We start from the raw sequence: 72,089 nt of genomic DNA on the forward strand, positions 1-72,089 counted from the left end.
ACCAGGCCCAGAAAAACTATGACACCACGGAGAAGGAAATGTTGGCAGTCGTGTACTCTTTGAAAAATTCCGACCATATTTGCTTGGGTCGAGGGTGATAGTCTTCACTGATCACGCTGCAATAAAGTACTTGCTGGCGAAGAAAGAATCCAAGCCGAGATTAATCCGTTGGGTGTTGCTTTGGCAAGAATTCGATTGGGAAGTTAGAGATAAAAAGGGAACTGAAAATAAAGTGGCCGATCATCTGAGCAGGATATTTCAAGGGGAGACCGAGGAAGCAATACCGGACGCATTCCCTGAGGAACATTTGTACTACGTGAAAAAAATTCCTCGACCTATCAGCTGGGAGGAGGTTATGGAGTTAACAGGTCCAGGGGATGTCGAAAAAGGGAAATGCCATCAAAACGCTGAGCCATGGTTCGCAGACCTGGCGAATTACTTAGTCACTGGAGAAGTGCCCAGTTCGCAAGTAATCTCCCGGGCCCAGAAGATGAAATTGAAGAGCGAAGCCAAGTACTATTTCTGGGATGACCCGTACTTGTGGCGAATGGGAGCCGACCAAGTGATCCGGAGGTGTATCCCGGAGTGGGAACAGAGGGATGTGCTGAATCATTGCCATGCCCTAGCTTGTGGAGGTCACTTTGGACCTAGGAAGACCGCAAGGAAGGTGTTAGACAGTGGTTTTTACTGGCCTACATTGCATAGGGATGCGTTCGAGTTTTGTCAGAATTGTGAGAGGTGTCAACAGACCGGGGGAATATCCAGGAGGGATGAGATGCCGCAAGTTCCAGTGATTGTGTGTGAGATCTTCGATGTTTGGGGGATGGACTTCATGGGTCCATTTCCATCTTCATACGGAAACAGTTACATACTTGTGGCAGTGGATTATGTGTCAAAGTGGATAGAGGCAAAAGCAACCACCTCGTGTGAAGCTAAGGAGGTAGCAAAGTTTCTTAGAGCTAACATTTTCAACAGGTACGGAGTGCCCAGAGCTATAATATCTGACAATGGGACGCACTTCCGCAACCGGACTATTGAAGCTCTGATGAGAAAATATGGTGTCCACCACAGACTGTCTACACCTTATCATCCTCAATCCAACGGCCAGGCGGAAATATCCAACAGAGAAATAAAGGCGATACTGGAAAAGACGGTTAATCCGTCCAGGAAAGACTGGAGTAAGAGGCTTGGAGACGCACTATGGGCTTACCGGACGGCATACAAGACGCCTATTGGGATGTCACCATATAGGCTTGTGTTCGGCAAAATGTGTCACTTGCCCGTGGGAGTAGAACACCGAGCATATTGGGCGGTCAAGGAGATAAACATGAGACCCGAATCCTGCGAGGAAGAGATGAAATTGCAGCTGCAGGAGTTGGAGGAGCTAAGGCTGGAGTCATATGAATCGGCGATGTGGTACAAAGAGAAGACGAGACTCTGGCATGACAAGAACCTCCGGGTCAAGGAATTGCAAGTCGGGCAGAAGGTTCTTCTATTCCAATCCCGGCTCAAGCTAATGCCTGGTAAGTTAAAGTCCAAATGGATTGGGCCATACACTGTTGTGAGTCTGCGTGCAAATGGAGCTGTAGAAATCCAGGGAAGTTCTTCAAACTCTACTCCTTTTCTTGTTAACGGTCATAGGGTAAAGGTATTTAGGGATAGCTCGGAGATGTGTGTAGTGGATGAAATGCCACTACGCGCACTCCATGATATCGCCTAATAGATCTGGGAAGTGAGTGTTCTTAGAAATTTCCTAGGTCCAGCATCCAAGAAGTTTTAGCATGACCTGACCTAGGGAATCTTGAGAATACTTGAACATAAATTGTAAATATTCAATCGCCTTCTTTAAATCAAGAAAAACCCAAACAAATCAGAAAAAAAAAATAATCTTCCAAAAATATTTTCGAAATACCAGACTCCTTAAGGAATGTTTTTGATACTGTCATACCCTAGACCCGAGGAGTCTGGCGTTTCAATTTTTAGTTTAATGTTTTTCTCTAAGTGTGATTTTGCAGAAGGAATTCACAAGGGTAAGGAGTTGTGGAGTAAAAATTTTGGAGGGAGTTGGCACCTGTTCGGATTTCAAAAGGCACTTTATGGGGAGGCGTACGGTCGCAAGCGTCATCACCTGCAACCGCCTGCCAAAACGTCCTCTCTCATGCCTACACTATAATCGTTTTGCCTTTTTATTTTTCGTTACCTATTCTCTCTCCAATATTCACAAACACAAAAATCCCCAATTTCCTCTCCCCTTTTACTCTCTCTAACCCTAATTTGCTAATTCCGCCCCAAATTCTTTACAAAAATTCCCCAAAACAACATCCGTGGAAAACAAACAAGGAACCGGAAGCACCTCAGGGTCCGCCGACTCTGGGGCGGCGGCGTTTATGGCCGAGCTATTCCAGAAATTTGGGGGTGCGGAGAAGGCGATGGAGGCATTCGCCATGTTTGCAACCGTAATGGGAAAATCCGTACAAGCTGCTCCGTCTTCTAGTGTACCACAACCGGAGACCGTCTCAGAACCCGTCGCCGAACCCGAAATCGTTCAAGAAGCCATCGACATTCCGGAACCCACTGCCGTACCAGAGGAGACAGTTGCTCCGGAGACCACCACACAACCGGAGGACATTCAAGAATCCACGACCCCTAGCCCGGAACCAACCACCGCAGGGAATCGTGAAGACGACTCAGATTTGGTCACAGGGTTGGAATTGTTGGCTATGTGCGAACCAAGATTAGACTCTGCAACTGAGGGGGAAACCCCTGTTTTGGAAGAATCTGTGGGGGGGGAGCCCCTATAGTTGGTGAAGGTGGGGGCGGCGAGGCCCTAAATTCTGAACAAAATGTGGAGGGGGATACCCCTGAGAAACCGGTGGGTACTGAGGCCCACGTCGGAGAAGGATTTGAGGGGGTAGAGACCCCTGTTTACATCTCGGGGGCAACCCCATTGTTGTCCAAGGAGGGAGAAGCCCTCGATTCTGAAATTAGCCAGGAACCCGCTGACGCCGGGGTGAAGTTGATTGTGGATCTGACCGAGATCCCAGAGGAGACCGACTCGCCGGTCAACCCCAGAGATGCTAGGAGGCGGGCTCGCCGGAGCCTCATTGATGAGATTGATGAAACTGTGGAGCCGACGGAGGAAGAATTGTTGGGTCCAGAGACCGCAGCTTCTGAACAGGTGAACTCTCCCAGACCTGGCAGGGGGGAGAGTGATGAGGAGAAACGTCGCCAAGCGACTGAGAAGAAAAGGAAGGGGAAACAAATTGCTCTTTCCTCGACCAAGAAGGCGAGAGGGAACTCTACTGAATCCACACTTCCGCCGGCAGCTAAGGTGCCATATGCCGCAGAAACCGAGAGCCCTTCTGAGTCCAGCAACTCGGAAGAGGAACAAGAAGAGGAATTCAACTTTGAGCCAACCGAAGTGTGGATAACAAACAGCTTGCTAGATGAAATGAGGGCGTTTGACGACCCAAAGCGCACGGCCATTTATAAGGAGAAGAGTACTGAGGGGAAGGTCGCTAAGTCCGGAAAGATGTATAGCTCATCGGAGCTCAAAAAGATTGCTTGCAACGATTAATTCCGGACTTTTATCGACGCAATAGGCTTTGATTGGTTGCTCAAGCACAGTACTACCGAGGTTCCGATTGACCTGGCCCGAGAATTCTTTTCCACCTTCCGATTTAAGTCCACTACCGATTTGGATGCCGACTCCATTCATTTCAGACTTTTCAGTGAGGAACATACGATGAGCATCCGGGAATGGACCTTGCGGATGGGTTTGCAGACGCGAACGGAGGACGATGAAGGCCTGTGGAGCGAGAGGATGATTGGTCCCCCGAAAATGACGCCGGGATTCAAAGCGCAAAGCGCATGGGAGTTCTTGACTCACCCGAGGGTGGGTCAGTTTAAAACAAGCTTTTCGAAGGCACACCACATCGAAAATAGGGTCCTGAGGTTTGCCCAGACTTTTATTAGTTACAATTTAATGGGCACAGCCAACAACGCTCTGACTACCGCCGATCTGTACTTCACATGGTGCATGGCTACGGGGGTAAGAGTTCACTTGGGCTACTGGATAGCCCAAGCCTGCCATCAAGTGACTGCAAATCCTTCCCGGCACCTATACACGTGCCACTTGCTCGGAGCTTATCTGCAGAGGAATATGATCATGAAGATCCATAAGGCATGCCGAGAGGTAAAGACGTGTTCGCCCCCTGAGGTTTTTAACATGGATTATTTTTTCAATAAAGGGTTGCTGATCGCACGCGGAAGGGAAGTATGCTTTTACGAGGTTGGGCAGTCAGAGACTCAGGTGAAACAGGAATCTGATGTGGTGGAAGTGAAGAATACTACTGGTTTGGAAGCAGGAGCCAGGATAGAAGTAGAGGAAGTGCGAAAGGAGGTTGGTTGGATGAGGTCAGAAATGAAGATGGTTCGGACTGAAATTGTGTCCCTGCGGGGTAAAGGGAAGGATAGTAGTGAGGCTGAGAAAGTGAGGAAGGAAGTCGCCGGAGTACGAACGGAGATGGAAGAAATAAGAGTAGAAGTTCGGAAGGTTAGGGAGGAAATGGTGGCCCTCAAGGGGCGCATGTCTGATCTTGTGGCGACATCGACCAGGTGTACTGAAAAGATGACGGAAGGTGTTGAGTTGATGATGGCAATGACAAAGTGGCTTAGAGCAAGGTTCCCAGAGACACCGAAGGAACTTCCGAAGCCTAGCGGCGATTCTACAACGCCAGGTCAAGGAAGTCTGACTGCGCAGAAGCCACCGCATGCCCCGAGGCCCCAGACTACTCCATCTCCCTCTCGGCCCGTGATGTTGAAGACAGCCGTACCCCGCCCGACAGAAGAACGACAAGAGAAGCCGGAGTTGCCAGCCAGAAAGAAAGCTAAGGTGACCCACCAGACAGCGCCACCAAAGTCTGGCCCTCGCGGGGGCCAGACCCCGAATTAAACCCCCCCCCCCACGGAGCCAAGTAACCTTTTTTTTTTTCTTTTCCGTTTTGTTTGTGTTCTTATATTCCAGCATGCTCTGTAATTGTACATATGTGTTGCCTTTCTTACACTTAGCCCAACTTTTGGTCTAAGTGTGAGAAGGGGGTGTTTTGTTTTTTTTGCATGCCTTAGTTTGTTTGTTGCGCCTTCTCCCACTTAGCCCGATGCTCGGTCTAAGTGTGAGAAGTTTTGCTCTGTATTTGTGTTTGTTGTTGTTTGCTTTATCAGTCTGCTGTTAGTACTTCCCTTTTCCCCCCTTCACTACGATGGCTTGGGGACAAGCTTGAGTGAAGCGGGAGGGGAGGGGAGTAAGTATCGTTTTTGTGTCTTAGGATGTGTGATTCGCATGAGCTAGCTAGATAATAAAGCAAGATCCCCTTAGTAAGAGTGATTGAAGAGAGAAAGCAGATCAACTTTGACACTTTCTTCCTTAATAAGCCGAATGCGATCTGAATGAAGTTAGGACGATGGAAAACGCCTTAGATAACCTAGCTGTACAGCCCTACTATAAAGAGAGTTATAAGCCTAAACACTTTTAGAGCTAACATGAAACAATGGGCTATCACTTGATTCTTAGGGAGTAGAGTATGAAGGAGAAAAAAAAATGGGTCAAGGAGGAATAAGCTGGACGAAGTCCAGAAACCGGAGGTATAAGCTGGACGAAGTCCAGGGAAAAAAAAAGAAATAGGAGGAATAAGCTGGACGAAGTCCAGGGGAAAGGGGTCGTAATACAAAAAAAAAAAAAAATCGTAGCCTGGCCCAGGGAAATTCATAGGAAAGGAGGAAGAATAGGGAGAAAACTCTCATAACCCGACGCATCAGTGGTATAACTCTAACTTTGGAGCGTTTTTTATCCTAACATCCATGGTGAGGAATGAGTGATCGAGTGAACCTAACAGATGGGAAATCAATAGGCTATCTTGACTAACTGACAGACCGTTTAGGCAGACGAAGGAAGGGGGGAGATTTGAAGACTGTAATCGATCAGATTGAACTTAAACTTGTGGGGATAGTAGCTTAAAAATTCGAAACTAGTTCATGCTTGTTTGTTTTGTTGTGTTTCCGTTCTTTGTGTTATTTTCTTTTCTAAGTACGTAGTTGCTTAGGTCTAGGAGTTTGTTTTGTTTTCATTTTTTTTAAAAAGTTTTACTTGGTAACCATGCATTGAAATTCGCCTTATTCCTATTTTCTTGTCTTTCATACTTGAGGACAAGCATGGTTTAAGTGTGAGCAGTTTGATAAGGCTAATTTCATGCATCGGTCTAGGGGTTCATTTCATGAAATTACTGGGTCTAACGCATTGAATTAAGTCAGGTATGTGAAGTTTTTCGCCAGGTCCAGGAAAAGAAGAGGACGCTTGCTTGGTCCTAGGAAACTGGCGAAAGGGTGAACAATTGGAAGAAAATTGCTAGACGGAGGAAGCCTCGGAGTTGAAGGGTAGAATAGGGATTTCTACGAAAACTCTAGAAGGCTATGTCCGCATCTATAAAAGGGAGAAGCATGCAGGCTGGAGGGACCTTCTCGGTGGAGGCCTCACTAACAGCCCCTTGCTCGATTCACCTCTCCACACACTTGACTCCTAATTCGCGAGAGATTCCAGTTAGCACTTGGCTGGGGTTCACATTTTAGCTTTCCAAGAGTGGTTCGAGGGTTGTAACACCATCCTGGTTCAAGGACGAAGAAACAATTTACATTTCCGTTGCTATTTACACTGATTCCGCCGAGCTTCGCTGTTCGAAGCTCGGTTTTCTTTTGTTAACCAATATTTCCTATTTTATTCCGGATTTTTACTTTCGCTTATGTCTATTGTGTTCATTTCTGGTTTGCTGGTTGAGTTCGCTTGATGTCGAGTTGGATTGTCGGAGTTGTTTATTTTTTTTGCAGTTGGTTTCTGATTATTTGCTGATATTTTTCGTTTGGATCTGAAGAATGGTTCTGTTTTTGGATGAATCGGAGGTTGGGTTTTGCTGGAGTTTGTGATTTGTTTGCAGATTGTTCTTGATTGATTGAATTTGGCGGTGATCGGAGCAGATCTGTTAGAATCGGAGTTATGGAGTTGATTTAGTTGATTGTTGAGTTTGGATTGCTTGGATCCGGAGTGGATTAAGCGTCCGACGTGATTCTGAGCAGGAGTGTTTAAATTTCATGCCTAGCTTACGTGTTTTCATTTCATTCCGCCTAGTTTACGTAGATCTGGTTTATTTCCGATTCGTAGCAAGTTTCCGGCATCTCAATTTCTATATTCTGATCGAATCTGGGAAGTGATTGTGTCTTTCGGATTGTGTCAATCAGTTAGTTATTTACTCAGTCAAGGAAGTGATTGTGTCTTTCGGATTTGATGTCTGATTCCAGTAAGTTTTCTGTGTCCTAGGTCTAGCGTTTACATTTCTTGCCTAGATCTAGTGGTAGTTAAAATCTCAACCCCTTTGCGTGGCAGCAGCCGTTTGTTTCCATAGTCTCTTAGCACTACCCTGCGAATCCATCTCTGTGGGATCGACCCCACTTCCCTATACTAATTCATAGTATTCGGGTTGAGGGATTTATTTTTGAAGGGGAGTCGAGTGTGTCCAACGACAAAAACACTGTAGTTCTCTTGAGTTCCTGGACCCAGTGATCCAGTGGATTTAAGGAGCGTGGTGTCTGGACCGAGCCTTGCATTAATTCTCAAATGTGCACACTTGCTTACTCCTGAGTCTAGTCATTCGACATTAGAGTCGAGAGGCAGGCCCAACAACAGTTTTGGAACTTCACTATAAAGGATACAAAGTCATGGATTTGGATACCAATGATATCTTCATTAGCCGAAATGTATCATTCCATGAATCTGAGTTCCCCCTTTCTTCTCAGCCTCACTCAAACTTTCCTCACTCAAACTTTCCTGCCTTTCCTCATGATCATAGTCAATCTGACTCTTCTCATTCTGATCATATCACTCATTCCAGCAGCTCCTCTCACCAACCTACTTCTACTTCACTTCATTCAAAATCTGGAAGGACTCTCAAAACCCCCCCACATCTCTCTGATTACATATGCAATTCAGTAACCACCACATCCAAATATCCAATTTCATCCTTTTTTTCCCTCAGCAAACTTTCTCAGCCTTACCTGAAATTCATTGTCTTACTCTCCATACTCAATGAACCCTCATCCTATAAACAAGCTTCCCAACATCCAGAATGGGTTTTGGCAATGCAAGATGAACTACAAGCCTTGATTAGGACCAATACTTGGCTAATTACTCATCTGCCTCCTGGGAAAATACCCATTTCTTGTAAATGGGTGTATAAAATAAAGTTCAAAGCTGATGCTACTGTGGAGAGATATAAAGCACGCTTGGTTGCTAAGGGATTCACTCAACAAGCAGGTGTGGATTTCCATGATACATTCTCACCCGTTGCCAAACTCACCACAGTTAAACTAATGCTATCTCTAGCTGCTGTAAAAGGATGGACTTTAGCTCACCTTGACATTAATAATGCCTTTCTCTATGGTGATTTGGATGAAGAAATATACATGACACTTCCTCCCGGATTGATCATCACAGACCCTCCTGCTGGTTCAGGCCAGCTTGTCTGCAAACTCAGAAAATCACTATACGGCCTTAAGCAAGCATCGAGGCAGTGGTATCTAAAATTTTCCCAGGTTCTTTCTGGATTTGGCTTAACACAATCTGCCTCTGACCATTCCTTCTTTTACAAGCATTCTACCACTGGTCAGTTTTTTGGTATTGTTATCTATGTTGATGATATCTTGGTGGCTAGTAGTGAAGATAGCCAGGTCTCTGACTTTAAAGAATTTCTTGGCAATCACTTCAAATTCAAAGACCTAGGCAATCCTAAATACTTCCTTGGCATTGAGATTGCTAGGAACAACACTGGTCTTTTCATATCTCAGCATAAGTATGCTTTAGACCTTGTAACAGATGCTGGTTTACTTGGATGCAAGCCGGCCTCAACTCCCATGGATCCAACCAAGTAGCTCCAAGCAGATGCTGGTGAACCTCTCTCTGATCCTACAGTCTATAGGAGACTAATTGGTAGGCTGGTGTACCTTCGTATCACACGGCCTGATATCACATTTGCTGTCAACAAACTCAGTCAGTTCCTATCAAATCCTTGCTCAGGTCATCTGCTTGCTGGTGAAAGAGTGCTCAAGTATCTGAAAGGCACAATTGGTCATGGCCTTTTCTACTCAGCTCAATCAGATACTACATTGAGCATCTTTTCTTATGCTGATTGGGCCGGTTGTCCTAACACTAGGCGCTCAATATCTGGTTTCTGTCTATTTCTTGGCTCATCCCTAATCTCTTGGAGATCAAAGAAACAACATACAGTCTCCAGATCCTCTGCAGAGGCCGAATATAGAGCAATGGCTCTTGCATGTTGTGAAGTGGTGTGGATTGTTGCTTTACTCAAAGATTTTGGTCTAGATGTGAAGAAACCTGTCTCATTATATTGTGATTCTCAGGCTGCTGTGCACATCAGCACAAACCCCGTGTTTTATGAGCGCACAAAACACATCGAGATTGATTGCCATACTGTTCGGGACAAGATTATTCAAGGAGTCATTCGAACTATCCATGTTTCCAACACTTTACAACTAGCCGATATCTTCACCAAACCTCTATCCACTACACCTTTTCATGATTTGTTGTTCAAGATGGACTTCAAGAGCATATATAGTCCATCTTGAGGGGGCCTATCAATGTTATATCAATGACATCTCACCATGCAATCCCATGCAGCTCCATGCACCTCAACCACACGGTAGCTCAGCCATGGAAGACGGTTATTAGTTAGTTTAGAATTAGTTAATGATTGTTGGATCTTGTTAGTTAGTTTGCTCTTTGCTCTTTGCTTTATCATCAGCTATATAAGCTGAGTGTAATGGTCTTCGATAATCAATCAATAAGATACTTCTTTCATCTCCAAAATATCTTCTCCTTTCTCTATCTCTCATGTTCATGATGATCGTTCTCACAGATCTGCGAAAGCGACTCCTTTCACAAATCTAAATTATCTAAATCATTAATTAGAAACCATCTCCTGCAATCACATTGACTTTCACAAAACTAACTAAGATTAACTTGAACAACAAACTAGATTTACAATTGGTTTCCTTTTGTTTTCTTTTCTTTTCTTGAATGGCTTTTTGTTGGTTTTGGCTGGAGTCTTTCTCTAATCCGAGTGAGAGTGAGAGTGAGAGTGAGAGTGGGGTTTGAGGTTTTGAGAGAGAGAGAGAGGAGAAGAAAACAACCAAAGTTTTCAGAAAACCTCGGGCTATTGTTAAAAAAAAAGAAACCAAACTTATCAAAATACAGTATGTAATTGCAAGTTCCACAGCAGCTCAATTCTCTCTCCATTTATAAATAAATATTCAATGCCTATTATGTAGAGAGAAGGATGGGGATTGGACCGAATGAGAGAAAGGCTTTGTATCTCTTTGCTTTTCCACTACGTGTATGTCTATTATTCTTTGCTGATATAAAACTCAAATACAAATACAAATACAACTAAACTAAAGCCCTATTTTTGTTCTTAACAAATAATTTTTTTATTTCGATCCAAAATATTACATTTTGAATTATTTGATCCTTCACAAATAAAAATAGGTCACATTTAGTCCATTTTAGACGGTTCCATTAAAAATATGACGGAAATTCCAAATTTGGACGGAAATTCAAAAATTGACGAAAACATGCCGGCTTCCAACTCCTGGTGTTCTGCCGCTGCTACGCACCGTCAAGTCGTCGCCTCGCCTCCTCTCCCTCGCCCTCTCCCTCACCCTCGACCCCTCCATCGACCACCTCCCCCTCGCTCACGCCGTCGTCCAGGCACCCTCCGCTACGGCTGCCTCCCCCGCCGTAGTTCCACCTCCTCCTCTCAAATCGTGGCTGCGGAAACACCGGAAGGCGTCGTCGTCGCTAATTTTGCCGGAGATGAAATCGATCGGATACACTCCCGATTGTGGCACCTGCAATTACCTATTTCTGACTCTTTCGAAAATCGGTCAATTCTTCGTGTCGCCTCCTCTCCCTCTCCCTCACCCTCGACCCCTCCATCGGCCACCTCCCCCTCGCCCTCGCCGTCGTCCAGGCACCCTCCGCTACGGCTGCCTCCCCCGCCGCAGTTCCACCTCCTCCTATCAAATAGTGGCTGCGGCAACACCGGAAGGCGTCTACGGGGAATCGATTGCTGAGTTGAGCGAGGCAAGGAAGGTGGACGCCGTGGCGGAGGTGGTGAGGGAGATGATGTAAGGAGGGGGTGACGCTGAGGGATAAGACGGTGACGACGGTGGGTGAGGCTGAGGGATGATGGAAGGTGGATGTCGTGGCGGAGGTGGTGAGGGAGGTTTGGGTTTAGGGTTTCAGTCAATTTTTTGACGGAATCGTCCAAAATGGATTAAATGTGACCCGTTTTTATTTGTGAGAGACTGAATAATTCAAAAGATAATATTTTGGATCAAAATCAAAAAATCGCAATATGTTAATAACCAAAATGGGTCTTTAGTCATACCAATACAATACCAATTCCTCTCTCTCCTTCAATAAACTATATTTGTCGTTTTCTGGGGATGAATCTTGTTGCACCAAAGGAGACAGTTGTAATATAAAATTAACTTTTTTAAAATATCATGATTATAATTAAGCTTAATATGTTCATGGGTTTGTTGTTGGGCGCCATGCAGTCTTATTTTTATTTTTTTGTGGTGTCGCGTTCTCGTGAACAAAGAATTTTGTCAAATAGAAACCTGCCGCGTCATGTATTGTGATGCTCTGGCGATCTGTGGAAGCGGTATAAATGCGGCGGTGGGTCCCACCTTCCCAACTCTAAATTAAATCTACTTTAGACAGTACTAATATTTTATTTTATTATAGTACTCCCTCGTTCTTTAAATTTTATCGCACTTTGACCGAACACGGGAAGAAATATAATGGAAAGTGAGTTAAAAAATTAACGGAGAGAGAGTCTTACTTTTATATACTAATTTTATAATAAAATGTGAGTGGTAATGAGTTAATGGAATATGAGATCCACTACTACTGAAAATGATAAAAAGTGAAATGCGATAAATTTTATGGGACGTACGGAAAAGGAAATATATGACAAAATTTGAGGAACGAAAAGAGTATAACATTAGTAATACATGTGAAATTTATTTGAATTTATATAATAAAAACTATATTTATTTATTAACTATTCACTATATAACTAAGACGATCAAGATTCACAGCTCAAGATGAGCTTGGTTAACCGAAGACAGTAGAGAAAGAAAGAGATAGATTTTTGTGTGGAGAATTTTGAATGTAAACTATTATTCAAGAATGATCAGTTATTCACACTAAACAACTCGAGCTCTACAACTACTTATACAAACAAGAACAACTAGAAGAAACAAGAATTCCTTCTCTAAAATCTGTTACAAACCGCTGCCAACAGCAGCTCAAACTCAACGGCTAGTAGCCGTTAGTTCTAAACTAACTTTCAAATATTTCTTGATCTTGTATTGCTTGCTCTTTTTGATCTATCATGCATCCTTATTGGTTTGAAAGCCTCATCCTTCTAACAATCTCCACCTAGGCTTCAAAACAATGATCAACACTTCATCGGACACAGACCAATCAACTTGCAACAATACTCAAACTTGTCTCGGTTTAAGGGCTTGGTAAGCATATCTACCGGGTTATCTGCTGTACCAATCTTGAGAACTCTCACCCTTCCACTCTCTACCTCGTCTCTTATAAAATGTAGCCTCACATCAATGTGTTTGCTACGTTCATGGAACTGAGGATGTTTGGCCAAGCATAAAGCTCCATTGTTATCACAGTACACAGATACTCCTTGCCTTATGCCAAATTCTGATATGAGCCCCAACAACCACTTACTCTCCTTCACTACAGATGTAAGTGACATGTATTCGGCCTCCATGGTGCTCAAGGCCACCACACTTTGCAAACTAGACTTCCAGCATATAGCAGTCCCAAATAAAGTGAACACATACCCGGTTTGGGACTTCCTTGTATCCACATTGGCCGCATAATCAGAGTCACAATACCCAATCAATGGCTCTTTGTTGAAACCATTTTCTCCAGAATATAGCAAGGCCAACTTGTCTGCTCCACCAAGGTACCTGAGTGACCACTTTAAAGCTGCCCAATGCTGTCTGCCAAAGTCTTGCATGTATCTGCTTGTCAAGCTTATAGCATGAGCTATATCTGGTCTGGTACAAATCATTAGATACATCAAGCTCCCCACAATGCTGGAATAAGGAATTACCTGCATCTCCTTCCTTTCTTCCTCTGAGCTTGCTTTATGATCTGCACTGAGTTTAATATTGACAGGCATAGGTGTTGCAGTGGTTTTCATATTTTCTAGCCTGAACTTCTTCAAAACTTTATGGATATAATCTGTCTGAAATAGCCAAAGCCTCTTATCGGCTCTATCTCTGACAATATCCATCCCCAAGATCCTCCTTGCATTGCCCAGATCTTTCATCTCAAAATCCACACTGAGCTGAACTTTGATCTTTCTGATCTCAGTCAAGTTTTCTCCAGCCAACAACATATCATCAACGTACAGCAACAAATAGATAGGACTCTTGGTACCTTGTTTCTTCACAAACACACAGCTATCATATTGGGACCTTGAGAAACCAAGCTTAGACAAACTTTCTCCAAACTTCAAATACCATTGCCTACTTGACTGTTTGAGCCCATAAATGCTTCTCTTGAGCATACAAACTTTATGTTCTGCTCCAGGGACTTCAAACCCTTGTGGTTGGGACATGTATATGGTTTCCTCGAGCTCTCCATTCAAGAAAGCTATCTTGACCTTTGCATACTCTCATCACTTCATTCTCTGAGACAAAAGAATATCCTCTCATTTCAAGTGTCCCTAAAGAAATAAGATTCCTCTTCACTTCTGGAATATATCTAACTTCTGATAGGATCCTCACTGATCCATCATTAAGCTTGAGTCTAACACTTCCAACTCCTTTGATTGTGCATGCTCTGTCATTTCCCAAAAGTACTGATCCATTGGCTTCCTTTAAGTCTTGGAACCAATCTTTATGTGGACAAATGTGAAAAGAACAGCCGGAGTCCATTATCCAAGAACCCCTCTCGATCTTGTCCACAACATTCATAACCTCAGCCACATTCTCTGCATCATCACTGATCTGGTTCGAGTGTGCTTTCCTTTCTTCAGCCTGCTTCTTCTTCCATCCGAAGCAATCCCTTTTGAGGTGACCAGGTTTCTTGCACCAGAAACATGATCGTGACTCCTTGTTTCCAGAATTCTGAGCCTTAATCTCCTCAAACTTCTGTTTCTTGAACTTGTTCTTGGTGATTTTCTTGATGTTGAGGGACTCGGCAGCACTTTCAGAGGGTTTGATGTTTCCTTTTTGAAATTCCTTCGCCATTAGCGCTGCATGAACTTCACTATATGTGATCACCTTATCTCTTCCGTACAAAATGGCGTCCCTCAATTGATCATATGAATCTGGTAGGGCATTCAATACCAAGATCGCTTTATCTTCATCAGCAATCTTCACATCCACGGCTTCAAGATCATCTACCGACTTCGCGAAATCTTCCAACTACTCAACAATTGATTTTTCATCTGTGAAGCTGTATGAATATAACCTCCTCTTCATGTAAAGCCTATTAGCCAAGGACTTGGCTAGGTAGACATCATCTAATCGCTTCAAGATCCCAGCCGATGTCTTCTCACCTTGCACTTCACGCAGTACTTTGTCACCAAGACATAGGATAATGGCGCTATGTGCCTTTAGCTGCATCTCCTCGAGCTTTGCCTGAGCCTTATCATCTGGCGCAGGCGCTTTCCCCGTTCCATCCGACTCATCCTGAGCTAGAACCGAGGACAAGCCTTGTTGCACCAACACGGCTCTCATTTTCATCTTCCACAAGCCGTAGTCGTTTCGGCCTGTGAACTTTTCGACGTCGAGTCAGGCCGCCATTATCACAGCACTTGATCGATCTTATGTCTTCCCCACAGACGGCGCCAATTATAACTAAGATGATCAAGATTCACAACTCAAGATGAGCTTGGTTAACCGAAGATAGTAGAGAAAGAAGAGATAGATTTTTGTGTGGAGAATTTTGAATGTAAACTATTATTCAAGAATGATCAGTTATTCACACTAAACAACTCGAGCTCTACAACTACTTATAAAAACAAGAACAACTAGAAGAAACAAGAATTCCTTCTCTAAAATCTGTTACAAACCGCTGCCAACAGCAGCTCAAACTCAACGGCTAGTAGCCGTTAGTTCTAAACTAACTTTCAAATATTTCTTGATCTTGTATTACTTGCTCTTTTTGATCTATCATGCATCCTTATTGGTTTGAAAGCCTCATCCTTCTAACACACTATGTCCTTAATAATTTGCCACCATTTGACCACACAGGTTTTAAGAAATGTAATAGAAAGGGGTTGAAAAAGTTAGTGACATGTGGGTCCAAATTTTGTATATTAGTTTTATAATAAAATGAGTGAGAATGAGTATAGAGTTCACTACCAAATATGATAAAAGTGAAAGGTGACAAATTTTAATAACGGTCGAAAATGAATATAGATGACAAATTTTCAAGTATCGATGGAAAGGGAGTAATAATTTGTACTATATACAGTAGTAATTACTACACTATAATATATTCTAAAGTTTTATTAGACATAACTGGATTAACTTTTTTACTACTATTAATTACTATACTATAGTATATTCTAAAGTTTTATTAAAAATAACTGGATTAAGTTTTCTACTACTCCCTACATTCCATAATAGATATCACAATTTTCTTTTTAGTTTGTCCAACAAAAGAGACACATTTCTTTTTTTGGAAAAAGTTCTCTCACATTAATATAAATATACTTCCTCCGTTCCCAAAGAATATGCACTTTGGGTTCGGCACGAGTTTTAATATAAAATTGGTAAAGTAAGAGAGAGATGGAGAGAAAAAGTAATTAAAGTATTGTTAATGGAGAATGAGTCTCATTTCATTAGAGAGAAAAGAATTTCCAAAATTAGAAAGTGCATATTCTTGTGGAACGGACTAAAAAGGAAAGAGTGCTATTCTTGTGGAACGGAGGGAGTATTATTTTCTCTTTCCACCGAACACACAAAACAATATCTCCTAAAATCATGTGTCATTCCCCAAGTGTACCATCTATTATGGAACAAAGAAAATACTATTTACTAGCTCTTTGTTAAATATACTCCCTCTATCCAAAAAAGTAGTTATATTTATGAATAAAATTAGCTTTTAATAAAACAGAATAGGAGAAATGACTCAGCTACAAAGACAGAAGAAAGACGAAGGAGTAATATTTATTATTGTTATTAGTATTAGTATTATAATTAATTAATAACTTTCGTTGATATTTTCAAGCAAATGATAATAGTCTATCATGAATCATATTTCAAGAAATTAGAATCCTGAATAATATTATTTTCTTGACAAACAAACAGGTACTCATTTGTGTGATTTAAATCAAGATAATTTATATGCATCACGCCATTGACATTTACATCTGATTGATTATAAAATTATTCCCTCCGTCCCATAAAAATATGCACTCTTTTTTTCAGTCTGTTCCACAAGAATATGCACTTTTTAATATTAGAAACTCTTTTCTCTCTAATAAGGTGGGATCAATTCTTCACTAACAATACTTTAATTGCTTTTTCTTTATACATCTATCTTACTTTACCTATTTTGCATTAAAATTAGTATCAAACCTAAAGTGCATATTTTTTGGGGACGGAGGGAATATCAACAACAAACGTGCTTATACAAAACTAAGTGTTTATGTGGGAGTATCCATAAAATAAGGTTTGAAATTTTCGGGCCTAGTCAAATAAGCCCACATAATATTTTCTTGAAATGCTGTTTATGCTGTATAATAAAGATAAATAGGAAGACCACAATGAGTCAATGAGTAAGTAAATGCTCAATCTCAAAATTATTACATTTATTTACTTTTATTTAATTTATAAAACTCTGTTTATAATATATTTTATGAAATAAAAGATGGTGTCCCATATTTTTGTTATGAATGGGCTTATCGACATGCATATAATAACGACTTAAATGAAAATCAGCATTGATTGATACTCCTTAATGGGCCGACATAGTTTACAAGTTCAAAATCAATAGCGAGGCCCGTGAAAGTTCACTGCTAAATTCGCCAAAATAAAACTCAATTTAGAGACCTGCACTCGCATGAGCTAGACGTGTGAGTTTTATATTTTTATTGTACATTTTCATTATTCTATATAAAAAAATGATCATGTTTTAAGATGATGACTGCAGTTACCCACAAGCAACAAGTCTTAGGTTAGTAGCTTACGTATTTTGAAAGTAGAACTTTCATTTATTAATCAATAAGATTCATCATGATTTGCAATTTGCATCAACACCTTGCATTTCATTATCTCTTTTTAGCTAATAATATACCTATATATTGCTGTTAAACTTAAACTGATGACATTTTTGATAAAATTTATTACATCGTGATACAATTTTCATAGTCTTGATACTCCCTCCGTCCACAAATAAGAGTCTCGTTTTTCCATTTTAGTCCATCCGCAAATCTCGATTCACATTTACAATAAATAGTAATAGGGTCCTACATTTCACTCACATTTCATTTAAAACTAATATATATAAGTAGGACTCATATTCCACTAACTTTTTTCCACCCACTATTCTTAACATTTCTTAAAACACGTGTCACCAAGAAATGAGACTCCTAATAGCGGACGGAGGGAGTACTTCTTTCAATAAAAATAACAATAGCTTAGAATGGTGCTATTTGTATGTAAATACGCGAACTTTCAATATTTCCTGAATTTTTCCGAAACTTTTATTTTTGATGTAAATACATGAACTTTGAATTTTTCTGTTTTTCCCCGACAAAAACTTTCAACTAAATACAAGATGATGTGGAGTACGCTTAGCATATTACCATCTACATGACGAAATGTGGCAAACCAATATAACATATTATTAGCTTGTAGTAATACATGAACTTTTGACATTTTCTAATTTTTTTCCTGTACTTTCCTTTTTTCTAATTTAAATACACGAAAAATGAGATTTTCTAAAAAATTTTCCAATGAACAATTTCAATCAAAATAATACTAATAATTTTCCCCTTTTTCTAAATTGTAAACTTTGTTTGTTTTAGACAATAAATTTTTTTATTTATATTCAATTGCCTAATATCTTGGAAACTTAATAAATTTTAAGAGATGTTGTGAATTAAAATATTAGAATTTTTTGTGTTTCAAATTGTATTTGGTTAGAATTACGATTGTTTTCATTTTTATATACTATACTTTATTTTCATGATTTAAATGATTATGTAAAAATTTGTATATACTCATCTTTTGTTTTGATTATATAAATTTTTTAAAATGATGTGATTTTAGAAATCTTAATAAAATGGAGTATTATTTAAAAAAAATCACTATCCATAAAATTAATATTCATGCTTAAATATATCGTTAGGGAAAAAATCAGAAAATTCCAAAGTATGGAGAGAATTCTAGAAAATCACAAAGTTTGGGGGAATTATGGAAAATCTTTAAAGTTCGTGTATATTTTTCAGCTTCAATATTCGCTACCGTTTGCCATGTTGGTACTTCTGATGAACACGTCAGCTTCAATTTAAAGAAAAATTTATTTAGGAAAAATCAGAAAAACTGAAAGTTCATGTATTTAGAATTCAAAAATAAATATTCGGAAGCAAAATACAAAAATGTTGAAAGTGTATGTATTTACATAAAAGTAACCCCTTAGAATATAACTAAGTAACCAGACTTCAATTTGTAATTCATTGAAAAATCAGTTGCAAAGATAGCTATACCTTTTATTTAAAGACTGAACTGTAAAAATTGTTTCTAGAGAATATATGATACATATTTGCGGTATTTCGCTCGAGCTATCCGGACAAAACTTTTAACTTATTTAAAGTACTTTTTCACTTTTTTCATATTTTCTGTCCCATTTTAATTTTTTCAGCCTCAAGGGCACCATAGACATTTTTTAGCCGGCACTAATATTAGAGTTTGTATACTAGAAATCACCTTTCGAGTGATTGAATACTGTAAAACTCTTATTTTATTTTTCAAGGAATAAAACATATTATTTTTGTCATAATATTGTTATATTTTACATTTAATGGATGTTTATTGCATATTTAAATGTATAAGCAACTTAACAAAGTCTAAGTCTTTGTTTTAGTAGACCGGTTGTGGGCAACGTCACTTTAAGATAACAAGGTCAGTTCTAAATAAAGAAAAAGAAAAATTTCACAACCCAGATAGGCCTAGACTACCTATCGTGAAATGTTGCAATGTCAGTCCGCATATTTCTAAGCCTACTGAAATAAGATGAGATTGGTGTGGTAGAGCACTGAACGGATCTAATAGCGAATCGAGTCTTTATGCTATCTACTGAAAGACGAGGCCTTGATAAATGTTTATTTCTTAATCAATGTACGTTAGCGTTGCACATACGGTATTGATTATGCATTGCTTTGACTTATCAAATGGTGTGGGTTTTTCGCAAACCAAAAATTCTGATATATTGGGTAATGGTGATTAATATCTAGCGGTGCTATGATTGCTATTATATTGAATCATGTGCGAGGTGAGTCTCGTTTGATAATGTCCTCAAGAGGAGCGCGAAACAAGGTTTTATTATTTGGAACCTAGCTAGTAGGAGTTTGATTACTCTATGAATAATAAATAAGTGTTTCATGCTAAGTCCACTTTTGAAATTAATAAGATGTTATTACCTCCGTCCCGCATTAACCGTCATATTTACTTTTCTACACTCATTTTGTAAAAATAATAATAAATAGTTAAAGTCGAGAAATGGTAAAATAAGAGAGAGAATAAGGTAGATAATAGTCTTCTTTAAATTATTCTCTCTCTTACTTTACTATTTCTCCACTTTAACTATTTATTATTATTTTTACAAAATGAGTGCAAAAAAATAAATATGACAGTTAATGCGGGACGGAGGTAGTAATTGATTAAGTCTATAGCAGACATTAATTAATTAATGGACATTTATATCTTAAGTGCGGGAAATGAACAACAAACAACGGAAACCAGGATTACTTGTAATTTTGGATTTGGATGGACAATACAATATTATTTCTGTAGTGGCTGCTAATAATATTCTAATATAAGCTTGTATTAAATTGAGGGTTCAATTTAATTAGTAAAAAGCTAATTGGGGGAGGTCATATCCAAAACCTTCCATAGATCCCTCCTGGCTGGGTCCAATATGAACTTAATATAAATAGATGAATAAATGAGACAGAAAACACACTTAATTTTTATCAAAATTTTCGTCCCCCTCCTATTCTCTATAGGGGACGATTTTTCTGTATTCTACTCCGTGAGGGACTTCTGTCTTATTTATTCAAGTCCTAGTATCTCGGTGAGATCAGCCCACACTGATATCAAAATACAGTTCGAAAAGCAGTCAGAAGATTCGTGGTCTAGTACTTGACACCTTCACGTGAAGAAGTAGTGAGCTATCGTCGATTCTTTGGAGATTCAAGAAGGTTTAATTCCTACTACGTAGAAAAGCATGTTTTAGGTTTCAATTAATCTTAAAGCATGTTTTATTTCAAGTAATGTGCATGATACATGTGATAATTACACGAATAGATTTTGTCTAAATGATCCGCTAAATAGATCGAAATTATTATGTGATTAATTTGAATGCGCTTCCGCTACCAACCCCTTCAACTAACTCATTTAATGCAGCTATACATTTGTCGATTTTTTGCAGGTCTTATTTTATCTAATACTCCCTCCGTCCCACTTTAGGAGTCCCGGTTGGAATATTCCATAAATGGCATTAGGCTTCACATTCCACTAACCTTTTTTCACTTACATTTTATTATAAAACTAATATAAAAAATAGGATCTACGTTCCACTATCTTTTTTATCAACTTTCCTTTACATATCTTAAAACACGTGCCGAACTCAACCGGGACTCCTAAAGTGTAACGGAGGGAGTACGTTTTATTAATTATCTGCAGAGATAATGAAAGTATTTGATGCTCGTATGTTTTAATTTTTCAACTTCCCTTTATGGACACTTTCATCTCTCTTATTTTATTTTATAGTTTTGATCTTAGACATTTTCTAAATTTTTAATTTTTATTTTGCTCAGTTGATTCATTTTTTCTTAGATAGAATGTATATAAGACTGAGAAGGTGATGAATTCAAAAGGAAAACATAAACAGTTCTCTTGAAATTAATTAAATATTTCTCCAAATACTTTAAATAAAATTTATTTTAATAAAATACCACAAATATACATCCTACATTCCAAAAGACAATTTTTTATTTATTTAGCTTTGGGCTTGAAGTTAGCGAGAAATGATTCTATCTAATTATCCGAAACACCAAATATCGGCCTAGCATTATATGGATCAAGAGAGGTACCTTCCAAATATCGCAAAAAGCTTAGTGTAGATATTTAGTTCCAATTAAGGTATTTTTGTCGTAAGTTGGATTGGTCATTAGTTAGGTAAGTTGGATTCGACTGCTTTAACTAACTGTATGTCATTGTCCAGATACTACCACTAAATTATTTGTTGGGGGAATACTCTTTCGGGTGCCGACATAATTTATACTTGTAGTTCCATATTATCTTTATTTGTTTTCTCGTAGTGATACATTTTAAAATCTGAAATTGTATATTGCACTTGAACTAACAAAATTGAAACTGAGTTTGCCTCTGATATGTCCATATTTCTTATTTGAATAGCTAACTTATTTTTATGTAGTATGTTCTTGTAAAGATGTGTACATTCCAACTTATGTTTAATATCTCTGAATATTCATTTTAGTTAGAGCAAATTGCCTGTAAAGTCATGAACTTTCAATATAGTTTGGTTTTCTCCGTGAATTTTAAATGTTGCATGAAAAGTCATGAGCTTTACCGGACAGTGTAAATTTCTCATCCGACTCGACCCGATAGATTTCCGACACAAACTTATCCTATGTGATGCGCCGGAGGCGTGACTTGTCAAATGACAAATTTATGGTTCAATTCAAATTGTGGAATTAATGCTACTTTTATGCTGAATTCGATTTGTGAAATTCGACTTGTATGTTTATGTCGATTTGTATATTGAATTCATTCTACTTGTATGTTTGTGATAAGTTCAGAGTCAGAGATTGCAAAGATAGAAGAGAAACAATTAGAATTAGTGGAGTTTTGACAAGTCACGCCTCCAGCGCGCTACGTAGTATAAGTAATTGTGTCGGAAATCTGTCGGGTCGAGTCAGATGAGAAATTTACACAGTCCAGTAAAGTTCACGACTTTTCATTCAACATTTAAAATTTACGGGAAAAAACCAAACTATGGATAGTTTATGACTTTACTGGCAATTTGTCATTTTAGTTAAGTAAAAGTTAATTCTTACCATAAAATAAAAATACCTAATTTAAATCAATATTATGATAAAGAGATAACCTTTCCCTTTTTATTACTACATGCATGTTTAGCAAAACTACTGTGGTAACTCATTGTACAAATTTCCAAAAATTAAATTAATAGACTCAACAAAATTTTTTAACTTTTTTGCCTATTTTCTCTATATATTACTCATTCCGTCCCACTTTAGAAGTCTCAGTTTATCATTTTTGAGTGTCTTACTTTAGATAGTAATAGGCCCCACATTCCACTAACTTTTTTTCACTCATATTTTATTATAAAACTAATATATAAAAGTAGGACTCACATTCCACTATCTTTTTTCACCAACTTTTATTCACATTTCTTAACATCCATGCCGAACTCAAATGAGACTCCTAAAGTGGGACTGGGGAGTATTTGTGTCTGTTTAAATTATTAGTACATACTATATTACTTTTTATTTCTTTTCTCCTAGTGTTATCAATTAGGTCGGACCTGTAGGGATCAGGATCACCGTGGTTTCACTATTTACTGAGACCTTTTTTTATCTTGAGCATAAAGAGGTGTTCAATCTCTTAAGAAAACAGACCAAATACAAAGAGAAATATCACTATCAGTACAAGATAATACGGAACCCTAGCTACACTTGAAACTCATCCGGTTCAAGTCAAAGCTATCTGAAGTATCACGTGCACACTAAGTAAAAATGTCAGATCCATACAGATCTGTAACAAACAGATGACAACAAAAACTAAACCAAAAGATTGAAGGAATAATGGCTTAGGTTGCACAACAACTGCACCAACCAAGGATCTTCTCAATCTCAACCGAGTAAGCATAGAACCATAGGAATAGCCAAACCAGAAACCCTAGGGTTTCACCGACTACCAGTTTACCACTCACCACGACCAATTCAACACGAGATCACACCGCACTCTCAAGAACGCAAACAGAACACTCAAAGAACACAAGAATCTCTTGAATCTCACTTGAATGACATAAGGTATATCCTTTCGACTTAGCAGGACGGTTCAACCAAGCATCGGACTTCACAAGACAAAATAGGAGTTGCCTCTATTAGAGATTCCCCGTTCTGATCTCACGAATAGAATTGAAGGAACGATTAGAGAGGATGATCGAAACCGATCATCAACGAGAGTGAGAGATTTCTAGAGAGAAGTGAGATCACACAGAGAAAGAGTGAAGGAATGAATGAGAGAGAGTGAAACGTCGGTGTGAGATGTATCTCACAGAAGAAGCACAACTTCAATTGGACGACTCACATTCCGGATCCACGTGGAGTGCCACGCGGCGGCCATCAGTATACCCCCAAGTAAGTGATTGGGCCTCACACATTTTGGGCCTTGCACAACATATTGGGCTAACACAATAAAACCATAATCGAACCAATAAATGTAGGTCAACAATAAATCCCACAAGGCCAATCAAGCACGACTCAAGTCGGATATGGGTCGGTCCAGGCCCAGTTCATCAATAAAATAAAGAGGGTATAAACTAGGCTCATTTGTTGAAGTTCAATTTGACGGTTTTTTACTTAGGCACGGTCAGAAACTCAGTTTAGACCTAGCATAGGCTTAAATAAGACCCACTAATACTAATCTCTATTATACTTTTTTCTATCTCTCTTACTTTATCAATTTTACATTAAAACTAGGACCATATACTAGTTTTTTTTAGTAATGGAGGGAGTATGCTTTTATCAATCTTTTCTTTACAATTTCTCCCTCTTGGAGAAACCAACCTCTCTCAAAGCCGACATTCTCGTGCTCTCTTTATTTTTATAATTTCTCCGATAAGTATTAATCCCTAATTACTATTGTACGCATCACACTGAAAACACTCTGATAAATTTTAACAATAATTTGGGGCTCCGAAAGAGTTAAAATCGTGGTTTGACCACCATTGGCTACTCTTGTCGTTATCTTAAGTGCGTGGATTCGGATGGTGAAGAAGAGAACAAATGGTTGGAGTCACGGGTAGAAATATCGTCACAAGATAGCATAGTAAAAGCAAACAATATATTCTGCTGTCGTCCCTCAGAAAAAACTATATCAATTCATTGGCTTCCTAACCATACGGTTCAAATTCAAACCCACCACTTTTATATAAATCTCTTCATTTAAAATCCCAACACTTTTCTACATTATATTTATATTTATATTTCCACAAACATCCAAATATATTCATCAGAGACTCTCCACCAGAGAAATAATGTATGCCCACACAAAAATCTTATAATAATGCTTAAAAAATATCCTGTCTAATGTGCCGGTGTGATACGCCAATTAGATATCCCTCACTTTCAATTTTAAATACTTGTAGCAGGCATAACAATTTATTTTATAATATGGTATATTAATAATTTTCATTTATTTCAAAATATTTTAATTCAGATAATGATTTCTGACTGGTGAATAATTGACATGTGAGATCGTCTTTCCTCGTCATTGCTCTTACTATCATTAGGCCAGCTAAGGTTAAGGCTTAGGCTTGAGTACAATAAAGTGGAAAATGCATCTTCTGTTTATTTTAAGTAAGGAAAACAAATGATTCTTACATAGTTTTGTGCTATGCCAATACTTTTATTTTGTGGAAATTTGTACTTATATGCAATCTATCTAATCTCCTAATAGCTTGTAAATTATAAGTGATATCTGGGTGTTAAAACGACAAAAAATCTTTTTCGTTTTATGGGTTTATTTATAACATGAGTTGTGATAAAATGATAGTAATAACATTAAAATGACAACCGAGAACAATAACAGTTCATTGATTGATGAATATGAGTTGAAATCACAAAACATAATATATTTAACATTACAAAATTCTAATGATTTTTATGATTCAACAATCTGATATTGAGTAAATAAGTAAAATATTTTGTTATGCTAACCAATATTAATAAATCAAAGAATTGATATGATTCTTAGTTTTCTCATACTAATGGCAATCCTAGGAGAATAAAACCTTATTTTCCATAATTTATGGAAGTTTGAAAACAATTCAGGATCTAGAATGTCACCAAAACACTTTATATTTGTGATAAATAAGTTCGACTTAAATAAGCCTATCAAAACAACCCTTCGTAAGGACATAATATAAAACCAAACATTAGTTGGATAGATCTTGAAAAATAATCAAATTACTTTAGAGAAACGTACAAGTTCAGAATAGATGAGAATTTATTTTAAAGAATTCATGGCTTATATAGTAAAATATACCCTTGAAGAAAATGACATCCCATCCGTTGATTCTTGTAGAGCAATCCCAACTCTCTCAAATTATGCATAAGATTGCAAGTAGAGTTGCTGGATGCAATTAATCTCGTACCACTAGTTTCACTTTAATAAGTAGGTATAAATAAATATCTTTATATGTTGTAGGTGTGCATTAATCTTTCTTTCTTTCTGGTGTGGCAAACTCCACCATTGCTTTGCTTCTATGGCTATGGATTTCATTTCTTGTTGAATCTACTCATTTTATCCATACATCTTGGATCATCACTTCACATTACATGAAAATAGGAGATGAAGATTTATTTAATTCTTATTCAAGTGTTGTTGATCCTGCAATTATGTGGATACATTTTGTGCAAAGAGTGCACCAACATTCCAACTCAATCTCACACTCTGAGATACCAACTGCTGACATCGAAGAACGAGACGTGGAAGCACGAGATGCTCTCGCATCATGTCACGCCCACGGATGATTCCGTGTGGTCGAGCTTGTTTCCGAGGAAGATGCTGCAGGAGGAAGACGAGCACAGCTGGGGCGTCGTGTATCGAAAAATCAAGAACTCGGGTGGAGCCAAAGGCCTGCTGAGTGAGGTGTCGTTGCACGATGTCAGATTGGACCCGAAATCTATGCATGGGAGGGCTCAGCAGACTAATCTAGACTACTTGCTCATCTTGGATGTCGATAGGCTCGTATGGAGCTTTCGCAAGACTGCAGCCTTGGACGCTCCCGGCAGCCCCTATGGCGGGTGGGAGTCCCCGGACATGGAGCTTCGCGGCCACTTTGTCGGTAGGTCTCATTTGTAAACAGAGTACTCTGTTTTGTTTGATTAGATTGTAAATATTTTGTGTATAAGGCATTGATTGATTGATTGAAGGGCACTATTTGAGCGCGTGTGCGCAAATGTGGGCGAGTACTCACAACGAGAGCCTCAAACAGAAGATGAATGCTGTAGTTTCAGCTCTATCAGCATGTCAGCAGAAAATGGGAACTGGCTATCTTTCAGCTTTCCCCTTGGAATTTTTTGACCGTTTTGAGGCTATAAAGCCCGTTTGGGCGCCTTATTACACCATCCACAAGGTTTGGCGTTGTCTTTGCCTGTCTTGTGCAAGTTTTGTGTTTGGAGTTTTGCAAAGTATTGTTTAATTGAGATTGATAGATGGGAACTTTGGTAGATATTGGCAGGGCTTTTGGATCAGTACAGTTTGGGTGGCAATGGACAAGCATTGAAGATGAGTGTATGGATGGTGGATTACTTCTACAACCGTGTGCAGAACGTGATAGCCAAGTACACAATCGAGAGGCACTGGACGTCGTTGAATGAAGAAACTGGAGGCATGAATGATGCTCTTTACCGATTGTACAGCATCACGGTCAGCTTAATTCGCCTCTCTAAAGGATCATTTATGTAGACGGAAAACATTCATTTTCGGTGTTTGGTGTTTTGCAGGGTGATCAGAAGCACTTGACATTAGGCCATCTGTTTGATAAGCCATGCTTTCTAGGAATGCTAGCTATTAAGGTAACACTCCATTTTATGATTAATGTGTATGTTTAGTGATCATGTTCTTGATGCGTTTTCAGTCTTGTTATCTATTTTAGGCCGATAGCTTGTCCGGTTTTCATGCCAACACTCACATTCCGGTGGTTGTTGGATCTCAAATGCGGTTTGAACTCACAGGCGATCCGTTATACAAGGTATTGCACAAAATTAACACAATGCTATTGTATTGTACCTTAAAAAACAGTGAGGTTTTCAATAACTTGTGTCTGTCAGGAAATAGGAACATTCTTCATGGATACTGTCAACTCCTCTCATACATACGCCACGGGAGGAACGTCTGTGTCAGAGTTCTGGTACGGAAAATCAGAAATCCAAGCTATAATGTTCATGCAAGTCCTATCTACCGTAGATTGAATTATCAGCCTGCCTTTTGCTTACCTCTCCGATTCTATGTAGGTCTGATCCGAAGCGTCTAGCTGGTACGTTGCAGACGGAGAATGAGGAATCTTGCACGACTTATAACATGCTGAAGGTGTGTTCTCTATTTACTGGTGTGGTATGTATAGGAGACTAAATGGTGATTGTGAGAACGTTCAGGTTTCGCGGAACCTGTTCAGATGGACAAAGGAGATGGCGTATGCAGATTACTACGAGCGGGCTCTAACAAATGGTGTGTTGAGCATCCAAAGAGGGACTGAGCCTGGAGTCATGATCTACATGCTACCCTTAGGCCCTGGTACTTCCAAGGCTCACACCTACCACAAGTGGGGAACGAAATTCGACTCTTTCTGGTGCTGCTACGGCACAGGTACAACAACCTTTTCTTGTGATGTGAAGCTTGTTTTATTTCTTGGTGTATTTTACCATCTTTTTTATCATGTTCTTTCCTGGCAATAGGAATTGAATCCTTCTCAAAATTGGGAGATTCAATATACTTTGAGGAGGGTGGAAACACTCCAACTCTTTACATAATACAATACATAAGTAGCTCTCTAAACTGGAAATCTGGAAACATCATCCTGAACCAGCAAGTAGAGCAAATCGCTTCGTGGGATCCACGCCTTCAGATCTCATTTACGTTCATCTCGTCAAAAGAGGTACTACATCTCACCCCTCCGTCAACGTTTCTGATGACAAGCAACTTAAACCAGAAAAAGGTTGCATTAGAAGTCGAATTTCGACTGAAAAACTAGGCCTCGTTTCACTTGTTTTTGCAGCAAACAGCAAGTGGGACATCTACTTTGAATTTCCGAATACCTCTCTGGACATATTCTAAAGGAGCAAAGGCGACACTCAATGGCCAAAATCTGCCCCTACCATCTCCTGGTGAGATTCATTTAGGCTCCAACAGCTATATACTCCTAGTACTTAACAACTAAAGCAAAATTTTCTTTTCATTGCTCAATGCAGGCAGTTTTCTATCAGTCTCGAGAAGCTGGAGCCGTGGCGACAGTATTACTATCGAACTTCCTATAAGTCTTCGGACAGAGGCAATTAAAGGTACACACAAATATCCACCAAGCATAGTTTGGACATCCACCATTGTGTCATTGCTAACAAGGATTCTTGATGTTATTTAGATGACAGGCAAGAATACGCTTCGCTTCAGGCAATATTCTACGGCCCCTACCTCCTTGCCGGCCTCACTCAGAGAGACTGGGACATCAATGCAAAATCAGCCACTTCATTTTCAGACTGGCTAACTCCACTCCCATCATCCAAGTACAACTCTCAGCTGATCTCTCTGTCTCAAGGACCCGAGGCAGCGATACTCTTCGTCTCAAACACAAACAACACGTTAAAGATGGCAAGCTTGCCCGAGGCAGGGACAGACACTGCTGTGAGCTCAACTTTTCGCCTCATTTTGAAAGACACGGCTCATGAAGACCTCACAGGGCCGTGGGATGCTATTGACAAGTCGGTCGTGCTAGAGCCGTTTGATCTTCCTGGCATGGCCGTCGTGCATCATGGAGAGGGGAAGCCTCTAGGAGTAGTAGCTCACTCAGCTGAGGCTGATGTAGCTGTTTTTCGCCTCGTTAAGGGGCTCGATGGGAAAGATGCAAGCGTGTCGATGGAGTCTGAGGATAAGAAAGGCTGCTACGTATGCAGCGGCGGCAGTGACAAGAGCAGCATCAAGCTCAGCTGCATCAGCTCAGGATCATCATCAGATGATGATGGATTCAAACAGGCTGCAAGCTTCACTCTTAGAAATGGATTCAATGAGTATCATCCTATCAGTTTTGTGGCAAAAGGGATGAGCAGGAATTTCCTTCTTTCTCCTTTGCTTAGCCTTACGGATGAATCTTACACAGTCTACTTCAATATACATTCTTGATAAATTGATTTAGGGATGAGTTGAAATATATTCTATTTCTCTAAAGTTTCATGAGAATAGATTGAACATTATGAATAGTGAATACTGATATTCACATTTTTAACCTTTTTCTCTTTCTATGATGTAAATTCACCGATCCAAATTTCTTCAACTAAATCTTGTTAGGCTCAAACATGTTGCCAGTGGCAAAGCCACATTAGGGCCACGGTGGCCATGGTCCCCCCGCAATTTCTATAATTTCTACTCCCACAATCTGAGTTAGGCATGCACAAACCGACCCGGCCCGGCGGTTAACCGCCGGTTCGGGCCCGCCGGTTCATGAACCGGAACGGGCCCGGAACCGGCGGGTTGAACCGGCAGAAGGGTTGAAGGGTCGGAAGGGCCGGTTCAGGTTCGGCAATATATTGAACCTGAACCGGCGGTTCGGCGGTTCGAACCGCCGGTTCAAAGGGTTAAATAGTGTTTCGTAGGTTAGGGGTTCGTAGGGTTCGCGTAGGGGTTTAGTATAGCCGTTGGAACTGGCGGTTCGCGGGGGTAAACCGCCGGTTTGAGGGGTAAACCGCCGGTTCGGGAGCCGGTTTCTGACGGTTCCGGCAACTTTTCAGAGGCTAGGCCGTAGGGTCAGTGTGTAGGCCTGCAAAACCGGTCAGAAACCGCCGGTTTTCGGTCAGAAACCGGCGGTTTTCTGACGGAAACCGTGGACAACCCGCCGGTTTAGGGTTGAACCGCCATATGTTTTTGTATATGCAAAAACAATTACATAATTGTATTTGTATATACTCTAGTCGATGAAGTATATTTCTCTATACGGCTAAATGAGGGAAACTTTTGACAATTCTACTATATTTGTTGATTGTTAGACGAAACTCAACATTTAAAGTTGAATTGCTAAAGGTGTCCTTAATTTAGTTATGTAGAAAGATCTTCTTCGCCGGTTAAGAGTATATATATAATACACTTATACGTTTAAGAACTTCAACATCGTTTCTTGTCATTTGTAATTAGTTCTTCACTAGTAGTCTCATTTGTATTTAAATTTTGTTTAAGACTTCAAGACCGCCATATGTTTTCAATTTGTAATTGTTGTAACTTGTAACGTGTAATTTGTAAACATGCAATTTCAATAAAATTGCAACTTTATCCGTATTTTTTTCAATTTTATTTACTCACATTTCATAAAAAAACAAACTTGAAAAGTGTAATGTAAGTTGATTAAAATTGAAAAGTTGAAAAATGCAAAAAAAAAAAAAAAATTCGTCGAACCGTCGAACCGGCCCGGAACCGGCGGTTCAAGCCGAAAACCGGCGGTTTTGAACCTCCCCGTAACCCGCCGGTTTTTTGAACCGGAACCGGAACCGCCGGGAGCTAGGCGGGCCGGTTCAGGTTCATACATTCCCCGACCCTTGAACCGCCGGTTCATGACCCTGAACCGGCGGTTTTCGACCCTTGTGCATGCCTGATTCTGAGTGATCAATTTTTCATTTTGAACTGTCGTACAACAAGTGATCAATTTTCTTTTCTAAGGTAAAAACAAAACTTCCTACAACAATTGATCAATTTTCTTTTCTAAGCTAAAAACAAAACTTCAACCCTCTTTTACTTTAGTCTATCTTTATTTTTTATTGCCTCTTTATCTATCTTACTTTTTTCCTCTCTCGTACTTTAGTCTCTCCATTTTAACTCAACATATACTCCCTCCGTCCACAAATAAGAGTCCATGTTTTCATTTTAGACCGTCCGCTAATAGGAGTTCCGGTTCACTTTTACCATAAATGGTATAACATAGTCTCACATTCCACTAACTCATTTCACTCTTATTTCATTTAAAACTAATATATATGGATTCATATTCCACTAACTTTTTTCTACATACTTTTTTTAACATTTCTTAAAACACGTGCCACCAATAAATAGAAGTCCTAATGACGGTGGGAATATTATTTTCTTAAACCCCTTATCCAAAAGGAATCCATATAAAAGTTTTATAACTTCATCTATAACGATTAACGAGTGGCACTAAAAGTCAAAATCAACTGAAATAAACAAGGAAACTAAAATGCTAAGTAGTTTGTATATATTGGGAATACTCATCTGTTTTGTCACTATGCAGTCGCTGACTCTCACTGTAGCGACTTTTCAACACTCGCACTAAATTCTGTTTGGCTTCTCTGTCGCCGGTAATCGTTGGTCTTGCGATTTTCATATGTAAGCGTATGAATTTTTTCCTGATCTTTTGTAGTAGTATTATATTTCGATGTTTAATTTTGCATCCATTTTATTAAGCTTACATTTATAATATTTGATCACTGGATTATCGCATAGGATGGAATTAGTTGAGTGTTAGTGGTAGCTCTTGTTCAATTTCCAGCAGATTACGTTCTGCTGTATTTCCCCTCTAAATAATCATTTTCCGCTATGATATATTGTGGTGTGCAGGTGTAATTTATGGCTGAATTTGTGAAGATGTTGGGAGGCCTGATTGTATTTTTTCTGTGTTTCGGTTTGGCTTTGAGCCATAAGCTTTGCACCAACACCGGTGTGTTATCGCACACTGCTCGCTATCAACGATTTTTATCGAACAATTCATCACGGGAGGAACAGAATGTTGCTGATTTACATTTGATGCCCACGGATGATCAAACGTGGTCGAACTTGATTCCGAGGAGAATACTTTTAGAAGGCGATGAGATTAGCTGGAATGCAATGTATACGAAAATGAAGAATGCCGGTGGTCAGAGGGGGAGGGAGAATGGAGGCGGATTTTTGAGGGAAATTTCGTTACATGATGTCAGATTGGAGCCTAAATCGATTCATGGTATGGCGCAGCAGACTAATTTGGAGTATTTGTTGATGCTGGATGTTGACAGACTGGTTTGGAGTTTTCGGAGGACAGCGGGTTTAGAGGCTCCTGGTGAACCATACGGTGGTTGGGAGGCTCCAGATGTCGAGCTCAGGGGCCATTTTGTAGGTTGGTTTCATTTAGCTGCAAGTTTGACTTGATGTGTTGTTGGTTTCGATTTATGTGAGATATTTGGATGTTTCGATTTTGTAGGTTGGTTTCATTTAGCTGCAAGTTTGACTTGATGTGTTGTTGGTTTCGGTTTATGTGAGATATTTGGATGTTTTTTCTTATTGCAATGCACAAATTTGGGAGCATATTTAGAGTTGATACTGTGTTTCTTCTCTTCAGTATACATGAAATGAAATGAGGTGGTTTAGGTTTATTATGAATATATGTTTGAGATCAAGGAAATGAATCATATGGTTTTCATTTCATATTTCTTCCCATGATGCAGTTGAAGCATTGTACAATTAAATTTTCTTGGGATCTTTGTAACCATCATCATTGGTGTCTCTATTTCATTTTATTACTATCATTATGTGAATTGAGTAAGCATCTAAGTTATGCATGACATTTGTGTTATTAATCGTATGCTTTGCCCTTTGCAGTCTGATCTGACATTACTAGACACAGTATTTACTATGGACTAAATGGATTTCTAAAATTAATAGCTATTGTTGACATGAAATAGTGCATGGCCTCTAGTTTTTAGGCTTTCAAAAACTTTTCTGTGTAGGAGACTTACTCTTTTTACTTAATGAAGGACATTATTTGAGTGCATCTGCCCTAATGTGGGCTAGCACGCATAATGGCAAACTTCGGAAAAAAATGTCCTCAGTGGTTTCTGCTCTATCAGACTGCCAAATTAAGATTGGAACAGGTTATCTCTCGGCATTTCCATCTGAGTTGTTTGACCGATTCGAAACACTGCAAGAAGTTTGGGCTCCATATTATACAATCCACAAGGTACAAGCTTCTATTCAAATTTTCTGTAATGTGGCTCCAGATCTTATTCTCTCAAGGTTTTTGCAGATATTGGCCGGTCTATTGGATCAGTACACCATGGCTGATAGCGCTCGAGCATTACAATTGATGAAATGGATGGTTGATTACTTCTACAACCGTGTGCAACAAGTAATAAAAAAGTACACTATTGAAAGGCACTGGCTATCACTGAACGAAGAAACGGGTGGCATGAATGATATTCTTTACAGGCTATACTCAATAACAGTAAGGATGCATCACATGGAAATCTAGTACTGTTTCATTCGAAAAATTATCTGCTTCTCTTTTATTATTTAGAAATGAATATTTGTTGAATACCTAACTCATTTGGTAGTATTTGCAATAAAAAAAGTAGAACAACAAAGATATAATATTTGAAGGAGCAAATATAATCTTCCACTTAAACATGATTGTACTGGAAGTAACAGCAAGCTCAATGATGATTTGTTCATACGGGACAATAGCGTTATGGGAAAAAAACTGAAATCCTTTTCTGCTTTTGTTTATTGTGATTCAATTCACCGAAAGAATATTAACACATGAATATATATGGTTATTTTTATGTGTAAAAAATGGAGAAGTGAAAGGACCACTGAATTATGTTGCAATTAGAATTATTTTTGTAGTATGTTAAGGCAACATGCCCTGATAAAAAAAATATGAATTTGCAGGGTGACCAAAAACATTTAGCCTTAGCTCACCTGTTTGACAAGCCATGTTTTCTGGGATTGCTAGCAGTGAAGGTAATTACTTTTCTTTTAGAGAGAAATGTTTCAACTTGTTGGGAATATCAAATCAGTCTTGTTCCATATAGGCTAATTACTTGACTCGTCTGAGAAAGGTGACTGTGGACAGATGCATCAGTATGAATCTCATGTCTTAATACCTTATTTTTCATTGTTTTTTCCCTAGGTCATTGGTTCATGTTACTTTTTAAACTGATTAGTAACGTCCATTTGCAGGCTGATGATATATCTGGTTTCCATTCCAATACACACATTCCAATTGTTGTTGGGTCTCAAAGGCGATATGAAATTACTGGCGAACCACTTTATAAGGTAAGACTGTAGTGTCTTATTGAGTTGCAAGTGATTGGGAACTGAGTTCATGGCCAAAGGGCATGTGCACAACATATATCTCGTCCCACCTTGATGTAGTGATAAAGAAAGTGGAATGTCCTTCAGTAGAATCTGGCTGTAAGTTTTCATGGGAAAACTTACATCCATGCACTGAAAGGGTAGAACTTGAACAAAATACGATCACTCAAAAACAATGTTTCAAAATCATTTCTTCTAGTTGTGTTTGTTCTCTTTTCCTCAAACAATTTGGTCTGACCCCGGATCTACATGTGATATGAATGAGGGTTGGGGAGTGGGCTGTGCAGCAAGAGGAACCAAGCCATATGTGCCTACGCGAAGGCTCCCTAGAGAGTGAGCCATCCATGGAATTTAGTTCTCATGGGGGGTCAATTCAATTGTTTTGATTCCACATTGGATTTACAAGCAATGCTGATGGGTATTTAAGTTAGGAGTCAATTTGCCTCGTCTATTGTATTGCGCGTACTCTCCTGCATGTTAACTGAATTAGTCGGTGTAGGGAAATCGTCATCAAGATCAGCTAATAAACACTTGCAGAGCCCTTTACCTTATAGCGATGTCTCTGACCATACGTAGCATTCCATTGAAAAGTAAACACGATTCAGCAGCTCCTTTTGCTAGGTACTGTAGAACAATTAAATATAGACGTATGTGGAAAAGTACACAGACATAGGAGAGAAAAGTAGTAGGTCTATTTCATTACTTCGTAAAGTACATGTATATAGTACAAAAGACTAAGCCTGATTGGGACACATAACCGATGTGAGATACTTATATTCTATAACAGGTACTGTTAATAAGACATTTTCCGATTTAATCCAATTTTCATCTGATCCATGTTAGACCCTAACAAGTTGCTAGACCTGGTAGGAAACTGAGATTTTCCTCATGTTATTTCCTCTGGTTACTAAGCTAGTTTTATTGCTGATTTAATGGTTCCCGGAGCTCTTTGGGATATCTCATCATGCTGCCCACGTAAGAACAACCCTAAACAATAATTGCTTGTGGATTCAATGTGGGATCGTAACATACATATATATGTATCTGTTATACTTGTATCATCCTATTTTGGTGACCATTGATATGGTATAAATGGATTTTGAAAATTAGAATGCGTAAAAAGTTAAGTAAGCTTGGCTATTAGAGCATCAGCAGTGGCGCGGAATTCCCGGTGGAATTTTCAAACACACCTCCTGCCACGTCGTACGGACTTCTCACTGCACTGCCACGTCATACGGACTTCCCACTGCACAGTGACGGAATTCCCCTGCAGAATTCCCGACGAAATTCTCACATTAAAAAAAATTCACAAATTCACATATTAAACCATATACGGAAATAAAATTTCGACACAAATAGGGAAAAAAATTCCATTAAAAAAAGAAAAGTACATTTCACCAAATTAAAAAAAATACATTTTAACGACGACCCATCCGCTGCCATACTTCCTCGATAATATCGTTCTGGAGTCGAACATGGGCTTGTTTTTGGCGCATGTTGGCAAATGCACGGACTCGATCGACTTGGTCATGGTGTATCCCCATGCGTGCATTGCTGGTGGCCACGCCGTGGCTTGGACCCGCATCATCATCATCATCATCATCATCATCATCATCATCGACCCAATCAGTCAGTGTTGGACCTTCATCTTCGACAATCATGTTGTGCATTATAATACATGCGTACATGAGGTCGGCGATATTGTCAACGTACCACGGCTAGCCGTGTTGGACCATTCACTGCCGCCCATCGAGCCTGGAGCACACCAAATGCCCGCTCCACATCCTTGTGCGCTGCCTCCTGACGTTGCGCAAAGTATATATTCTTTTCATCTGCTGGGCACCTGACCGTCTTCACAAAGACGGGCCACATCGGGTATATCCCATCCGCTAAATAATAGCCCATGTTGTGCTGGTTGCCGTTGGCGACGAAGTTGACGGCCGGACTAACGCTCATGCACTGGTCGTTGAAAAGGGGCGACGATTGGAGGACGTTAATGTCGTTGTTCGACCCGGCTACTCCAAAATAGGCATGCCAAATCCACAAACGGTAGTCAGCTACTGCCTCAAGGATCATCGTGGGATTCTTGGCCTTGAAGCCAGTAGTGTACATCCCTTTCCAGGCAGCGGGGCAGTTCTTCCACTCCCAGTGCATACAATCTATGCTGCCTAACATCTTCGGGAACCCGTGCTGATTCCCGTGCATATCCAACAGAGCCTGACAATCTTCGGGGGTAGGCTTCCGAAGATACCTATCCTCCAATATCTCCCTAACGCCCTGACAAAAATACTTCAGGCACTCTCGGGCAGTCGTCTCGCCGATCTGGAGGTACCCGTCGAACATGTCGGCCGCACCTCCGTATGCCAGCTGTCTGATTGCGGCAGTGCACTTCAGAATCGGCGTGTGGCCGGGTTTACCAGCCGCATCCTCTCGGACCCTGAAATACCCGTATCGACGCTCCAAAGCGCCCACGATACGCAGAATGAGCGGACGATGCATTCTAAACCGTCGCCGGAATATGTTCTCCCCAAACCGTGGCTCCGGCGCAAAGTAATCCGCGTACAACCTACGGTGGGCAGCGAGGTGGTCTCGGGGTACTATAGTGCGACAGTGGATGGGTCGAGGCACCGTCGGCGCCAAGGCCGCTTGTTCCTCCCTCTCCGCGGCATCCCGCACACGTGCGTGAATCAACCGCATATGTGTTCATAATGCCCATCACCACCACTACCACTACAGGCCATTACGGATATATAAAAGAAATTTAGAGAGAGAAAAACTTGTTAATACAAGTGGTGCGAATGAAGTGGAGTTCAACAGGATGTATTTATAGGAATTGAAAAAAAATATTTAATGCAATAAACGGGAATTCCGCGCGGATGTGCGTGGGAGTCATCGCAATGGCAGACGTCCGCACGGAATTCCCCGCGGAATTTCGCGGAAAGCCGCGGAACTGCGAATTCCTCGCGGGAGTTCCGTATCCGTGCATGATACGCACAATGGCGGATGTCCGCCACGGAATTCCCGCACGCCGGTGGGAATTCCACAGTGACGTCCGCCACTGCTGATGCTCTTAGGATATAGAAATGATTTTCATAAATGCTCAACACAGAAAGCATAACCTTGTGTTGTGTCTAAAACATTGAAAGTATATAGTTCTACATGCCATGAGGGGTCATACGTTGAAGATTAGATTAATCCCGTGTTATGGTGCTCTGTGAACATTAAAAAGTCAATACTACCTCTAAATTACAACAACCTTTTTTGGTTAATCATATCTTTGTTTCCCATTGATTAAATTTCTTTCCTGCTGAGACCTAAAGTCATCGCTGTAAGTTTACTTTTGGTAACGTAAAGATAACTTGTTGTCTACGTGTCTTTCAGGAAATAGGAACATACTTCATGGATATTGTCAACTCATCTCACAGCTATGCTACAGGAGGAACATCAGTTGATGAATTTTGGTAAAACTTAAGCTTTCTGGGAATTTATTTTTATTTAATAATTCAAAAGGTAACCAGTGTTGAAATCATTCTTCTTGTTGTTTTGATCACACCAAGTAATATTGTTTATTCTCTTGTTATATGTGGTATGACTTATTTTAGTTTGTAGGTCTGATCCAAAACGATTGGCCAACACACTTAAAACTGAGAATCAAGAATCTTGTACAACTTATAACATGCTGAAGGTGTGTTTTGTATCTTTGTTTTTTTCCTAGGTTCACCACCGCTTACTATTATGTGCTATATATTTAGACACCTGAATAAAACCATTTACTTTGTGTCACCAAGTTAATGAGTATTGTTTGATATGATCAATGATCTTGGTTTTTTCTCTTTGCTTCCATAGGTTTCTCGTCACCTCTTTATGTGGACCAGAAAAGTTGTATATGCAGATTATTATGAAAAGGCCCTGACAAATGGTGTCTTAGGCATCCAAAGAGGCAACGATCCTGGAGTTATGATCTACATGTATCCCTTACACCCTGGTGGGTCCAAGGCTAAAAGCTACCATGGATGGGGAACAAAGTTCGATTCCTTCTGGTGCTGTTATGGGACTGGTAAAAACCATTAACTTTTCTGGCATCCATTATCCATGTTGAGTATTTATCTGGATGATCCCAAACTATAATAAAGAGATGTTTACTTGTCGACAAATTTGTTAAGCTGTTAGGGTATCCACAATAAGAATAGCCCAGCCACAGCCCAAGCCACGCCACGCCACGCCACGCCACGCCACGCCACAAACTCCTCCTGCCATATCATCAGCACTAAAAATCCTCCTGCCATATCATCAGGACAAGCAAATAGCCTAACAATAGCCTAGCAATAGCCTAGCCACATCACTCAAAATTATATAAAACAAATATGACAATCACACAAAATACGGAATTAAATTTACGTCACAGATACGGGAAAATTCAATAATATTATTTAAATTAAAAAAAAGTACATTAAAAAAAATTACATTAATTTTTAAAAAAATTACATTATTTTTAAAAAAATCCCGACCTCCGCCTCACTCCTCTCCCCGTCGCCCCCGTCGCCGCCGTCGCCGTCGCCTCCGTTGTCGCCGGTACCCCTCGTGCCGCGGTGGCCTTCAAATCGTCACGCATGCTCACGAGCAATGCGTGAAGAAAACTCTTCTCCTCGGGGTTCTCTGCCGCCTTCCAATCGGCTAAGATCTTGACCATCTGAGCACGCGTTTGTTGACGCGCGAAGAATTTGAGATCCTCTGTCGACTGGCCAAGGGGATGCCGACTGGACCTCCTAGGACCCCCCGGCCCCCCCCTTCACCTCCCGTTGCGCCCGCCTTTGACCAACCGGGCGAGTTCGGCGAGCGAACGATGGAGGGGACGGGAGCTCCTGAGCACCCTCGGGGATATCGTGGGAACCGCCGCTGCTGCCGCTGTAATCACCGGTATAGTTCCGTCGTTGCTTCTTCAGCCAGCCAGCGCGACACCTGCCGGGAACTTTTTGGAGTCGTTCAGCACCTCATAGGAGTTCCAGTAGGTGATCTCCTTATACAACCCGGGCTGGGGTAAGGCTTTCTCCGCTATCCTCCTGCAGTCATCCTCCGTTTGGCCACTGCTCTGCATGCGGAGGGCGTTTGTGTACAAGCTCGAAAATCGGGAGACCCCAGCCCTGATTCGGTCCCACGCCTTCCGATACTCCTCCCCGTTGCGCGGCCTCCCCTCCGGGCAAAATGCCTTGTAGGCTGCTGCTATTTTGGCCCACATGTTGACGATCCTCTAATTGTTCCAAGTGAGGGGATCATCGCAAACACTCACCCACGCCTTGAACAGTGCGACGTTCTCCTCATCCGTCCACTTCCTCCGTACCGAGCAGTCGTCCTCACCCGGCTGCGACGACTCGCCGACCCCCTTGCCCTTCCCCTTGCCCTTCTTCTTTGGGGGGCCCCGACCCTGCCCTACTCCCCCAGTTTGAACGGGAGTTTCCGGAACACCGAGAAGATCAAACCCCAACTCCTCTAAGGAGAAAGTCTCATATTGCGTGAACTGCGCCTCCGTTGGGGTCGATGTGTGCGAAGAAGCAGTCGAAAAATCAAAACTGGGCCGATAGAAGTTTTTCCCCACCCCCGGCGTCCCCTGCTTCGCCGGTACCCCCCGGCATCATCTGCATCCCGGGTGCCCACCCCGGCATCGCCGGTAACCCCCCGGCATACTCCCCCCGGCTGCCATCTCGGACATCATCTGCTGCCACGGGTACATGTTGTAGTACCCGGGCATCGGACCCCATCCACCTCCCACGGGTACCGGGCGAGTTTGAGACCCGCTCGTCATTAGAGTACCTTCGTTGTTTTCCATTTCACATTGTTGATCTTGTACAGAAATTAAGATAGAGAGAGTACTCGTTAAAACAAGTGGTGCGAATGAAAATGACGGGCAAATCGCGTATATATAGGGTTTCGAAAACAAAACAACAACAAAAAAAATCCGCTCGCCGGTCGCTCGCTGATCGGGAGGCTGCAATAGCGCCGAGCCGATCGGCGTGCGCTCGCCGAAATTCTCGCCGATTTGGCGCTCGCCGGTCCGCTCGCCGCTATTGTGGATGTTCTTAGGAATTTAATTCAGTTGCTAGGACTTGTTCAACTCATAATTAATTTTGTGCTTTCCAGCTGTTATTATATCAGATTAAGGATCATGTCGTTTATTTCTCCAATTTTCTCTATTCTCACTTACAGGAATCGAATCATTCTCGAAATTAGGAGACTCAATATACTTTGAAGAGGAGGGAGAAGAAAAGGGACTTTACATCATACAATATATACCTAGCACACTTCATTGGAGATCTGGCCATGTCAGACTGAGTCAAAGAGTAGAACCTGTACTTTCGTGGGATCAAAGGCTCCAAGTAACAGTTTCTATATCTTCAAAGACGGTAAAGAAATCAATCATTAGCTGCTACTTATTGTTTACGTCCTTTGTTTCGTTATTAAATCTTATTGAGGCCTAGCCTATAGTGGTTTCCGAAAGCAATAATTTGTTCCTCTTCAAAATGACAAACAAAGTAATTCTGTATGTGGAGGTAGAGCTGAGGCTTCTAGACAGGGATTGTAGATGGAACTTATACCAAAAACTCCTTTTTGTGCATATATTTATCCGCCATGGGGTTTAATTGTCTTTCTTGGTTGAGAAATATGAGCCACTTTTCTCCTCTCATATTCTGTCAGTAAATTTACATCTCTCTGCTCTTTCTGAGAACAATGCATAAACCATTGATATTCTGCAATATCCTCTAAAATTCTGCTTAATGCAGGAAGCAGAAGTAACACCATCAACACTCAACTTGAGGATTCCCTCGTGGACATCTTCAGCTGGCTCAGAGGCATCTTTAAATGGTCAAAATTTGTCTGTGCCAGCATCAGGTAAATTCTAACTGGCTTGTAATTAGCATTATTTTAATGTGTTCGAGCTGATCTGGCTGTCTGCTAAATTGTTTCTTATTTCTTCCATTGTGATAGAGAAAATGACAAGTAACTAATTGTTTTTCACTCCCTCAAAAGAAAGGGAGAGGAAAGAAAGTGAAAAACTGATTGTTTTTCATGCATTCGCGCAGGTAATTTCTTGTCCATCAATAAAGGTTGGATTCTGGGAGACAAAATTGAACTTCACCTGCCTTTGAGCCTAAGAACCGAGGCTATTCAAGGTATGATCTTTCAGTTTCTTAATTAAAATCTTCACTATGTTCCTCTTCCCAGGCAATCAACAAGTTCACTTATTGCAGATGATAGGCCAAATTATGCTTCTCTTCAGGCTTTCCTCTACGGCCCCTACCTTCTTGCCGGACTTTCAAATGGTGATTGGGACATTAAAATAAAGTCACATACTTCTCTTCCAGAATCAATCACTCCTGTTCCTGCTGATTACAACTCTCAACTCATTACTCTCGCGCAAGAATTCAGGAATTCTACCTTTGTCGTATCAGAATCTGATGAACTTATAAAAATGGAAAAGTCTCCTGAAGTTGGGACTGATGCTGCTCTCAGAGCTACATTTAGACTTGTTGTCAAGAACTCGAATTCTGAAAATTCTCCAGCATCAATAGACCTCATAGGCTAGTCAGTCATGCTAGAATTGTTTCCTTTTCCAGGTAAGTTTGTGCTGCACAATGGGGAAGGTAAGAGTCTTTCAGTGTCTAAATCCTCATCCATGGATAAACAATCATCTGTATTCCGTTTGGTTGCTGGATTAGACGGAAAGGATGGGACGATATCGTTGGAGTCCATATCCCCAAAAGGCTGTTTTGTTTTCAGAGAGCTTTTGAGTGATTCTGGAGCAAGTGTGAAACTAAAATATGGCTCCGGTGCATCAGATATCGAATTTCAACGAGCATCAAGCTTTGTATTGCAAGATGGAATAAGCAAGTATCATCCTATTAGCTTCATTGCAAAAGGGGTGAGAAGAAACTTTATATTATCTCCGTTGTTTAGCTTGATAGATGAGTCTTACACAGTATATTTTAATACATCTAAGTGAATTATGGTGGAAGTGTAAACTCTTGAATAGATTAAAGTTATATTGTGTCACGTTGCGATTTATGGTGCTTGTAAGTTGCAAAGATGTAGTACCACATATTTGGGAATAGACTACTCACATCGTTCACTTTTATTTGAATTCAACTCAAGTTACATAATATGTACTAATATTTTTGTAAGAGATTTCCATTCACACCTCCATACATCAGTAGTTCTAAACTAAATGTATCAGTAATGGGCTAGGAAGAAATTAAGTTTTTTTTGTTGCTGTTTAAGGAACAACGGGATCTGCTGTACAAATTTGCATAGGAGAGGAATAATACTCCCTCCGTCCCAAAATAATTGAATGTTATTCCTTTTTTGTTTGTCCTAAGGTATTTGAGTTATTTTTTTTTTATTAAAAATTTTATTCTCTCTTATTTTACTCTCTCTCCATCGCTCTTACTTTATCCCCTCTCTTACTTTCTTCTTTCCCCTTTAATCTTTAACAAATCAATTTCTTAAATCTCGTATCAAAAAAATATTCCAACTACCTTTGAATGGAGGAAGTATACATCAATAAACAAGATATATACGAGGAGATTACTAAAAGGAGGTGGAGATTTCACAATAAAGTCAACTCAATAAGCTATTATTTTCAATACTCTTATTTGTATGAAAACAATTGTATTGATAAAAAGAGCATATTCTTATTCATGTGTATCTCTTGCTATCTCGTAAAAAACCTCAACTACGAAAATCTCATAAGACAGAAAAGAGTACATCCATTTGTTGGAATGCAAATGCATCCCACATCAGAACTTCAATGAGTTTAAAATATTTTGGAATGGCCTAAAAACAAATTTATGTAACTTTGACCCAAAACAGACAATATTAAACTAATGTGCAGTCGATGATCCTAATAAGTGGTATCAAAATCCATGTGTCTTAACGGCGGTAGGGTGGCCCGAAGACACATGGCTTTTGGTTTGGACTCAAAGTCAAATCCTTGTGGAATTGACCCAAAACAGACTATATTAAATTAGTGTGTAGTCAAGATCCAAACAAGTGGTATCAGAGTCCATGTGCCTTAGGAACGGGCCCTGAAAAACTCAGGATAGAGTCGAGCCCTAAATGACCCAGAGGTTGGGCCGAAATGAATTATGTTCGAGTCGGGTCTGGAATGACTCGATGTGTAGGCTTGATCCAAAACGGACAATTCAAACTAATGTATAAGCGACAATCCAAACAAGTGGTATCATAGCCCACGTGGCTTAGGGTCGGGCCCTAAAAAACTCAAGTTAGGGTCAGTCCTCGGATGACCCAAAGGTCGGGCCCAGAATGAATTATGTATGAGTCAAGTCCAGGATGACTCAAAGCCATGTTTGGAACGACTCGGTGTGTGGGTTGCATTCCCGATATCAGTTGTAGGGAGGTTTGTGGGGTTGCAAACCCATCCCACATTGGAGAATGGGGGAAGTTGGAAGCAATATATAAGTGTTGTTGAACTCCAATTAGTTTCAAGCCTTTTGAGAGTGATTCAAAAATAAATTCGTGTGGACTTAACCTAAAGCGGACAATATCAAACTAATGTGTAGTAGACGATCCTAACAAGTGGTATCAGAGATCATGTAGCTTAGGATCAAGCCCTAATCCACATGGTTTTTAGGGAATGATCTAAACATAAATTCATGTGGGCTTGACCAAAAGCTACAATATAAAATAAATTTGTGGTCGACGATCCTAACAAGTAGTATTAGAGCCCACGTGGCTTAGAGAAGGACCCTAAGCCACATGGGAGTGACCCAAAATCAAATCTATGTAGGTTAGACCAAAAGAGTTCTGAGTTAAATGAAATTAACTTTGTTATTATGAGTTAAATTCTCGTATTTCACTTGTTTATAATTTATCAAGATATTTTAGGCAAAGTCTTATGGCGTTTAATCATATTGAAATTCTTGATTAATCGTATAGTTAACGGGTCGAGGTTTTTCCTACCTTAATCTAATCTAAGGAGTGCTACCAATCCATATAATTGAGTCTTGAGATTTTACATTAGATCATTCGTATCCAAATGCATATCATAATTTGGAAGCACTCATTTCCAACCCAAACTAGAAAGGGGTGGATCTGTGTGTACGATGGGGTTGGGTTTAATAAAATCTTTTTAAGTGTAGATATTTAATAATCATTGCATGCAATATAATTCATTGGCATTTTTCTAGGACCACACTGGCTTGGTTTTATTAACCCAAAATTTTCAAGTAGATAATTCACTGAGCCGCAATTCTGGGCTTCAATTTATGTTGTGTTTGATGATGTTGTGCATTCATTGAAACACAATAAATCCCAATATTTTTATTAGAGTTGGTTGTGTGTACAAAAATTAAATTTTGCACCTCCAAGATTGAAAACTTGGAATTCATCTGATTAGCAACGGTGGCCACAAACGAAACACGGAACGTGGTCTATTTGTTTACAGGAAGCGCAGGTATTGGAGGAGTAGAATTGCAAGAATGGCAAATGATCGATTCCCACTACTGCCGTGTAGTTGCAATATCTCTCAGTTGCAAGTGTGAGGCCTTGAGAGGTGAGCTTCTGGCAAGACAAAGTGTTACGATCCTCCACTTAACGGGCTATCGTGTACCTTGATTGAACATCTCTTACAATACTGTCGGAGTGGGACTCGGGGGTCCGTTTTGGCTGCAGGGAACGTGGTCCTCCCATGCCATTTTTATGGTGAACATCATTATTAAACAATACTGCAGAGATGAGACCCATACAATACATGTACGTAAAATTTATTACTAAGTTTTTTAATCAAAGACATACATTATTTTAGTTTTAGAATAGGTGTTACAATGAATAAATAGCGTGTATTGACGGCCAAATTATCAAAGTTAATAATTTAAAAAAAAAACCAAAATCCCTATAATGGCCATATAAGAAAGTATAAAATGACCGTTATTTGTTCAGTACTTGAAGATGGAGAGGAAATATACATTGATATTGATTCCCACTTTCCAGTATATGCATGGGAATGTGTGCATTGATAATGTAGTTAGATTTTGTAATGAATAAACCTAATTTAGCTATGAATTTGTGTGCAAGTACAAAATAATGGAGTACTAGTGAATCATTCATCTATTTTATTTGTTTATTATATAGGCGAGCCTAGCTTACAGTTTATAATATATGCAGCGGGATTGATTAATGTGTAAAATATGAAAAACAGTAGTAATTTACTTTATCTCCAACAATTTGATTAAAACTGTTGTACTTTTGTATTAGATCGGTATTATCTGTCAATATATATGCACCCTTTTGTACTTAATTTGATTGTTTTAAGAATATGAAATAAAATGAATGGCAAAAATTAGTAGATTATGAATGATGGACTGAAATGGCAATGGATATATATATATATATATATATAGGGTAGTGATCAAAGTATAACTAATATTAAGTGTATAACTAGAGAACAAATCTCAGCCACATATTTTGTTTGTCTAATTTAATCTTATAAGTTAAACAAATTTTCAGATTTTTGTTAAAAATAATAGCTCAAGGGCATTTTCGGAATTGAGGGGTATGTTGAAGAACATCCCCCAGAAAACGAGCTCAGCTTCATCCTCTCTCTTTTCCTCCATTTTGACGAAACCAGCCAACGCCATCTCCACCTTGGTCTCCACCATTCGAATGCCGGAATCAGTGCACACGATCTCCAAATCAGCGTCGCACCAGCGCAGCTTGCCGGCGAGCAAGGGCCGGGTAGTCCTGCAGGACTCTTCTGAGAGACTCTTTAATCTGCCCGGCAACCAGCCATCCGGAGTCCTCGTAGGAGCCCTTGTTGTAGCAGAGGAGCAGGTGGAAGCGCCGCTGCAACACCGCCGCCGATCCAGCATTCTGTGAAACCGTGATTCTGCGCGATTGTCGTGGATCTGTTGGCTTTGTTGGAACCACTGTTTGAATTGCTTCCACGCGCACTTTGCCCACCGGAGTTGCCATTGTTTATTTATTTATTTTTCCAAGATGTTGTGGATGAATTTCAGTGGCAATAGCTTCAGTGTTGAATAATTATAAATTTGACAATACACATTAGTGTAACCAAATAAGGAGTTACTGCTTAGATGGTGATTGGAGGACATTTTATTCTTGGTTAAAATAAACAAGAGTATTAAATAAGTGTTTGCTAGAGTGTGTTAGTAAGTCTCATTTCATTCTTTGTCAAAGCAACTCCCAATTCATTCGATGATTTTATTTATGTCTTAATTGAACAATGACCTATGTTTCTGCATTCATCTTTGTCGCTAATTTATCTTTGGTAGACTCGTAGTTTGTGTGGTTTTATACAATTCATTGGATGAGTTTATAAGATTTTGAACAAAAGAGGTCTAAATTAACAAAACACATCACTCTTATTATGATTTTACTTCACTGTTATTTACAAAACACATCACTCTTATTACGATTTTACTTCACTGTTGTTTACAAAACACATCACTTTTATTGTGATTTTACTTCACTCTTGTTTACAAAACACATCACTCTTATTCTCATTTTAATTCACTCTTGTTTACAAAACACATCACTCTTATTCTAATTTTACTTCACTCTTATTTACAAAACACATCACTCTTATTCTCATTTTACTTCACTCTTGTTTACAAAACGCATCACTCTTAGCATGATTTTACTTCACTCTTGTTTACAAAACACATCACTCTTATTATGATTTTACTTCACTCTTGTTTACAAAACACATCACTCTTATTATGATTTTACTTCACTCTTATTCTCATTTTACTTCACTCTTCTTTACAAAACACAATGCTAAAATCACAATAAGAGTGATGTGTTTTGCAAACAAGAGTGAAGTAAAATCAGAATAAGAGTGATGTGTTTTGTGAAAAAGAGTGAAGTAAAATCACAATAAGAGTGATGTGTTTTGTGAATAAGAGTGAAGTAAAATCATAATAAGAGTGATGCATTTTGTAAACAAGAGTGAAGTAAAATCAGAATAAGAGTGATGTGTTTTGTAAACAAGAGTGAAGTAAAATCATGCTAAAAGTGATGTGTTTTGTAAATAACATTGAAGTAAAATCATAATAATAGTGATGTGTCTTTGATTTTTTGTTATATTGATTTTTTTAAAAAATTCGCGTACAACTAGTTTGGATTTGATAAAATCAACCTGATTCATTTGACATTTATGACTTCTGTTATCATTCATTATTTTATCCATTCTGATATCATTCATTTGACATTTATGAGTTTACCCTAATAAATCAAAACAAATGAAAATTTGATATTTTTTATTAATATTTTTTCACTCCTGCGTCCCGCTCCCTTGGCGGCAAAAGGGAAAAATTCAGATTACTAACGCCTACACCCTCTCGATCTATCTTCCTCTCTACACACGCAAATTTTGAAGTAAATCCGCAGTCGTTTTGTGTGGGCAATTTCAATTTCCATTTCCTTCTTAGATCTGCTTTCCACTTTGATTTGCTGGTAGGTTGAATTTGCAAATTTAATCGATGGAGGTTGCAGAGATTGAGAGAAAGCCATGTTTCTGCTGATAATTGAATTTATAACGATGTAGCCTAATTTTAGTTGTCTATGACCATTATACCCCCACTTTGTTATTATGGAGTAAATTTGTGATTGAGGAAATTAATTTCTCCTTAAATTTGAAAATTAATACTAGCCCTTGATTTTTTGATCTTGTGGCTATGATTTGTTCTCTAGTTATTTGGTTAAGGGGTGTTTGCCATAGATCACTCCCCTATATATATATATATATATAATCAGTACAAAATCAATTTTAAATGTAAAATGTTGAACCAAATATATTCAAATCCGAATTTCTTGTGATAAACTAAAAACGACCAAAAAAAAATTATAATAATAATAGTATTAATTTTGGTTGTGTTGAGCAATTAACGGAGTGTTTTGTGTTAACACGACCTTATATTATCATGTAGTCACTCCAGTCTCCATATATATAAAAAAGAGGGAACATCATTTTAGGTACACGAACTTTGCCAAAGTATCATTTTAGGTCTGTGAACTTTAAAAATTTTATTTTAAGTCCGTGAACTTTGAGTTAGTATCATTTTAGGTATTTTGGACATTTTTCTGACAAAAATACCCTTAAAGTTTTCAAAGGGTAATTTCGACAAATTATCCGCCGCTGCATCTTGCGTCAGAGACGTCACTTCTCTGCACGTGTAGGGTGTAGGATTTGAGTAATCTTTTTGCATAAAGTGTGAAGATGAAAGGTTTATTTTTAGGATTAGGGTTCAACACCTGAAAACATTTCATTTGGCTTTTTTTTCTCACTTCCAACCCAGCAACAAGCTTCAAAACCATACAACCCAAAATTCACCTGGCCTAATCTAGTATAGTCTTTAACGATAATATCACCAAAATGCATCAGAAGAGTGCGCATCGTGGTAGCGGTAGTGAAAGTGGTGGTCAGAGTGGGAGTCGGTCTAAAGGAAAAGGAAAGGTTTCAGACTTCATCATTCTTGACGACGATGACGATTGGGTAGTTCGGCCCACCGATGTTGATTTTTTCGACCCGTATCGCCAATATGGTGAGCTCGAACCCGATGTTGCAACTTGAAGTTGTAGGTTTAATTTCAATTTTAATACCTTCTATTTGTCGAACGTGTTTCCTAAATTTGGTCCAATTTGAAAACCTGTGTAAACTGTGTCTGTGAGGAAGAAGAGAAAGAAACGAGGAGAGACGGAAGGAAACGTGTAGAATTTACAAAACTTGAGCTTATTCTTGGAAAAGGCACACCTATAGGCTATTACATCCTACACGGCTACACCTAGAAGCCAACATTTTTTTACTACTGTACTGTTTAATTCAATAACAATCCTAATTGAATATAAATGTAATTAAATTTTCTGTTAAAAATAAAGTATGCTAAATTTTTAATTATTAGATAATCAATTATTTAGGGATGGTGAATTAAGATTTGATAATTTAATTTATTTGTTCAGTTTAGAATTCATTTTAAGAACTTGCTATAGGTGACTTGGGAATTATATTTGGTTTATTTGTTTAGAAGTTAAATATAACTATTGACGTTTAAAAAATATGTGCTAATTTTTAAATTATTAGATGACCTCAACAAGCTCAACCTGCTTCCCAAGATGAGGTACCTTCTGCCAATATTTGGTGTTCGAATACCTCTCTGTGATATGTGGTTTATGTTTGTGAATGTAGATTGATAATTTCTTTGTGTTTGTGTATTTCGTTTGATATTTTCTTTATGTTTGTGTATGATTGTGTACCTCGTTTGATTTTCGTTATGTTGTGTACCGTGTTCGATATTTGATATCTTTTCAATTTTTGAGGCTCGGCCGACCCAGCAATCAGACCATGCTCCGCAGCCTAACCAACATCAGAACCAGCAGCAGGACCATGCACGACAGCTGAACCAGCAATTGGAGCAGCCACACGACCCTCAGCCTTCAAGACGAAGAAATACAAGCAAGACAAGTGCTTCGACTTCAAGATCTGTTCCACGGCCACCCCGACATTCTAGGAGAAGTACAGCACCAAGATGAGGAAGGAAGAAAGATTAAACTGAATAGAAAAGTGAATGTGTTTTGGCCATCTTTTGACTTGGAAGGCGTTATGACTATGAATGTGTTTTGTCCATATTTTGACTAGGAAGGTGTTTCATGCTTAGGCACTTGTTTTGTCATCGTTGCCTAGGAATGTGAACACCCCCCACATTGACTTGACTATAAATGTGTTTTGCCAAGCTTTTAATGTGAACAACAACAAACAAACAACTACCTACATTAAATATTTTGGTATACATATATAGAGTCTTGGCCCTCGATCTCCAAAAAAATGAATGTGTGTAGCAAGAAGCCAACAAAAAATCAACTTACAGAAAAGGTTCCACTAGCAAATTCTTTACATATGATTTTCTCATTTTTTACAAGGGTGCTGGAAATGGAGAAAAATCGACAACGAAGATGCAAAGTTGGAGTTAGTTGAAACGGAAATGGGAACGAAAGAGTTATGCAAGGTCGATGTAAGCAAAGACAGAGAAGATTCATTCACGAAATAAGTATGTTTTCATTGTGCGTTTCAATTTACTGTATTATATGTGTTTTTCATATGAATAATCCGAAGTTTTGAACCCCAAATCTATTACTCAAACCAAAAAAATATTACTGGAGCAAAACAACCACTGTAAGTTGCAAATCTAAAATTTCATTCAAAAGATACAACATTACAAGGAGCCACCACACCGCCTAGTAGGAACAAACCCACTGCCTACTTATTCAAACTAACCAAAATTGCCATAATTGAGAAAACAAAAGAACAACAACAAAAGACGAAAACAAATTTTTCTTTTATACCGCCGCTAACTTCGCGATGCTTTCCATTTCCACCGACTCCTGAAATTGCAGATTGTCTTCCTTCTTCATTCGACGGTTTTCTTGCATAATCGCTGGTAATAGGTAGCTGATGTGTAATTTTCGAGCTTTTATATCAATGAATTACTTACACACAAGCTTAATAAAATAGCTCTAAAATTACAACTTTCTGCAAGAGTACAGATGTAGTTGTAGTAAAAGAGTGTCGAATCACAGGGAGGCGTAGGTTATTTAATTAGAGAAAGATAAAAATAAAGAAAGGATAAAACAAACAAAGATAAATAAAATACAAAACTAGAAAATAGGATAAGAAGAAATCATTGCTCCTATATGTCTTGGGCATACGAATTGGGATACTTCGATGGATTACTACGATCAAGACTATGCTTAAGAGGATTAAGTTTGTTTTACGCTCCCTATCCGCTGAACACTTCAAGAGAATTGTATACCTAGGATAAGCTGAACACGTCTCCCAAGTTCTAGTCACTAACCTATCACTCCTGCTAGGTCGCGCAGTAAGCTTTAGTTTAGCTTCTATGATTGTCAAACACGATAATTAGCTCATTTTAACTTAATGCCCACGCGGAAGCGCAGCAGACACTAAACCAAATATATAGAAGAAAACTATCGATCCACTCGAGATTATCTCCCTGAACAAGCATCAAATCTCGAGTTCCTTGCATATGAGTACGACCAAAATCTATGCTAAAGAGGCAATAGAATAATGGCTACAAAGTTCTACCTATCTAGACGTCTCAAGATTAGTAGAATAATTAAACAATTCATAAACAAGAATCACACGTAAATCAAACCATAATAATCATCTAAGTATCCAACAATTCACCCTACAACATATTCGGAGCAACGAAGGAAATCTAGCCAAACATACTAAAATGAATTACACCAAAAGAACCGTGAACCGTGAACTCCGTGGTGTTCTCCAACTCTAGATGATGGATGATCTCCTCCGGGATGGAGTATGGATCCTCCCTTCCTCTTCTTCCTTCTCCTTATTTCTTCCTCAGCCGTCCCTCCAGTCGTTCCTCTTCTCCTTTTAATTCCCCCAACTCCACAGCAAAACTGACAAGAAAACTGCCCATTTGCGGTTGGGGGGCCAAACGCCCGACCGGGCGAATTAGAAACACAAAGTCGCCCGACCGGGCGAAGAAACTGGAATCACTACGCATTACGAAATCGCCCGACCGGGCGAAAATAGAGGAGCACATCGCCCGACCGGGCGAAAGACTCTGGATGGCTCGCGGGGAAACGCCCGACCGGGCGAATTATGTCGTAAAGAATCGCCCGACCGGGCGAACTTTCTGGACTCCTCAAGTGAGCACTTCCGACGAACTTCCAGCTTCTAACATCCTAAACTACAACAAAAGCACGATTTGATGAGTTATAGTTTACATAAAAATGTGTAGTCTAAGGGGAAAAATATAGGAAATATGCTTCGCATCAGTAGCACCAGCGGAAAAATGAGCACCCACCATTCTTCCCTTTCTTCTCGCAAACAAAATATAACATTCCATGCGAATGCCTCCTCGAATCTGCAACGATTTTAAGGGCTGCCCGTTCACGACACAAACAATTAACATATTCAAAGCGTAACCAGTGACATCCGTTTGTAGAAGTGGTCGACATGTTAGAGAGAAAGATGGGAGGAGAAGGAATGGGGGAAGATGTGAGAAAGAAGGAGAAACTGATGAATTACTTGAGTAAATGCTAGAAGTACGTGTTTCTCTCTCTTCTTATGGATACCATCACACCACCCATCAAACTAAATTGCCAGAATTAACCCTCAAGGCCCTTGAGGCCATTTTCGGCAAATAAATCTCCAAAATACTAAAAAGGTACCTAAAATGATACTAACTCAAAGTTCACGGACCTAAAATAAGATTTTCAAAGTTCACGAACCTAAAATGATACTTTGGCAAAGTTAATGTACCTAAAATGATGTTCCCTCTATAAAAAATGAAAAAGATAAATATACAGTGATATTGATAATAATATTGAAAGCCGACACAAAACATTATTCAAAATTTCAAACTAAGAGCATCCACTATAGCCTGCAGTGAGCAACGTCGGGGCGCCCTATAGTGTGCGGGACGTCCGCCCCGAGGAAGACGAAAAAATGGGGGCGGACGAGGGTTCGGCGTTTACGGGGCGAGGACGCGGCGGTGGGGGATAGCCGCGCCTATAGGCGCACCGGTCTATAGTGGGGCGGTGGTCGGCGCGCCTATCCGGGGCGGATGTCCGATTTAATTTTTTTTTTTAATTCAATTTAATTTACCTATAAATACACTTCATTCATTTCATTATTTTCACACCATTTCACCTCTTCATCACTCATATTTTCTCACACTAGAATTTGTGGACTGAAATGGACGATTTATGGAACGACGCGTGAAATTCTCTGATTCAAGAGGGGCAGTACGAGGCCGAGGAGGAGGAAGCGGCGCGCACGGCGGAAGTGGCGGAGGGCGCGATCCCTCGTACGATTAGTCATCGGCGGACCATCCAACGAGACCATATCGGAGCGGACCAGCGTCTAATGGCGGACTACTTCGTGGATAACCCCCGTTATCCACCCGAGATTTTCCACCGGCGATTCAGAATGTCGCAACGGCTCTTCAACCATATAGCGACGAATTTGGCGGAGCATTACCGGTGCTTCACCCTCCGGAGTGATTGCACTGGCCGGATCGGGCTGTCTACGCTTCAGAAGTGCACCGCTGCAATCCGTCAGCTTGCGTACGCCGGACCAGCTGATATGTTCGACGAATACCTACAGATGGGTGAGACGACTAGCCTCACGGTGCTTAGGCAGTTTTGTAAGGGGATTCGGGAAATATTTGGTGGGGAGTTCCTACGAAAGCCCACTCCTGATGAGTGTCAAAGACTCCTAGATATGCACGGTGCGATCCAGGTTTCCCAGGAATGTTAGGAAGCATCGATTGCATGCATTGGGAGTGGAAGAATTGCCCGGTGGTGTGGAAAGGCTAGTTCACAACTGGATTCAAAAGCAAACATCCATCGATGATTCTGGAAGCCGTTGCTGACTACCGTTTTCAGATCTGGCATGCGTATTTCGGTGTTGCAGGTTCGAACGACGACATTAATGTTCTTCAGTCATCGCCGCTCTTCAATGACGAGTGTCGGGGTGAGGGTCCAGAAATCAGCTTCGTAGCCAACGACATGCAGTACAGTAGGGGATACTATTTGGCAGATGGGATATATCCTCGGTGGCCCGTGTTCGTCAAGACAATTTGCCAACCGGTGGGACCGAAGAAATAATACTTTGCGCGGAAACAAGAGGGTGCTAGGAAGGATATTGAGCGAGCTTTTGGTGTCCTCCAACAACGGTGGGCCATTATACTGGGCCCGGCACGAGTTTGGCACGAAGATGATGTCGCGAATATTATGTTAGCATGTATCATATTGCATAATATGATAATAGAAGATGAAGGATTTGCGGCAGAGCGCTGGGCACCGGAAGAGGGCGCAAGTACAAGTAACGGTGTTGCCTCCGCGCCGATCCAGATGGACGTACCACGGAGCAATGAATATTTGATCCAACGTTTCAGTGATATGCGCAGGATCACAGCACATACCACACTCCAGGCCGATTTGGTTGAAGAAGTTGGGGCACGTATGGGAGGTGGCAGCGCAGTGTGAACACTATTATGTTGTCCAATAGATTAATATTTTGTTGTATAATTTTCCCCCACTTTAATACGACGAAAATGTAGTTTTTAATTTTAATTTCTTCACTTATAGCCTTTTTTATAATTACGTATAGTCCGATAAATTTAATTACTTATAATAAACGAAAAAAATAAACGATAAAAATAAATGAAAAAAATAAATTTAATTACTTATAATAAATTTAATTGAATTAAATTTATTGGGCTATTGGAAGTGTCCGCCTATAGTGGCGGAAATAAAAATTTGTGGCTGTAGACAAAAAAATTGGGGCTGTGGATAAAAAAAGGGGTGGGGCTACTGGGGACGTCCGTCTATAGTGGATGCTCTAACAAGGTTGAAGCGGTTTCCCACAGAGGCAATCATTGTATGCAAACGACGACGCTTCAAGATGACCAAATGGATCCCCCGTCGGTGTGGCCCCACAGAGGTGGTTATGGCTTACATCCAGGTGCCCTACAAACGTCGCCGCCGATATCGATTTCGGAATTCTCCCTGTCAGATTGTTGTACGACAAATCCTGCACAGTGAAGTACGATCTCGCCCCGAACAAATCCGGAATGTAACCTCCAATCTAGTTCCTGCTCTAATTCAATATACTAATCCCCGAATCGATCAGCATCGTCGGAATCGGACTGGAGATTCTGTTGCCGTCGAGGTTCAGCGTGGCGAGCACCGCCATATTGCCTAGGCCGGCGGGGATCGGGCCGGAGAGGCTGTTGAGAGACAGATCCAGATCGGAGAGGCGGTATATGTATGAGATTGAAGGCGGAATTGTTCCGGTAAGCTTGTTTCTGCTGAGCAATGTGCGGCTCAGCATTCTCAGAATCCCAAAATTGGTCGGGATCTGGCCGGAGATCTTGTTGCTGCGGAGGTCGAGATGCGTGAGGGAGGTGAGATTCCTGAAATTGGCCGGGATCTGGCCGGAGATCTGGTTGTCGGCGAGGTTGAGGACGGCGAGGCGGGAGAGGCGGCCGATGTCGGCGGGGATCTGGCCGGAGAATTGGTTTCCGGTGAGGTCGAGGACGCGGAAGAAGGGGAGGGAGGTGAGGTAGGGGGGATGGGGCCGGAGAGGGCTTTCCAATCGGCAAGGGTGAGGGCGGAGAGGCGGGGGAGGAGGCAAACGGAGGGGGAGATGGAGCCGGTCATGTAGCCGGAGGAGGTGTTGGACTTGTGGAAGAGGGGATCCTCGGACTCGCCGCGGAGATTGATATCGGTGACGCGGCGGGTCTCGGGGTGGCAACTGACGCCGTACTAGCGGTGGCAGCAGTTGCTGTCGGACCAGGTGTCGAAGAGGTGTAGGTTGGGCTCGTGGAGAGTGGACTTGAAGGCGAGGAGGGCGGCGCAGTCGGAGGGGAAACATACATTGCTTAGGGAGTGGAGTGATGATAATGATAATGATAATGATAATGATAATAATAATAATAATAATAATAATAATAATAATAATAATAATAATAATAATAATAATAATAATAATAATAATAATAATAATAATAATAATAATAATAATAATAATGAATAGAAGGCTGTGGTGGCCATCGGCGGCGTCGGCGATGGCACTCTTTCTCTCTAGAAGTTGGGTAGTGTGACACAGGTTTGCATATGAGAATGCTACTTCACTGCAGGCATGCACGTTTAAGAGCATCCGCAATTGCGACTTCCGCGCGGAATTCCCACGGACGTCCCGGAATTCCGTCGCGGACGTCCGCCATTAGGCGGCCCGCCACGGATACGGAATTGGGCTGAGGACGTCACAGGTCCGTGGCGTTAAGCGGAATTCCGTGGGGACGTCCGCCATTGCGTCGACTCCCGCAGAATTCCGTGCAGAATTCTGCTTTATTTCGTTTTTTAATGTCTATATATATCGCTCGTTGAACTTCGTTTCATTTCGCACCACTTGTTTCAACAAATTTCTCTCTCTCTAAATTTCTTTTATATAATAGTAATGGTTGGTAGTGGTAGTGGTAGTGGTAGTGGTAGTGGCCATCATGAAGACGTAATGGCTCCGATTTGGGCACGTGTGCGGGAGGCTGCTGCGAGGGAGTAATAAGAGGCCTCGGCGTCGGCGGTGCCTCGACCCATCCACCGTCGCACTATAGTACCCCGCGACCACCTCGCTGCCCACCGTCGGTTGTACGAGGACTACTTTGCACCGGAGCCACGGTTTGGGGAGACCCTATTCCGGCGACGGTTTAAGATGCATCGGCCGCTGTTTATGAGTATCGTTTGCACTTTGGAGCGTCGATACCGGTATTTCAGGGAGGATGCAGCGGGTAAACCCGACCACACACCGATTCAGAAGTGCACTGCCGCACTTAGGCAGTTGGCGTACGGAGGTGCGGCGGACATGTTCGACGAGTACCTCCACATCTGCGAGTCGACAGCCCGCGACTGCCTGAAGTATTTTTAGCAGGGCGTTAGGGAGATATTCGGGGATAAGTATCTTCGGAAGCCTACCAACGAAGATTGTCAGGCTCTGCTGGATATGCACGGGGCTTAGCACGACTTCCCGGGGATGCTGGGCAGCATAGATTGTATGCACTGGGAATGGAAGAACTGCCCCGCTGCATGGAAAAGGATGTACACTACCGTTTTCAAGGGCAAGAATCTCACGATGATCCTTGAAGCGGTAGCTTACTACCGGTTGTGGATATGGCATGCCTATTTTGGAGTAGCCGGGTCGAACAATGACATCAACGTCCTCCAGTCGTCGCCCCTTTTCAACAACCAGTGCATGGGCGTCGGTCCGGCCGTCAACTTCGTCGCCAACTGCAACCAGCACAACATGAGCTATTATTTGGTGGATGGGATTTACCCGATGTGGCCCGTCTTTGTGAAGACGATCAGATGCCCAACGGATGCGAAGAAGGTATACTTTGCGCAACGTCAGGAGGCAGCGCGCAAGGATGTGGAGCGGGCATTTTGGTGTGCTCCAGGCTCAATGGGCGGCAGTGAAGGGTCCATCACGGCTGTGGTACGTTGACAGCGTCGCCGACATCATGTACACATGTATTATCATGCACAACATGATTGTCAATACAGTCTCTCTGAAATCGGAAACAGTTTGTCAAAGTTCATCTGCGAGTTTTCCAGCACCTAGACTCAATCATAACGGAAACTTTGAGCCCATCGCCTTTAATCAAGTCGTAAAAGAAGAAGAGTCTAGCACCCGTGAACAGGTTGCTGAGAAGGAGAGGATGGTCGAAGCAGAAAATGAGACCGGTGTAATCCAACCTAGAGATCTTCCACCCAAGAAAGCTGACCCAGGGGTGTTTACGCTTCCAATCTCCATCAGAGACGTTCTAATGGAGCAAGCAATGTGCGACCTAGGGGCTTCCATCAATATTATGCCGTATTCTATATACGAGAAGCTGAAAGATGCTAAGCTTATCAAAACCGATATGGAGATACAGCTAGCAGACGGGTCTTGCATCTACCCCGAGGGAGTTCTGGAAGATGAAATTGTCAAAGTGAACAAATTCATGTACCCCGCCGACTTCTTCGTCATAAAGACGATAGAGCCGGGAGCGGAGGAGTCTGTTGGCATCCTTTTGGGAAGGCCATTCTTATCCACAGCCAGCACAGTCATCGACGTCCGCCATGGGACGATGAATCTAGAGTTTAATGGAGAACGACTTACAGTTGACATTAATGAAGCTGCAAAGAAGCCACGGGACAGCAGAAGCATACAATCGATAGATACCGTCAGGCCTTTGGAACAAAAGAATCTGGAAACTGAACTCTTCAATAAACCATCCTCTTATTCCACTGATAATGAAAGGCTTAAGGGGGAAGCAGCTGACTGGTTCGAAGCAACGATGACTGGGAAAATAGATGACAAAGCCATTGGAAAAGCAAATATGGATTTTTGCAAGCCAACCCGACCAGCCAAGATAGAAGAGATCACTCAACCAGGAAGAGTCGAAAAACCACCTGACCAAGCCATCCCACTGAGAAGAAAGCTGAAAGCGAGTCCCTCGCCTACGCAGCAACTATTGCCTTTACCTGGGTCGCCAGTTACCCTCAAGGATTTGTCCAATCAGACATATCACAAGCCAGGTCTGCAAGAATAGAGAGGACAATTTATGGAAAAACTGAGACCGAGTGATGAAGGAATCAAGTGGAAAACAACAGACCTGATGGAGATGAACCCAATTCGGTGCATGCATCTGGCCACGATGGAGAAGGGAGTGACCGACCTCTCCTCGAGGAAGGAAGAGCCCATCGGTGAACAGGAAGGGTTACCATCCCAGTGTCAAAACAAACTGATATTCAGGAAGCGGAAATCGGAATGGGCGAACCCTAACACCACCATGGCGACATACACACTGGAGGCAAACATGCACAAAGGAGACCCCCCCCCAATTCACTCTCCTTCGTAGGAAATGGTCATCAGGTTGAACCCTACAGAGACAAAGCCGAAGCAGGCATGGTGGAAGAAGTTCCACTAGCCCTACCCAATCTCAGCCAGTGACCAGGTAGAAGGAGTGATCGGGTACTCCTGCGTAGTCCGCTTGATCAAGCAACAAATTCTAAAACTATTAAACCGATCAAGAGACGTCCTAGGGGAACCCGGTCAAATCCTTGTAGTTAGTGTAAATAGTTTTTCGAAGAGTTAGTTCTTTTTTACGTCTTAGAAAATTAAAAGTCGGAAGTAAAGGCAAGAAACTGATCAAGTGGAACTATTGAGTTTGCATTTGGATTTAACTCACCACATGATCAGTGCAACGAAGGCTAACCAATGGCCACAGTGATTTAATTGATCAGGGACAGGTGATGATAGGACGTATACAGTCATTGGGAAGGTGTTAGGCTGCGCCAACTGTCGCAATGAAGGAACATCACAGGGAGAAGGAGAAAGCGTATCAGAGAAGCTAAGCCAGCTGGCACTCTGAAAAGGCGCGCCCGTACATGTAGAGTCACAGAGTACGTGACCAGTTGCATGAATCTCAAACGTCAGAGATCCTGACAGTTGCGAATTCAGTATAATAGGCAGATCTCAAAGCCGTATTTCACTTTCAACCAAAATCGACTACAGTGCATTCCTTTTGCTATCTCCATACCATTCCAAGTTCCTAACCCTTGCCTAGAACAATTCTCTCTACCAGAACTCATCACCATTACCCGCACGAATGTTAATCAAACAAATTCCAACTTCATCCTCGTCCTCAGAAGCAGGTGACGACGGAGGCGACCGGGAAACATCATCCCAAGCCCATAAAGAAAGCCCCAGCCATCCTACCCCAACCGCCACTCCACCACAAACTAGCACCGCCGCTCCACCTCTGGTGGTGGACTCAGAAACTCTGCGGCGCCTCGATAAAATCCTCTGAAGTACACCCTCCAAGCTGGACGATACAACCGCCTACACCGTACTCAAGGCTAGATTTGGGATTTCCGGGTCCAAGGATCCTGCTTCGTCCTCTAAAAAGATCCCACCTAGCTCTCCTATACCACCTTCATCCCCCATCCAGCCAATGCAAACCAGCGAGGACACCTCTGACGAAGAAGGTGGGGGGGAAGATTATGGGCAGCCTTTTGCTATTCCGTCGCCAGGAAGTGATGGCACCTCCACTTCGATCCATGAACAGCATTTGACTGAGGGCGGCGAAATCAACGAGGCAGAAGTGGAAGAATTCCACCCATTATTCGACTACGGGGAGGCTGAGAAAAAGGAGGAGCCGCCACGCCGCCAGACGCGCCGTATGACAACAGACCGGCTCCTAAAAACCCGAGGAGAGGAGGAAACGGTGGTACAGAGGCCCCGCACAGTACGGCGGCTGGTTGATGAAGAGGAGCCGGATGAGCTAGAGAGCCAAGAGGCCATTGAGGAGAAGGAGGCTGAGGAGGGCAGCCGTCAGAGGGAAGAGAGGAAAGGGAAGGGAAGTGTTTTTCCCCCTCCAAAGAAGGGCCGTCCAGCCAACGTGGGGGTCGTCATTACAGATGCCTCTAAACCTGCCTTCCCACTGCCAAGAGAGAAAGATGAGGGCAGCGCTTTGGAGGAACAGGAGTTATGCTAGACCCGAACATCTAGGAGGCAAGAAGGAAGGCCGACAACATCTCTTTCCGCCACCTACTCCCCTCAACATGTTGTTTTGACCCCAGCTCTTTTCCAACAAATGTTGGAATTCGACGATCCCAAACTACATGAGGAAGTTCACCAAAGGGTGACCTCCCAGAAACACTTGAAGGCGGGAAAGATGTTGCACCAGCCGTCCCTGGAGAAGGTTGAGATGAAAGAGAGGTTTGCAGCCTACATTGCCGGCGTCGGATTCGAGTGGCTGCTAGAAGTCGATGAGACCCCTGTGCCGGAGAACCTGGCCAAGGAGTTTTTTACATCCTTCCGATTCACCGGAAGCTCAGATCTGAATGACAGAAGTGTCTCCTTTAGAGTTTTTGGCCAGGACCAGCTGATGAGCCTGAATGAATTCTCTATCCGGATGGGCCTTTACACGGAACGACATGTGGCTGACGGGGCCTGGGTTGGGCGCGACATCGGTCTCCCTCAAAAGAAACCCGAATTCGAGCAGCAGGTAGGGGTGTGCATTCGGGTTTCGGTTCGGTTATTGCCAAAACCGAACAAAAACCGAATTTAGTTCAAAATCCTAACCGAACCGAACCCGAAAAACTGAAAAACCGAAACCGAAAAACCAAAAACTAAACTTAAAAAACCGAAAAACCCGAAAAAAAAATTGAAAAACCTGAAAAAAATAAATATAATATAAATATATATTTATATTTATATGTGTATTTTATTTTATTTTATATATACTAATAGAATATTTATATATAATATAAAATTAATATTACTATATAATATATATTATATAGTAAATATATTAAAAGAATATATATTATATATAATATAATATATTAAATTAATAGAATATATATAATTCGGTTTTTCGGTTTTTCGATTTTTTTCTTCGCCCGAACCGAACCGAACCGAAAAACCACTTTTTTTTTATTTTTAAAACCGAACCGAAAAACCGAAAAAATCGAACCGAATTTCAAAACCGAACCGAACAAAACCAAAAAACTCGAAAAAAACCGGAAACCGAATGCACACCCCCAAGGAAACCCTAGTAAAGCCCCCATCTCAGCTCACGTTAATTTCAAAACAATTTTAGTTTTAATTTGTTTTTGGTATGTATAACTGTCATCCTATTCCGCATCACACTTAGACCTGTTTTGGGTCTAAGTGTGAGAAGTATGCATGCTCGTTTTTGCTCTATATGTTGTTTGTCTGCCTTAGGTGCCTATGTGTTATGTTTTTCTATATTTGTTAGCATGCGTTGATCGCTGGCACTGTCTCACACTTAGCCCAGTGTCTGGTCTAAGTGTGAGAAGTTTCCCTTGTTTGTTGTTGTGCCGTTGCATGTGCCTCGAGGACGAGTTCATATGCAGTGGGGAGGGGGGAAGGGGGACGGGTTAGTTACAATAGAATCATACATGCTAAAAAATTTTACAAAAATAACAAATTCCAGTTAGTAATAAACTTGATTGCAAAAACTTGATCAATTTGAACGACGCAAGTATGATGGAAACGCTCAATTTTTAAACCAACTGTGAAGCCTCTCTATATGTGAGTTATAAGCCAAAAGTAGAACACTTTCTACTATTTTTACAAAAGAAAATTTTACGAGAGGCTGACTTTTAATATTGAGATTAAAATTGCACAAGTAGTAAGGACTAAAGGCACTAGGACTTAGCCTTTTGAGCCGTTTTTCTTCCTTCGTTCCGCAAACCCGCCTCATTAATCAAGGCACCCCTTAGTTAACCACTTTTGAGCCCATACACTCTTACCCATTCTTTGAAGCTTTAAAACCAAATTCAAAATTTCATATCACATGAGGAAAGAGAGTCAAAGAGATGAAGTTTGTCAAGGGAAACAAAAGGGGATAGCAATAGAATAGTCGAAATAAAGGGTAGCCGGGTTGATCAAGATAGACAATCGGGTTGATCATAAAAAAATAAAGTTAATATATATATATATATATATATATATATATATATATATATATATATATATATATATATATATATATATATATAATGAATGAATGAAGAAAAGGTTTGAGAAAAAGAAAGGGTAGGAAATAGTCGTAACCTGACCCAGGAAATCAAAAGTCAGAAACAAGCCGAAAAGTTATAAGGCTAAAGGTCGAAATTTGACGGAGAAGGAGCATCAAGCAGAGGAAGAAATAAATATCCCAAATCTGATCCAGTGAGTTTTAGTCAAATCTTTGGCTTTTTTACTCACGTGAATTTTTTTTTATAATTTAAAGTTTTTATTTTGAACTTAAAACCCCTAGGACCCTACCCTAATACGTTACTACCCTTGAGCCCCGTTACAACCAAAAACAAAGACCTTAAGGAACTATGTTGTGCAATCCGATTCATGATATTAAATTTGTGGCAATACCGAGTGAACAGTCCTAACATCTCTGGTGAGAAATGAGTGACTGAGTGAATCCAACAGTGGTTTTTAAATTGAGCAATCTTGACAAGCTGACACCTTGATCAAGCAAAAGCGAAAGAGAAGGAACACAAGCTACTGGAAAATGGATTGACCTCGACCTCGGGTATGATTGTTGGAAAATTATTCGGTCTAATGCATACATGTGAATATGTGTTTTTGTTTCGAATCCTGTTTTTCCTTTTCGCCTTCTTTTACTTATGAAATAAGTAAACCATGCCTGAAATTTGCTTATCTTTTTCTTTTCTGTTTTCTTATACTCGAGGACAAGTATGTTCTAAGTGTGAGCAGTTTGATAAGGCTCATTTCATGCATCGGTTTAAGGGTAAAATGTACGCTGCTTGATCGGTTTATTGCGCAAAACAAGTGTTAAATGTGCAGGAATGCCGCTTGACCAAGGCAGCAAGGCCGAACTGATCAAGCAAGTACAAAAGGCGGTAAAAGGCCAAGAATCGGGGGAGTGATCAAGCAGTTAGGTGGGGACCGCTGGCTTCTAGAAAAAGAACACGTGAGGAAATGAGCTGGATATGGCGCACCATTCTGTTATCAAGGACGACGTTCTAGAAGGGGACACGTGCTAGCTTATGAGACGCAAGGATGGAGCTGAGTCATGAATCTGTTACTCAAAAGCGTTGTCATTCTAGAAGAAAGGCACGTAGCAATCAATGAGTCGCTCATTCTCAGCATGAGTGAATATTCCCTGTCAAGATCGTTATCCAGCTGGAGGCTGAATCGAGCTTATAAATAGAGGGTGTGCCATCACAAGAAAAAATCCGATCTTTTACTTTCCGTCTAGTTTAACTTAGTTTAGTTCTCTATCTTAGTCCAGTTCTCTAGAATAGCTTAGCTTAGATAAAGTAATGCGTAGTTAGAAAGGGGAAATAAAGAAGCGATGTAGAATATTTGTTATCTGTTGGCGTATTCCTAAATTACCCGTCGAGATTCTTCTCGGTTTTACTTGCTTTCTTATTTTCCGAAGTATTAGCTTAGTTTTAATTTCACGCTGTACTGCTCTCAGTTTAGTTTAATCAAAGTTATTACGTTTTCATCTTCCCATTTAATGTTACGTTTTCACCTGCAATTCACTTGACCCAGTAGTTAAATTTATCTTGATCAAGTTAGCAAGTTTAATTCTGCCTAGAGTAAAAACAGTAGTTAAAAACTCTCAAGTTAAAGCGTGCAGCAGCCAACCCCCTGTTCACTACACACACTCTCGACACACCAACTTCTCTGTGGGATCGACTCCGAACTTGCCGCTTTACTGTTAAAGTAGTGCAAAATTGGGAGTTTACAAATTACATTGGTTGGAAACGAGCGAGAGCGAGTTTACATCGATCAAGTGGCAACGACATTTGCTAACTGATCCAATCGATTCAGTTATTTTCAATATAACTTGGTCTGAATTCGCGCCCCTCTCGAGGCCTTCCAGAAGTCCGTATGACGTGGCAGTGCAGTGGGAAGTCCTTATAACGTGACAGAAGGTGTTTTGAGAATTCTGCGGGGAATTCCGCCGGGACATCCGCACCACTGCGGATGCCCTAAGTCTTGAATAAATAGTACTTCACCCTCCACGAAGAATAGTTTTATTTTAATAAAATATTTTCATTACAAAAATTAGAAAGTTTATCTCAAATTATTACCCATATAACGGTATAGTATACGGTATAGCATTTTCGGTACGAATATACCGTACCGACCTAATTCTAGATATAGCACACCAAAGTCATTAGTTATCATAGGTTAGAACAGCTCTTAGAATGACACTACAACCGTTCACGATAGTTATTTAAGGTATATCTAGGTTGTGAAAATGTTTTTCTTCTGCAAGAGATTGGCCGAGTCACCTCTTGCGAAGACCTATTCCACTGGTCGGCTAACAGTATAGAAACCTAAGACTTTCTTATATTATATGTTTTACATATACTCCCTCCGTCCGCGAATGTGATCCTGTTTTTCCATTTTAGCCCGTCTGTAAATAGGAGTCCCGGTTCACTTTTACCTTAAATGGTAATATGGTCCCAAATTCCACCAACTCATTCCACTCATATTTAATTTAAAACTAATATATACAAGTGCGATTCGTATTCGACTAACTTTTTTCCACTCAATTTTCTTAACATCTCTTAAAAATCATGTCGCCAAGGAATGAGACTCCTAATGGCGGACGGAGGGAGTATTTATTATAAAATAAACCATTATTAATGTTAATCTTATTAGGGTAATAAGTAGATCTAAGATTTCTCGTATACATACATTGAGTAACTGTACAAGTACTTGTACACTCGAAACAACTTTTAATATATAAACCTTATTGGAAAATTTAATACTCTCTATTTCCGCTTTAAGTAGAAAGTTTTCTATTTGGCACCAGATTTTATGCAGTTTTGTTTTATGATTTTAATGGAAAGAGAATAAAGTAGAAGAGAGAATAACGTAGAGATAATGATATTTTTATTTTAGAAAATATGTCAACTAGAATGAGATATTCAAAAAAGGAAAATATGTCACTTAGAATGAGACGCGGGTAATATATAAGAGTAAGACCTACATAACACTAACGTTTTTCTCCCACTTTTTTTTATAAAGTCAAAGCATGAACTTTAGCCAAATTCTGGTATTTCTTCCGAACAGTAAAATTGGTAGTATAAAACAACATAAACATTACGTTCTGTATGTTATTTTTTACGACAGTTCAATCACTATATCCTACTAACGTACGTGTCTTTTTTTGTATCATATTTGACACTACTATATCAATGTGGCTCTTTCTACGTGGTTTTTTTATCCTACTTTTTATGAATTTAAAAAGTGGCAAAAGTATCATAAATGTATCATTATTAGTCCGATTGAAAAATAATAAATAAAATGTAAAGTTTGTGATGTTTAAGATTAATTTTAAAATTCAATACCAAAATGGATCCATAATTTTACTTATAAAATATTTTTTGAAAAATCTGCACTGGTCAATAAAAGATGAATGGGACCGGATGAAGTAATTGACAAGTTTTACAAGGAAAAACAGAAATATAAAAATATTACGATTAATGCACTGCGAATTTGAGGATAATGTCAGACACTGACTTATCAAAGATTTATCAATTTTACTACAGCTTCATATGACCCAGATTCTCGCCTCACTTTAATGAATCGGGCCACAATAATTGGGGAGCAATGTTGGGCCCATAATTTATCTTAACATGGTTAGCCATCAAACTAAACCGTAAATTTGGCCATAATTGTCCACCAAAAACTATAAAATATTTAAATTCCATGCAGGAAATCTGGAGGATCAGATGTTACATAACCTATTATTTTTAAGGATATCATTTACATATACAATTTATATATATTTATCTTTATTTTTATAAAAATAAGAATAAAGATAACATGCATAAATAGTAGTAAATGTTTTAGTGAGACAAACTTAGTGCGGACACAAAACATTTTTTGGGTAGAATCTAAATTTGTATTCGTAATCTTTACAGATAAACTTAGCTATGAATCTGCAAACCCGGTCAAGCAGGATTAGTCAGATTCTGCTAAAGACGGATTCGTTATACCTGTGATTAAACCAAATAAAAAACTTAGCTAGATTTATTTTGAAAGATTTTTCATAATAATTTATACTCCATAAAATATTAAATTTTAGTAATTTTAAGAGAATAAAAAAAATTATTTACCTTGATAGGGGCTTGGGCCCTTGAGGAACACGCTTATGTTTTAGAAACCTAAAACTATCTTAGGGCATTAGTAATGGGGCGTCCTATGCACTGCCACATCATCTTTTTTATCCTCCTACCCTTCCACCTACAGTGGGGCGCCCTATGGGACGCCCTAAGGGGCGCCCTATAGGTTTTACTATTGTTTAGTTAATTAATTTAAACGTTTTCAAATATATAATGCAAACTAATTAAAAAACACACCGATTAAATAAAAACCGGCGAAGACTGCATTGATTAACAAAAGTTACACGATTCAAGTTGGCTAATCTACGAAATTCCCAACTTCCGGCGCAGCTCATCGATCAACCCCCGGAGGTATTCGGCTTTGGCGGGGTTCGTGCACTTCTCGAGGGCCTTGTGCGTCTGCAACAACGTCTGCGCCATCGAGGTTGTTGCCAACTCCACATACGCGGCGGTCGTCGGGCTCGGGGTCGGGAACTGGAATGGGACGGGGATCGGCGATGGGGTGGTGGCGGTCGAGGATGTTGTCGCCGTCGCCTTCCCCTTGTTCTTCGCAGCCTTGACGCCTATGGGACGCCAGGAGGACATCGGTGTGCCGGAACTCTCATCCTCTGCGTACGTCCGGTTGAGGTCCACCGGATGAGTTCCGCTTTCGCTGCTCGTGTAACCACCAGCTTCGGTGGTCTTCGTCCTCTTTGTCGCATCGGTGTGCAGAATCCTGCCTTGGAATTTCTGTTTGTCCCTCAAGAGCGCCCAGATGTTGAAATGCTTGAAATCGCCGTACATGGACTGGTACGACAACAACGTTCTATCGCGCACATCGGTCAAGCTCTCGCTGCTTCCCTGCTCCCTCGAGCATTTCTCGTACTCCGTCGCGAACAGGTTGACTTGCTTCTTCACCTGATCCCAGTGCTTGCGGAGCTGCTCCCGTTGGCGCTTGTACGCGCTCGGCGGCTTCGCCTCATTGTAGCGCTTGGCGATGCGTTCCCAGTATGCGAGCTGCTTTTGGTTGTTCGCGAATATCGGGTCCTCCGATATATCCACCCAACACCTCGCCAAGACGAGGGTTTCATCCGGCTGGTAGTTCGTACGGCTGGGGGCGTACTCTTCATTCGTTGCCGGAGGTGGCAACTTGTACGCGCGGTGCCGGATCCACTTCTTTCTGGCGGGGGTTGCAGCGGCGGATGGGGTGGCGAGGCGGGGCCGGGACGGCGACGGCGGCGGCGCGGCGGGAGGGGGCGACGGGTCGGTTTGGAGACGGCTCCATGTCAGACAACCCGTACGAATCCGTACTGAATTCGGGATCGTACTGCGTGTTGGTGTCGAACGACCGATATTCGTCGGGTTCTGTACCCGGCCAACGTGCATCATCACCAAACATCGAACTATTGGGACTTGAATCCATTCCGTAGTAAATGTGAGTTTGGAGAGTGGAATCCTGAAATAAAATGTTACAAATGAAGGTGGGGTAAGGGGTATTTAAACAAATTTTTTGAATTTAGCATTAAAAAAAATAAAAACGCTTGCCATCGGGCGCGCCATCGTCCGCGTCGCCCCAATGGCACCCGATGGCGCGCCCAATGGCCTATCGGGCGCGCTTATACCGCGGACGAAGCATAGGGCGTGGGCTTAGGGCGTCGCATCGTCCGGGCACCCACAATGGTGCCCGATGGCGCGCCCGAGGACGATGGCACGCATCGGGCGCGCCTTCGGGCGCCCCATTGTGGATGCCGTTAAGCCTTGAGTCTGCCAGAGCTAAAGATTCGGTATTACTCAGAAATCACAGTCAAATTAATTTTTCTCTACAACATGAAGAAATGAGTGCATGTGATGTTCTATAATGATAGACAAACAAATCTTTAATTCAATGGCATACTATCTCTATATTTGCCTAATTAAGGGACATTTGACTGAGACTGTCTTGTAATTCAAAATTACTTTTGACTGACTGCACGTCTGCACTAGTTAATTTTATACTCCATCCACACGAGAATATGCACTCTCATTTTTAGTTCGTTCCACAAAAATATGTAATTTCCAATTTTTGGAACTCTTTCTCTTTAATGTGATAGGACCCATTTCCTACTAAAAATACTTTAATTATTTTTTCTCTCTACCTCTCTCTTACTTTACTAATTTTGCATTAAAATCTATGTCAAACTCAAAGTGTATATTCTTTAGGGACGGAGGGAGTACTAATTAACTGGCCTCGAAATTCCTAAACTTTTATGGAATTCTAGTTTTGCATACATCCTCTAAAACCTTTACTGCCAAAATCTTGAATGATTGTAAAATCTGATCAAATCAATAATTTTATAATTTTACATGTAATCCCTTCGTCCCATTCAAGATGATCACAATTTCTTTTTTGTTTGTCCCAATCAAGTTGATAATTTTCCAATTCTGGAAATAATCTCCTCTCTCCTCTCTACTCTCTCCTCATTAAAATATTCAACTACCTTTTTACTCTCTACTTTATTCCAACTAATAACACTTCCTAAAATCTCGTGCCACTAAAAAAATGTGGTCATCTTGAGTGGGACGGAGGAAGTATGTTTTATGCGAAATCAAAATTTTATGATTTTTTTGGAGTTTTATAGACAAATAACCCTTAAATTTATGATTAACCCCCCCCCCCCTAAATTTATGATGATTCGACTCATTAATACATCATTATGTTTTCTATGTCATATTATTCTCTTTACTACTATCTTTTAAAATTTAAAAAAAAAGAACTTTGGAATCAATTCAACTGATTTTTTTTTTGCTATTTTTCTCCCATGTTACGGGTTGATTTCTGTCTCACCCATTTCTATTATAATACATGATCTATATATTGAAAAATATTCAACAATTTAAAATTGGTTTTAATAGCGATTTAATAGTTTTATAAAATTAATGAACTTTTTACTTGAGGTTTATATATTTTATTTTTGAGAAGACAGTCTGTTACTTCTCGGAGAGATAAGGTGATCAAACCTTCGACGTGCTCGAAGGAAAGCTCACGAATTGCTGATTTTCGGACGTTCTCCGATGAACAACAATTTGGAAACGAAATATGATATTCTTGTTACTCAAGACAAGTTGTGGAAAATAATATATTCATTGAATGATTAAAACGATAACAACCTAGCCCTATTTATAATACTAGAATACTAGCTTAGGAAACAAGAAACAAATATAAGAAAAGATATGCAAATCCCTAATATATCTAAACTAATAAATAATGGTAGAATACTCGTATCAACTCCCCCACGGTTAAAATCCACCTTGTCCTCAAGGTGGGAACCACGAACCAAAGACGAGAGTTGAAAGCACAAGCTTGGCGAGGCGTCTCCTCCTGGATCAAACGCATACCGAATAGTTGGACGTGTCACTTCACCTTCTCCATAAAAAATCGTCAAGGTAGGATCAAAACAGTCGTCAAAATTCAGCGCTAAAACGTGAAGCTTGTTAACACGTCCACGAATTCCCAAACACGCCGTGTAATTTCGCGGCGGGACCATCCGTGCATCGATGGCAAGCAATGTCGGTCGCTGAAATATTCTTGCAACATCACTATCACGCAACTCTCCCTTTTCACCCAAACAATTCCCAACAACACCTTGGGATGTCACTCGAGCAACGACAGCCTTCTTCACTTCCTCAATGGAATCAACCTCCTCTACATCGTCTAATAATGCCTCTTCCTCCGTCTCTTTACTCATATCGGGGCTGCACGGTGGGTCAATTTCATCAAAAGATGGAACTTGTTGGTCTTCGAGTCTGCCATCTCTACCTTCCCTAGATCCCCAATTCTCACTAGGCAAGCCACGATCCATGAGTTTCTTTGCTACTGCCTCTAATATGGAGTTCTCTGAATCACAAAGCTCTGCATCTAATATGGAGTCCTCTGAATCACACAGCTCCCCGTCGCCGTCTAGTGTTGGCGAATGCGTGTGAGTAATGACCTCTCCATAGTCGAAGGGTTGATAGTGTTCGGGCAGTGGATAACGAGTTTGGTGGAGGTGGTACGGCCGGCGTCTATCCGGCTGATACGGAGGCGGCGGTGGGTACCTATCCGACTGGTGGTGTTGTGGCCGCCGGTACGTAGGCTGGGTGTAACGTCGATTCTGCTTGTCCCAATCAGCGCCACCACGATCAGGAAGACCGTAAGGTGGTTCCGGATCAGGCCGTTGTGGCGGTCGAAGCTTCCCTAGTCGCCGGTCGTTCGTGTTCATACGCGACTCCAATATGTCCACCCGTCGATCCATACTGTCGAGGCGTGCATTTAATTTGGCAAACCCTAATGTGATTGGGTCGACCGAAGCCTTCCCCGATTGGTCGGGACGACGCGGCTGGCCTATATGCAGCGCCGGCGTCGCTTCCCTCGTCGGCCGTTCCGACGTAGATGGGCCATGGTATGTTGACGGCATGAGTACGGGATGAAAGCACCAGTTGTTACGGACGTTCTCCGTAACGAGGCCGGATGGCTAACTTCTCGGAGAGATAAGGTGATCAAACCTTCGACGTGCTCGAAGGAAAGCTCACGAATTGCTGATTTTCGGACGTTCTCCGATGAACAACAATTTGGAAACGAAATATGATATTCTTGTTACTCAAGACAAGTTGTGGAAAATAATATATTCATTGAATGATTAAAACGATAACAACCTAGCCCTATTTATAATACTAGAATACTAGCTTAGGAAACAAGAAACAAATATAAGAAAAGATATGCAAATCCCTAATATATCTAAACTAATAAATAATGGTAGAATACTCGTATCACAGTCTAAGGTCTCATTGTACAGGTGTTATGTGGTGGAGTTAATTTCTCCAAACTTTATGGATTTTATTAATTAATTATTGTACCTAATAATTAACGAATCCACATGGTATATCCATGTGAAAGACGACAGAGGATATTGTTATAATTTATAAAGATATTTCCATGTGGCATGGTTCCACACTTCCACGAGCACAACTTTTATTTGACCACAAAATGGTGTATTTACCAATATTATTGTTAGAGAAGATGGCAAAGTGATCCAACCAATTTGTGCAATGTGAAGTTGTCAAGCCTTGATGATCAATATGTGAATGCTGCGTGTGGTGCACGAGAGAAAATAACCAACAACTCCACACGAGCTAAGCTTGTTACTGTGCCAAAGATGACCGATAAGGTGGATGACCACTCTTGTACTTGGAGAGACGAGTTGATCAAATAATTGAAGAAGAAAGATGTTTTGCTGAGTTAGTTTTGATTAAAGTTATGAACATAGTTTTAGATTAGTGCATGGTTCTAGATAGTTAGAATGAAGAGTATAAGTATGAGATCT

General features: G+C 40.6%; 2 protein-coding genes, 1 long non-coding RNA gene and 1 pseudogene across 3 annotated transcripts; 3 read left to right on the forward strand and 1 right to left on the reverse strand.

Moving 5' to 3' along the window:
- The first annotated feature begins 25,784 nt into the window (after positions 1-25,784).
- Positions 25,785-29,671, forward strand: LOC121762488. Its single transcript, XM_042158372.1, has 12 exons — positions 25,785-26,518; positions 26,607-26,809; positions 26,905-27,102; positions 27,180-27,251; positions 27,332-27,427; positions 27,507-27,586; positions 27,690-27,765; positions 27,831-28,041; positions 28,131-28,330; positions 28,451-28,559; positions 28,644-28,733; positions 28,814-29,671. The coding sequence occupies exons 1-12, from the start codon at positions 26,023-26,025 to the stop codon at positions 29,566-29,568; spliced, it is 2,586 nt and encodes an 861-aa protein (XP_042014306.1). The 5' UTR covers positions 25,785-26,022; the 3' UTR covers positions 29,569-29,671.
- Positions 29,672-31,583: 1,912 nt separating this feature from the next.
- Positions 31,584-42,570, forward strand: LOC121762402. The gene is made up of 13 exons (XM_042158280.1): positions 31,584-31,773; positions 32,005-32,536; positions 33,174-33,376; positions 33,443-33,640; positions 34,087-34,158; positions 34,378-34,473; positions 37,894-37,973; positions 38,122-38,197; positions 38,359-38,569; positions 40,714-40,910; positions 41,289-41,397; positions 41,589-41,678; positions 41,757-42,570. Exons 2-13 carry the CDS (start codon positions 32,014-32,016, stop codon positions 42,089-42,091), a joined length of 2,190 nt encoding a protein of 729 aa, XP_042014214.1. The 5' UTR covers positions 31,584-31,773; positions 32,005-32,013; the 3' UTR covers positions 42,092-42,570.
- A 6,209-nt stretch (positions 42,571-48,779) lies between these two features.
- Positions 48,780-50,270, forward strand: LOC121761179. Its single transcript, XR_006041947.1, has 2 exons — positions 48,780-49,085; positions 49,858-50,270. It is a non-coding gene; the product is annotated as an uncharacterized LOC121761179 (long non-coding RNA).
- Positions 50,271-54,931: 4,661 nt separating this feature from the next.
- Positions 54,932-56,593, reverse strand: LOC121761738 (annotated as a pseudogene).
- Between the last annotated feature and the right edge of the window lie 15,496 nt (positions 56,594-72,089).

Source organism: Salvia splendens, chromosome 13, assembly GCF_004379255.2.
Source record: "Salvia splendens isolate huo1 chromosome 13, SspV2, whole genome shotgun sequence".
NCBI classification, from domain to species: Eukaryota; Viridiplantae; Streptophyta; class Magnoliopsida; order Lamiales; family Lamiaceae; genus Salvia; species Salvia splendens.

What these genes read in the sequence shown, in the direction of transcription:
- LOC121762402 (XM_042158280.1), top strand. Translation starts at nt 32,014, where the DNA reads ATGGCTGAATTTGTGAAGATGTTGGGAGGCCTGATTGTATTTTTTCTG. An exon ending in TGGGATTGCTAGCAGTGAAG is followed by an intron (nt 34,159 to 34,377) that starts GTAATTACTTTT and finishes GTCCATTTGCAG; the next exon opens with GCTGATGATATATCTGGTTT. An exon ending in ACATCAGTTGATGAATTTTG is followed by an intron (nt 37,974 to 38,121) that starts GTAAAACTTAAG and finishes TTTAGTTTGTAG; the next exon opens with GTCTGATCCAAAACGATTGG.
- LOC121762488 (XM_042158372.1), top strand. Translation starts at nt 26,023, where the DNA reads ATGAAGATTTATTTAATTCTTATTCAAGTGTTGTTGATCCTGCAATTA. An exon ending in CGTTCATCTCGTCAAAAGAG is followed by an intron (nt 28,331 to 28,450) that starts GTACTACATCTC and finishes TTGTTTTTGCAG; the next exon opens with CAAACAGCAAGTGGGACATC. An exon ending in TCGGACAGAGGCAATTAAAG is followed by an intron (nt 28,734 to 28,813) that starts GTACACACAAAT and finishes GATGTTATTTAG; the next exon opens with ATGACAGGCAAGAATACGCT.